General features: G+C 39.6%; 2 protein-coding genes across 4 annotated transcripts; both read right to left on the bottom strand.

Moving 5' to 3' along the window:
- Window positions 1–5489: 5489 nt before the first annotated feature.
- On the bottom strand, window positions 5490–24714 carry elovl6 (ELOVL fatty acid elongase 6). Its single transcript, XM_075481858.1, has 4 exons — window positions 24442–24714; window positions 9449–9580; window positions 8889–9040; window positions 5490–7197 (listed from the first exon to the last, which is right to left on the bottom strand). Exons 1-4 carry the CDS (start codon window positions 24522–24524, stop codon window positions 6761–6763), a joined length of 804 nt encoding a protein of 267 aa, XP_075337973.1. The 5' UTR covers window positions 24525–24714; the 3' UTR covers window positions 5490–6760.
- Window positions 24715–46418: 21704 nt separating this feature from the next.
- On the bottom strand, window positions 46419–56224 carry pitx2 (paired-like homeodomain 2). Of its 3 annotated transcripts, none has more exons than XM_075481857.1 (4): window positions 55714–56224; window positions 53337–53403; window positions 48927–49126; window positions 46419–48106 (listed from the first exon to the last, which is right to left on the bottom strand). In XM_075481857.1, the coding sequence occupies exons 2-4, from the start codon at window positions 53380–53382 to the stop codon at window positions 47549–47551; spliced, it is 804 nt and encodes a 267-aa protein (XP_075337972.1). In that variant the 5' UTR covers window positions 53383–53403; window positions 55714–56224; the 3' UTR covers window positions 46419–47548. The 3 variants fall into 3 exon arrangements, with proteins under 3 accessions (XP_075337972.1, XP_075337971.1, XP_075337970.1); XM_075481856.1 differs by having other exon boundaries at window positions 53337–53406; window positions 55714–56223; XM_075481855.1 differs by lacking the exons at window positions 53337–53403; window positions 55714–56224 and adding an exon at window positions 49583–50099.
- Window positions 56225–60948: the final 4724 nt, after the last annotated feature.

Genomic DNA, 60948 nt, shown 5'->3' with positions numbered 1-60948 from the left:
ACAAGTAGAGCGCAACACGGAGCCATGGTGTGTGGAATAGGCGTCATTCAACTACAGAGGAACAGACAACAGCATTATTCTGCTGCTCAGCAGGAGCTACGATGCGCCTTCTCAAATAAAGATAAAGATCAAATAAAGAGTCTTTTTGAGTGCTTTAAGTCCAGCTTTCCACAAGAAGTTTGAATGCAGTTGGGCAGTCTAGCGTTGGACCATTTTGTCCATGGTGATACAGTCTTAAGATGCCTGGTAATGGCACTTCATCTGTTATAACAGGATACTGCCACCCAATTTATTTCATGAAAAGTAAAACTGAACACATTGAAACAATAAACAGAAAACCTGGGTTTAATGTTTGTTGTTGCTATGCAAAATGGCTTTACATAAACTTTGTAAAATCTTTTTGAATTGACTATGATAACATGGAAACACTCGATTATCTGATCATAGACACAAAATACAAAGTTTGACAACACAACGCTCATTAATCTTGAAAAAGAAGAGTTTTCTTCCATTTCCTTAAAATTTTTTAAGGAAATTTCTTAATAAATAGATCAACCTTGCCATCACAAAGTCGGTCAGTACGCACATTTCAAGTTTTTACTTTATCTGCTGTGGACGTTTAAATTCTTCAGTTGTCTCTAGGTGCGGAATAATATAAGGTATCAGGTTAGAGCTTCAATATGTAATATCTTATTTAATATTAAAGTTAAATAAAGAAAAATACGTAAAAACGATAAAGAAATAAGAGAAGATTGGTCAACAGCAGTACAAGTTTACTGATATTGATTTCAACCCTTCTACTCCTCCTAATTTTGCATATTTGTGCCAGATGGGTCTAGTTTTGTCTTGTCGCTCACGTCTACAGTCCAGCCCAGAGGACAGCTGACGAGAGCTAAAGAGGGAATTAGCAACCCACTCAAAGGCTTTGCTGTGATCCTTCAGGTCAGCTTCGGTCCCTCCAGCTCTTGAGCAGGACAGAATAACACTTGTTTTCTGAGGATTTGGGTAGATTTAAAATCAAAAGAGGAGGTGGATCTAATGCATGCAATGGACACATGAGTCAGAATCTATGGGTGCACACTCAGGGAGGGAGGGTCCCAAAGCTGGAGAGCTCTTTAGGTAGCTTCAGCTCCTGAGGGGCAGTTGATAACGTTTGAGTGCAGTGATTCAGAGGCTGAAATCTGCCTTCCCTGGCAGCCAATCCCAACTTGATTTACAAGTTAGTAATACTGCAACATCAACACACAGCTCTTAAACCATTGGTTTTCAGATGGTCCCTTCAAACAAAAGGTGTATTAAGATAGAATTCTCAAGTATATATTTCAAGATATAGGCTATTAATTGTAGTTGTAGTTATCAATTGCCAAGTACAATAGTACGCATAATGCTTTTTTTGAATAAATTATTTGGATCAAAGAGGTGTCACGTGATACGGGTATGACTCTTTGTTATTTCTTTTATCTTTACGGTAAAAGTTATCATCCTACAAATATGGAAGACCTTACTAAGAGAGCGGACACTCATGAAAGCGTTGAAATTTACAGACTTCTAACAAAGCAAAGTCACACATTAGAATTATATGACACACAATCAGAATTTTTGATGCGTCAATAAAATGGAAACTCAAAGCACTCAAGAGTTGATTTGTGACACCCATTTTGTGACACCGTTTTAAGATTTGAGGTTGGACTGCCAATCTTCCACTAGATGGCGACAGCATATAACTATAACTCCCTTGTACTGGACCAAGTGAGGGAAGATTACGTTGATAAAAAGATCTTTCAATAGAGCCAGTTTAATACAGCTGCTGGGTAAATAGCTATTAGGTGTCTTGCAGGATAAATGCTTGATATAAACTTTCAGTGAGATAATCTCTGACAGGAATGAACTTGCTGGACTGACAAAACAGTGATGGCTGCATTAGATCAATCAGTTCACACTTGGATTTACTCAGATCAGATGAAGAATTTGTAAGGGTTAGTAATGCACCTCTTGGCAGTATCACATACAGTACGTCAGCACAATAAATTAGGCTACAGCTGTTGGGGAGAGTTACCTCAGCTTTTACCTTTTGGGGCATAGACAGGATTATAGTATGGCTCTCAATAACAAAGGTAACAACATAAATCGGACACATATCGAATCCAGACTGCTGTCTTCAGCCTTGTGGAAGTAAGCCTGACAGTCTAAAATTTAGTCTTTTCAGTTTATTCAAATACCTTGTTTCTGCCAACATGTCTCACTCGTTGTCCCTTCTTTGAATATAGGCTACATGAAAAAAAGATTATTTTATTATTGTACGAACAAAATAAAATGGATCTAACCAACATCAAAATAACATAACAAAAAGAGACAGCTGAGAGCTGTATTCTTCCAAATATGTCTATTCTATCTGACAAAATCATTTCACATTCCTCACTGGAGTTAAATTTGCACACCAATGACAGCGGCCTCCAGTTCACAGCACCACTACAACTCACTGCACTCAAACTGAATGAGTCAACTGAGACTGAACAGGCAGTACACCCAGGCAGACTTCTCTGCTAAACAATAATCACCATTTTACAGTAATTCAATCATTAATAGTGGCTACGTATTTCTAAGTTTTGTTAATTCGACAGGTATGTAGAAACTGCCCTGGCTAAGTGTGATCGTATAAATGGCACAAGGCTTTATGAGTGGTATTTCATGTACCTGTTGCACCTATTTATGTACTGCACTAGGCTATGTTCCATTAAATACAGCACTTTGAAAAAGTCTTGAACAATCTCTCAATATTTTGTTTCCTAGGATCTAATTAAGTGCTCTTGAGCAATAGTTCTCCAGGATCATATCATCATCTTTTCCCCTAATTTTCAGTCCAGTCCCAATACCTGACCATTTTCACAGGAATTTGTTTATTTTTCCAATTTATTTTAGTTTTTTTTCAAACAGTTTTAAATTGTATTTTTAGGCACTTTGTTACTGCCATCCTGTCACAAAGACATATCATGCAATCCCTCTTTTCTTTCATTGCATCTGCAAAAAATGCCAAAGATAAGAGACAAAATAGTATTTTTATACCTACAAGTTTATCTCTATAGAGCTATTAGGCAAAAACCTGCCACATCTTAGCAGGGTGTGCAGTGTATTGTTAAAAATAATTGAGGAACTTGGACATGTCGAAGACTACAGAAGAAGTGGCAGGTCTAAAATGTATATAGTGTAATATATGCACGCATATTACATTTTTAGTAGAGAAAAAACGAAATTGAAAGCATCATTACATGTATACAATGCTTAGCAACCAAAACCTGTTTTCACTGGCATCAAATTAATTCTGTAGCATATTTCTATTTCCAAATACAATGCTGCAAAATGGTAGTGATCACATCATTTACGTTAGAAATACTAAAGATCAATATAAATCTATTAAATGTAGGGACATTTATATTTTCTCCCATTTTAATGCTTCGCTCTTTTTTTAATTCATTATTTCAAGTTTATTTTAAACTATTGAACAGGCGTTTGGTGCCATAAACTAGCTAGGTTAGCAAAGCACCTGTTACATCGCACATTTCCTCGTGTTGTAATACTATTTATTTTTTCCACCGTCTTTGCACCTAGTTAATTCTCATAAAATGTATAATATTTATAATCTTAGATGAGCTACAATGACCACGATACACTGTATGACAGTAAAACTATGACAGTAGTAGGTCGCAGCAGGTGAGAGTGCAGTTAGCTATTTAGCCAATAATGCGTTTAGTCAAACTGGCAAATTCAACTTAAAAAAAAGAAAATTAAAGTAGTTTCACACTTACCGGGATTTGTCTGATTCCACACGTATTTCCATATCCAGTCACAGCAAAACATCAAAATTGCCACACATTAGGTGAGAGTGTTTAAATCTCTCAAACTCTTTACTCTTCCGGGACCAAACAAAGATGGCACCCGGATGTAACGGAATTTTGTAGTACAACCACAGCCATTATACTATTATATAATCTGTGGTACAATGGAGGGAAAAATGAAGGGTCACTTCCGGTTAAACGATGTGGCTTTTGTGTTGAGTAAAGGCTTTCACTGTTTGAGTGGTTATATTAGAATCCAGGTATAATTAACCACAACTATATATCATATAGTATATTTTATGGGCTTTGTTTGGGCTTTAATGCTTTCTTTTTTTTTGTAAACCCACACCCCTCATGTCCCAAAGAACTATTCAGCCCAATACAAGCTAATAATTTAGCATTTAAGGTGTGATGATGAAGTATTAACATACTGTACTTCAGTTATTTAAAAAAAAAAGCCAATGTAGTGTAAAATTATCACAACAAAATGGCCTGTATGAAAGCTCCTTCAAAAAAAGCAGCAACATGTTGTTGAAAGTACAAAAGTAAAATAAAACTACTAGTATTAGTTGGAATGATGTGATTATTAGATTAATATTATAAGATAATCATAGAAAGTTTCTTAGATGATTTAATACTAAAGTGTGTAAGCGTCATTTTTACTACTGTAGCTGTTGTAGTTGGACCTGGTTTAAACTATATACATTTTTTTTAAGGGAAACACAAAATAGAACCTGAGATAATTACTGGGGAAGGAAAGTTCACAAATTTGTTTTCAATCTTTGTTTTTCCATAAACTTTGATTTTGAACATTTAAACAGACATCTCACTGAAAATGGATGGGAGGTTTGGAGGGAAATAATCCCTTTTATTGAGCACAGAAAACTGAAATCTGACCCCAACGACAGACAGGGTTGTGTGCTACATGATATCAGAAGCCAACAAGGCCGGAAACCACTGCTTTAGTCCTATTGTGTTGGGTTTTAAAGCCTTATTTTACTGTCAATTGTTTAAAACACCCACTTTAGAAGTACCTAGTCACTGTATAAACGTAATGGTTTAGAACTACAATGTTTATCTAAGAAGTGTAGTGGAATGTGCAGTGGATGTTTACAGGTACATTAGATGAAGACACTTGTAAAAGTTGTTCATTTTTAAACACTAAAGGTAAATTGTTCTGATTTCAAGTGAAATATATTTTCATTGAACAGTTTAACACAAATGTAGTTAGTTTCAATAATAAAGCTTTATTAGACAAAGCACCACTAGGGGGAGGCCAGTACAGTTGAAGTGTACACAGATCGGATTCCAGTTGTAATAGTGTATAGCTTTTTCCTTAATAAGCCCATTAGCCTAATTATTCATTTACCATTAGTCACACATACCACCAGCAAATTGTATCAGGCATTGATACACAATGATTTTAGCTCGGGTGGTACTAAAAGAGGAATACCAGCTGCAGAGATCAGGTGTGTAGCATGACTGTTCCATTACTGCTGCACTGAATCAAGGTTTGCATGCATACAAGCTCGTGGTCAGCTCATTTGGTGAAATACAGTATGTTGACTATCTAGAAGTGATAATCCCCTGTAGCCTTTCTAAATATTGTAACTTGAAAAACAGCCAGCTTCGTCTTAAACTGTTTTTTTTTATATCTTTTTAACTTTCAGCACCAAGAAACTGATTATGTATGTATATGCAATACCAGGAGGACACAGACAAAAAAGTGAACACCACAGGTCAACTTTTTGCACACTTTGTTCATACATCGAGTTTCTGAGCAACAATTGTTTTCTGACACCAACACAGTGCAAATGCACAATAGCACAACAGACACCAATTAAGGATACATACTATTTTTTTTTTCAATACAGCAGATTTTGACAAGTTGCATGTTTACATTTTTTTTGTCTTTTGCTAAACATGAATATGTTTGCCCTCCGTTTGTTCCTTCATTGTCCATCTGACTGGATTTCCTCACTGGTACGGACCCTTTAACACAGAGAAGTGTTTGGAAATAAATGGCAGGCAATTTCCCAGGTGTGGTCGGCAACTTCTGCAAGGTCAAGACAAGTGGTGAAGCAGGGCACTGTCAGCATCTGTTCCCAATCATGGCTAAATGTAGCGTGTTCGTCAGTCGGTCCAATCGGCTTCAGTCTGTCATTCATACTTTTTTTTTCTTGATTATCAGCCATACTGTAAACTGGAGAAGATGTTAAACATGTCTAATTGGTTTTGATATGCATATTATATTTAGAAAGAGATAGCCTAAGACCTGAGAAAAATGATAACATTTCGCAATGTAAGACACAGACAATACAGTGCTGTTCACCTCATCAGTTTACATCAACCACCAACACTTCGGCTTCACTCACTCACCAGCGTCTCCCACTTTTTCTGTCACAGATCAAACCAAAACAACAAACACTAATAACAGTGAGACAAAAACTCCTGACACCATCCATCTTCATGTGTACCTTCTGTTTCATGTCAATGATAAATAGTTTTTTGTAGCAGACGTCATCTTTTTACTTCGATATCATTTCGTCATATTTTATTAATCTTTTTTTAAAAGTATTTAAATGAATTCAAAAGGGGAGGTTTTAAACTAGACAACACGTGATGGCTTTTGATCATGATGGCGCTGCTTCCTCTGCGATCGCTTAAGAGAAAAATCCCCTCAAATGAGTTTTTTTTTTCTTTCTTTTTTTTTTTTTTTAGATCTGCACATTAGTAGTAATGCTTAAGCACAAACACCAACCATTTCATGACCCTCCCATCCCCGCAACACCCCCAATCTCCTGGCCTCCATGCCACATCTCTGTCATCCCATTCATCTTTCAAGTTATTGGTCCCTGCTCTCAATTTCCAACTCCCTTTTTTTCCCTCCAATCATCTCCCTTCTTCCCATACTTTTTGGCATTCTTCTACTCGCTTTTCTTGCTGAGAGCCATAGCCTTGGACTTGCCGATGTAGGCTTCAATGAAGAACTGCACAAAGAGCACAAAGTAGCTGAGGTACATGAGGGAGGACCACACAATGTTCTGCATGTGGGATGGACACTCCTGGCCCTGCTGCATCCACGAGTACACCAGGTAGTTGACCACACAGCCCATCAGCATCTGGGTGATCTGGGTCAGTGTGATGAACATGGCAAAATTGCGTGACAGCTTGAAGCCAGCTGCTCGCAACGCGTAGTAAGAGTACATGACTGCGTGGACCAAGTAGTTCATGGTCATGAACCAGCCGCCTCCAGCTACCATGTCTTTGTATGAGTACCAGGAGTAGAGCAGCACGGTGATGTGGTGGTACCAGTGGAGGAAGATGAGCTTTTGTTTCCTCAGGACGATGAAGAGGGTGTCACCTGCAGGTAGGACAGGTTTGGATGAGACAGGAAGAGTAGAAAAGGGAAAAAGATCAAGATTTGTCCAAGACTTGCTTAATGAACTTTTTTTTTGGCACAAAGAGAAGCATTGTAGTGTTCGACAACTTAAGCAGCATGTCAAGAAAATAACAAATAAGTTGCAGCAAAAGCTTCATTCATTACACTTTTCCACCATCGATACTGATGCAAACACTAAGTGCTGTTCGCACTAATTAAAACCTAAAAGATGCCTTGCTCTTAGTTTTCAGCTGCTACAAATATAATTTCTGACAAACTGTCTCATATCAGTCGCTGTCTGGGATTTTATTTTATATATAATCAGACAAATAATATTTCTATTTCACAAAGAAAACTGCTCATTATTGTGCAGCTGTGCCAGTCATTGGAAATGAATGAATAAGTGTGGAGGAACGTTTGATTGGTACTTCATATGTTTCTGCTTAATGTGAATGCTTTGAGTTTCAAAATGGAGCAGAATTGTGTTTCTGGGCCTTAAGGGAACAAGATGACGATCTAGTCTCTGTTTTTCAGCCTAGACGTGTTTATTTGGACAATTAACGGGTAAAGGGAACGGGAGATATGAGATCTGCCACCATTCATTCCCACAGAAAGGAATAAAATGCTCCAGGTTTAGGTGAGGAGTTCAACCACGAGGGAACACAGAGATGGCAAAAACGCAAAAACCGAGTCTCAGAGTTCATCATTTCGGGGATAAGAGTAAACTTACTCTGATTCATCGAGTTATATGTAACATTTCATGGGCAATGTGAGAACAACGGGTTCTTCAGTGGTACAGGAAAACACTGATGAGTTATTACGACTTCACATGGAAAATTCAGTGAGGCTGCCTTAAAATCAGAGCGTAAGCCGATCACAGGGTTAAGATACAGAAATTGATTCATTCATTCTTTATTCATTGTACCAAAATGGCTTTGCCATTTGGCAGTATCAAGGCTTTGTTGACTCCAAGCATTATCAGTGAGGAGGACGTGAATAAAATTGTGACACTGAAAATAATCCAAAGCGAAACGCTATGTGGCACACAATACTTTTGGCATGCAAAAATTTGGGCACTCGAAGAAATTTGAGCTCTCGGATAACTGTTACAAAAGCCTAAGATCTGAATTAGTTCCATTTTTAGAACTGTGGCTTGTTCACAAGCATCATTTGGATTGGCCAGGCGATACAAATTTAAAATCCTGTCACACCAATGAGAACCCATGGGCCCTTCGAAGCATCTGCCTAGTACTTTGAAAGTTAAAATAATTTAAGCATCTGAACCATGGATCAATTCCCCTTAAAGTCCCCTGATTTAAACATCCAATATCCCTACTTAGATCTCACAGATTTTCGATCATATATTTACCGATATCTGTCAAATTGGTGTTTCTAAATTCTGTCTCTGCGGGGTGCCTAAACGCTGGGCTTTCTATTTTTTGTCTGAACCCAGGATTCATTCACTCATTCAGTCTTAGCAGAGGTATAAAGACTGACTTCTCCTCTAAACACATGTGAATTATTTTAGTTGTATGCCTTTTAGAGAGCATGCTGTCTTTTACTCGTTTTACAATTCACAGTAGCAGAGGGTTTTTTCCAAACCTTTGCATATCACTGTATTACACCCATCACACAGAAAATATTAGACATGTCACTAGCACATCTCGACTTACCCAGCTCAGGTGCTTTACTAAGAACAAAGGCATACGCCCAGAACTTGCTGACTGGCCCGTTGTAGAAGCTCTGGTCACAAACCGACTGTTTCAGCCCTTTCGTCATCAGGATGTACGTCATGTAGCTCCCAGTACGGATGGCACCAAATATGCTACATAAACAGAGATAATAAAGACACAGAAGATCTTTGTCGTGTAAGGAGTCTGCAGGTACTACTGGCATCGTAGCTGAATTGTTTTTGCATGTTTCCACTCGTTAAGATGTCAATGTCAACTGCAGCTTTAAATATGTTATGATATGCAGAACTTTTTTGCATCTATGATAGAAATCACATTTTTATTACAAATCCCCACATGAGATTCCATCTGATAACATGACAGCTGTAAATACCTCCACAGATATGACAAACCAGACTACTGAGTCACCTGTGAATGATGAAAATTCAAACGTGGATCATGTATTAAATCAGACTACCCGATTGTCTAATAGTTCTTTATATTGAATGATATGGGCTACTCTCAATTTTTGAAAATTATAATGAGCTTTTTAACCATCTTACCTGAATACAGCAAGTGTGAGCGACCATAGCACCAGTGGTTTTCTCAACTCAAACTTCTCCCTTTGTTTCATGACATGGCGGCCACCCAGGATTACGGCCACATACAGTGCAGAGAACAGAAAGGACTTCTTCCTGTAAACACAAAGAAATAGAGTTCAGTGGACTTCTTATCGCCTTAATCACACTGATAAAGGTGATGACTGTGTTTGGTCAACTCCCTGCAAAAAAATGCCAATAAATGTTTAGCTTTTAGATTAAAGTTATTGCTGCCATAGACCAATGAAGTGGAGGACCGGTTCTGAACCACCACCTGGATGCAGTAAATCTAAAGAAAAAGCTTTTTCCTGCCTTCAGCACAATTACCAAGCACAGGTGGTGTGACCTGACAGCCTGTGTGCTGAGTAGGGCTAACAAAGACAGGTGCATGCTGCTGAAAAATAGACTATCTGGTCTGTTGGATTGGGAGCACAGCAGCCAAAGAAGTCCAACGAATTAAAATTTGGTAAAAAATAAATGGATAAAAGCACAGGAACCAGGGTTCTTGGAGTAGTAGACCCAATAACTTTGGGAATAGTGAAGAAATGTTTAAACAAAAAAAATTGCGATGTGGGGTTTGTGCTGCTGTTTAAAAGGACTTCATCATCATCATCATCATCATCATCATCAACAACAACAAAATTAAAAGATATCAACCAGCGAGAATTCAATTTGAATTCTTTTCATTTAAATCCCATGTTGTTTAATACTGTTTAATACTAAAAAGGAGAATTAAACCTCTGGGCAGGACCAACTACTTATGGTCACAGTGGGACGTTGGTGCATAATTCAGTCTTCAAACTACTGCCAAACATTTCTCACAGAACCGAAACATGTGGCAGGTTTAAAGAGTTTGATTTTTCAGTCTCAGCAGAGCACAATAACAGCTATGACCTGGTGTCGTTCATCAAGTGTGTAGCTGAACAAGAAAGAATGGGCTTTTACTGCAGCTTGTGGTAATAAGACAGTGAACTGTACACTGTATGATGGAAAAAAGATTGATTTCACTCATCATTTTTTGTAAAAATGACAGATGTGTTTTGTTCTTTTTAAGCCAAGTATAAATGAGCAGTTTTGTTAGTGCCACCTAATACCAGATCATTAAAGAAGGTAATGATCTGAGTTCACACCAGTGCTGCACGTGGGCTTGGCACGTCCTTAATGCTCACCTGGCACTCACCTTTTAAATGTATTTCAGGCTCAGTTCTAAGAAAATGCCATCAAAGTCGCACAGTATTATCAACATTCTTCACTTGAGAAGGCAAATAATGTGATGCCTACTGGGTGATAATAAAGCAGACGAGTCAATGAAGAGAAGAACAAATAATATGCAACAACATTGCTGGTTGTTTATAATAAAAGACATCATTGTTTTCAGTGGTCCGAGGATGAGAAATGCCACCTCACTGATCTCGCACAAAACCCACAAACTGATGTGGGCCACCTCCACAGAACAAAAGCGGACAAAGAGGTCCAGTCAAAGTAAAAAAAAAGAGCTTCTTTCACAGAATGACAACAGGGTTGGACTGCAGAATGACATCACTGTTTCTCAAGCACACCGGGAGGAGGGAAGAACAGAGCAACACACAATGCAGTGGCCTACATACTGAAGTGTGGCTGAAGGGATTGCAGAGGAGGAACAATTTCAGCATTCCTCCAGTGTTCTGCCATCCAAGGCCAAAGGTCAAAGGTTAGGGTGATTATATAGCCTGAGCTGTTGAATCTGCAGTGCACACAGTGCTTCATAGGTATAACGGGATCCTGCAGAGATAAAGCACGAGGCAAAGATATCCTCCCTCTTACAAATAAAAACCTGTTGTCGCCAGCCGTCAAGCACATCCTTTGCTTTGCTTGCTCGGATGTAGCCATTAGTCAGTGTTGGTTAATGTCAGCTCAATTTAAGTTGTCCAAATAGAAAGGTTTCTTGCTTACGAACATAAATGGATGTACGTGCATCCAGGGGGCAAAACCACAGCTGGTGGCTATAAGACAAAAAAAACCTTAACAAATGCATTTCCTCATCATTTGATCATAAAACTTTATTTCACAGTTCAAACTTTTGATATAGACTAGTGACCTAATTCAAGATTGCTTTATAGTCATTGTACAAAATCTTTTAAAATTTCAAGCATTCAATAATGATGAAAACCAAACTGCGCTGTCCAAGCTAACGATGTAATCAGTTCAGCCACCGTACCATACTGAGGTTGCTGTCACATTTCAAAACGAGCAATTCCATGTTCTGATATCATTGAGAATGTCACTGAGTGATTATCTGAACGCAGCCATACCCTAAGATGCATAATAACACTTCTCTGTGTAGTTTTCAGAGATAAGTTTTGACACAGGAGCAGAGTTGTGCATTTTGCAACAGAAAAATGAGCACTGTGGAGACTTTGGGACTCGTGGGACTGCACTTTTATTGGCCTGGAGTCAATCTTCTTCTGCTCTTGGCAAAACGGCCGCGACCCCCCTCAGCATTTTGAACAATTTCCTTCCAGCTTTTCAAGCAATTTGTAAAGTTAACTGTCTTGTTATTTCTGTCTATCAGCTTGGCTCTGCCAAAACAAATCAGGCTGAGCATCTCTTTCTGCCTCCTGGTTATGCACGCACCTCCGTCATCATCACACATCACTGAAATCCATTTCATAGATAACTACAGAAGTAGCTAATTGAATAATACACACAATAAACCTGAATCTACAATGAACTTGGCAAATTACATAAAGTTACATAAAAATGACATACCTGTGCTGCAACTGTGTCCTGCCTACAATCTAAATGCAATGATCCAAAGTTAGGTTTCCATGTGTGGCTAATATTAATAATTTCACATACTGTGTATCTTTATTTCTTATTTCTAACTTTGAAAACAATGACAGCTAGAAGATGAGAACCAACTCATTGGACACATCATTTTGCAAACAGGCAAAAAAAAACAGTCATGATCGAAAATGACCTCAATGACTGTTGCAGTGTCAAAATGAAATGAAATCAAATTTATTTGTATAGCACATTTCACGTACAAACCAATTCAAAGTGCTTTGTGTATCACACTTTTAAATTTAAAGCCATTCACAGGCTTCATATTGGTTCTTGATGCTAGTAAACTAAGCCAAAGATAATGAAATGCACAGCCTATTGTGGTATATTCAGAAGATGGATTACCCTGCTGTCAGGGAAATAATAAGGGGTAAGGAATCCTAAGGGCACAGTCAGAGCTGATATGGTAGCTGAGGTGGTGGGTAAGGGGGGGTGCTGCTGCTTTCTGTGCAAAAGCCCTGAAGGACCAGCTACTGACTGCAGTCCCAAGAATCTACGAGCCATCTCTAGCATGAATAACTTTACATTAATCTGACTGTCTGAATGAGTGCCCCGGTCACTTTCCTTATGCTGTATGCATTGTCCTTAACACGGAACAAGCCTGAAAGCAGAACAAAGGCAGAAAGAAATATCTGCCTCGTTAAAGCTTTTAACATTGGTTTCACAACTCATCCTTCAACTCTCTTTAAAGAGGAGGCTCATATCTTTAGGGGACCTGAATGAACAAAGAAAGATCCAAATAAGCGAGGCTAAGAAAACCCCGGTTTTCCAGCTCTGGATATGTGCGCATCCATGTATCCAAGTAGAGACGGCGGCAGCTGGCCAACTGAAACAAAGCTGCTGCCGGCAAAGCAGGAAGGAAACCTGACAACATAAAAAAAAAAAAAAAAAAGAAAGAAAAAGAACGCCCAGTGTGTGAATGCATGAATTAATGAGCCGATCAATAATCCTGAATAGACATTAAAGCCTGAGTAGATCTAAAATGAATGCGCTGCAGGTGTCTTAATGCAGCATATCAGAAGGTTTCAGACATATTCTGATGCAACACAAACTGTTCTGAATGCTATTTGTACCTAAGAAAAATAACAAACATAAAAATAAGCCAAACCAAACCATTCTTTGTCATCCAGGCTCGAGAATGTGAAAGAAAAAGGTTTTTACTTTTCTACTTGTTTTCATTTGTTTTTGAAACATCGAATGAGATGGATGAGGATAAGAACAAGTATTTACAGGCATCATTGGTGGAACTTTTGCCTTTGGCTGTACACTCATACACTCAACAAGAAAACCTGTAACAGCTCAGTAATTTCAACAAATAAGGATGATTACTGATAGTTCCAAATCTTTAAAATTTAGAAGGAACAAGTTTTTGAGTAATCTGCCTTTGTTTTAGGCTCTTTAAATATTCTTTCATGCTGACACATCTCTTGAAGTTGGTGAGAAACTGAGAAAGACTCTTTGTTAAGGTGATGATGTGTTTTGCTATTTGTTTTGTTTTTTTTCCTTTTCTAAAAGAACTGATTGGTCAGGAAGCTTTTACACGTGTTGATTTCTTATCTCAAAATCTAATCTGCGAGGGGGCGGGTTAGATTTCCCAGCATAAGTTACCATGGTGATACACCTTGGGAAGAGGTGAACCAGCTTTGTGATGCTGAAAATCCAGAGATGAACCTGACGTTACCTCAATAAGCCACTAATCCTGCTTCATAACACAGGCGCCTGGTTGACGCTCCAACATGCTAGCGGATGGTATTGCACATTAACACTGGTGGCCACCCTTCTCAAAACATGGTAAAGGAAGAAGAATCAGTAAATAGCTACATTTCCAAGCCACTTCAACAAGCTGAAGCTGCACACACACAGTCGACAGTCAGCCATGTGGCACATCTGGGATGTCAGTGAACGAGTAGAACACACTGCTTGCATTGCCAGACTCTGTTGAGATTTTTTTAAGCCAACATAAGTTTCCTTTTGTGTGTAACATACATACATACCATCATTCCCTTCTGGGCTGGCAAATGATCAAATATTCTTGCACAGCCGCAGATTGTACAACCTAACCATCAGTTGGAAGTGCTTTTTCGTTTGCCGAGATGCTAGCAATGTGAGACGACACAGCAGGGGGTCACTGCTCATTTTTTTCACGTTTGTTTGGTGTATAAAGGGCTTTAGATGTAGCATCATAGCAAAGCTATTGCAGCATTGGGCTTGACGGTATTTTCTCTCCCCTGGTTATGCATTAGCAAGGTCAAAGAAGTGAGAGTAAGCCAGGGATTAAGGTCCGTTAATACTGTTTGAGACAGTGAATAAGACAAGAGAAGCAAACACGAATGGTGCATTTCAGGATAAAGGCATCACTAAATCACCGGCTTACTTCACTGATAAAGAACTGCACAGTGGCCGGGGTTTAAAGGACTGATGAAAACAGTTGTTAAATTTGTTCATTGCAAGTGTCTTTGTTTAATTTGACGCTGTATTAATGACTGAGCCTTGTGGATCTAGTAGAAAGCAGGATTCTACTTCATGCTCCTTTCTAGTTATAGTCAACAACTCTATACCTTTCCAACCTCATATCTTGAGTGTAATTAATCTCCCAGATAAGAAGTTCAAATGTGCCGTAAACGTTAAGAAAATCAACTGATAAAAAGAATTTTGTATAAAAATGAGAAGAATGTTGTTGTCAATTCTTATGGCCATCGTTTTTTTTTTTTTTTTTTTTTTTAAAGAAAATCAAAATAAAATCTGATATGACAGCTGATATGCCATCTGAGAGGATAAATGAATGAACATCTTCACATAAAGCATGAGAGCAAAAAGGAGCTAAACTTAACATTTGGCCATCCACTGTATGTTTATAGTCGAATATGAAAAACAGGCTTCAGAGTTTTCTATCAAAGGACATTAAGTGATGAAAGTGATGTCAAACATATCAGGTCCGCTGTTAGAAGTGGTGACGTGTGTCCCAACAGAAGTTGGGAGAGAACCGTGTTCCTCCTAATTCCAGCTCTGCCTGCTCTCAGCTCCCTGTCATGTCACCAGGTGGCAAATACTGCACAAGCATGTAGCTTTTTCTGTAAATGATGATGATGGCGGCTTTCACAAAGCAACCAATGTTGCACATCAACTGTCTGAAAATAGTATTCTACAGAGACTGGTGTGGATTTACTCCATCCCCTCAGGCTCCTGTGCCAAATCAGCTCCATCTGGCTTATTCAGAACCACCTAAAACATTAAAAATGGGACTTTCCACTATTTGAAACAGCCTGCCATACTTGCATTAAGGCAACATAAAGGTGATACACTTTTAAATGGCTAAAGAGCCAAGGATGTACTGGCACAACTTTGTAAAACAACAAGGAAATAGATCGGGTTCCAGTATTAGGCTTGACTCAGCTATTTGTCAAAGTGGCCCAAGGCAGCACAAATGAAAAACTACAGCGTCAGAGCTCTTTTGGGAAGGATCAGCATGGAAGAGGAACAGAAACAGCAAAGATTTGTTGTTTGCTGGAAAGGCCGGAAACTCCTGTGGCTGGAAGAGTAAACAGCAGTAGCATCACTGAAACAATATTGAAATAAACTAAAACATATCTGTTTCCAACTGAGAGATCAGTGCCAAAGGGGTCACAGATTCACAAATCAAGCATTCAGAACTATTTCTAAACACATATTATAGTATATTAGTATGTGAAAAAATGAGTAGAGACAGGACAGGATGTAGGAGCTGCTTTGGTCAACACATAAGGCATCTCTGGTATGTCTTCCTCTCATGTGTGACTCTTATCTGAGTGAGATACCGGGTGTTGGCACTGACTGCACAGCTGCTGCATCATTATAAATATCTTATTTCTAATGTCCTTCATATTTGACAGAGTAAACAATATAAAGCAGACAAAACTAAAATCTAAAGCTGTTCTGTGTCATCACAGCCCAAACACAAACCACACAGAGGCCTCAGAAAATACTGTTTAACAGCCTGCAGAAGGTTAACAAGCCTATTTTCATATAAAGCTGCCAGACAGCCGGGAGAAGGCATGAAACCCAACACTTTTTTTTTTTACAGTAATTAATAGGTTTAAACACGAGCGTAAAGTTCGGTGGGAGTAAATGACAACACGAGCGAGCGCTTTATGCTCCTGGTTTTTGATGTTCAGGTTGTTTCTATGTAACCTCTTTAGTAAAGTGCACACCCCAAGAAGAAGAATTGATCCTTTAGACATTCCCCTCCCCCACTCCCACCCGAGAGAGTGGTTATAAAGCTGCTGGCTAACCTGCTGTGGAACCTGGATCTGTATTAGCAGGCCCAGGAGATTTCACCTGTTATGTAATCCTGTGTTTGCAGTGTGAGGATGAGTCTGCATGCCTTTGGCAGTGAGATGGTGTTTAACCGTCGCACCAGTGTGTGTATTACTGCATCATATATGGGCATGAAATTGCACGTACAGCAAATATGTGAATGTGTCTCTGCATAGGGACGCTCGTTCAGTTCACTATCCTGGCAGCGCTGCTTGTATCTTAAGCATTGGAGGTATGAGTTACCGAGCCAAAGAGTGGGACGAGCACAACACCACAGAACAAGACCGAGAGGTGCTGTAAATAAGGCGTGGCTGTTACAGAATAACCTGCCACCCAGGGGCACCCGCATTTTGTCCAGTGAGTAACATGCCCACTAGTCCCAGTCATTATATGCAACTATGTAAAATAACTTCAAAATGTCATGCTATATCACTAACTAATTTTGGTATTGCTGCATCTAGGCCCGATTAAATCTATTTAGGGAAAAGAGGAGTACTTTTGTTGCGTGGCGTAATTTAATTTAACATACCGAGTCAAGGTGAATCTACATGTACACATAAACATGGGTATTTGGTGCCTTTTGTCCACATGGAGTGGCAAAACACGCCGTGTTGGACACTGAAACTGAATATTGTGAACAAGCTCCAGGAGGAAAATTTCCATTGAGTGTTTAGACTAAAAAAAAAAAATAAAATCATACTGTGCCCTGCCATCTCCTTAGTTTAACATCAGAAATACTTTCTATGGCAGCAGTGAACTAAACCAAGAAAGCATTGCTATCAGGACCTTTTTACATAATTACACACAAAAGTAGCAGCAAGATTACTTATTAAGAAGCAGGTGCATCAAAACGCGTTATGGAGTAGATGCAGAGTACGCTGAAGACCAATAACCTCACATGAAATATTTCCTAATCTCTTCTTCCTGGCCAGGTTTCCAATCTTTTGAAAAGCAGTATTAAAGAAATGTTAATTAGACACATATCAATTGGATGGTTTGAGGTGATTAAACAAGGCTTGTCGCCAGGGAGTGGCAGAGGTTGTAGTATAGTAGAAGTAGTTGTCCTAACCAGAAACAAACCCCAAGTAGTACAAACAAAAAAAACAACTGCAGTGGACATCCTCAAGATGAAATTGAAGGAATTCATTTTTGTCTCTGAGAATATCTGGGACATTTCATGATATCCTCAGAAGACAATCTTATCTTATTTTTTTCCAAATGAAAAACAGCTGGTGGATCATATCATATATTTACATTTTTCACCGGGTCACACATGATGTGCAAGGTTGTTTCTATGATACAACTAAAAACACCTCAAGTGAGCGTATTGACCTTACTGCCCATAAGTGGAAGTTCTTTTTGTTTTTTTTACCATTTCCAATCACCTTTTCTTATTGACATTTTCTAAATGCTGATCAAAAACAGCAATGGAAACCAGGCTAGTGAAATGGATTATACGCCAATATCTACAAAATAAAATTACTGTTGAAGTAGCGGCTATTCCATTGCTTGAATCAAAGCATTTCCTTGATATAGCAAGGCTTAAGGCAGACCTTAATTCCTGAGCCCACATCTTCAACTCTGGCCTCATCAGTCATGAGAAGGAGAGCAACCAAGCCAGCATCAAGCCCGAGGAGCTTTCTGTGTTAACATGGTCAGGACTGATCAGCGTCACCGTGCGCTGCTCTTGATAAACGACAGCAGCAAGTAGAAACAAGACATTGTACATTTTTCTGGATCGTCATCAAAGGGAACACCTAAAATATAAGTGATACTTAAAACAAGAGGCATTTATTTCAAACATCCAAGCTGAAAATAATACATAATAGAGTTTGCCTTCATTTAGTTTTGATGTTAAGATGTCACATTTGACCTCTGGTATTTAAAGTGATTATGAAACCACCACATGTTCTGTCTCACTTTAAATTGAGAACCCTTTGTAAGTTATCCGATTTCAATGCTAGCTTCCAATCGAATTATACAGATATGAGTAAAAATAAATGAATGAAAACATTTTGTAAGTGAATCTATCACTCTGCTGTTATAAGTGACACCTAAATAATAAGGATCTAATTGTTTCTTCCACCCAAAAGGAGTGCTGAAGAATTCTGAAACAAAGCGCTGGACTGCTCATGTGCCAAGTAAGTAACATGAGACTTGGAGGAAAGATAATTATCTTCTGAAGTCATCCAGTCCCAGAAACCTGAACCCCCCCCTTTCTAGGACAAGTAAATGAGCAATGATACTTAAAAATTAAAAAAACAAAAGATCAGCTGGAGACATGAATAACACAAGCTAGCGTCAAAATAAAATCAACATTGCCAAACCTCTCGTAGTCCTGCATAAATAGTGGGAATAAAATTTCAGACCACAACAAAGCTCTCGTTGTTCATTCTCACTGAAGTATTCTGGGACGCTGCTCCGCCTGCTATCAGTCCACAGGGCACAGCCAGCAGGGATTCATCAACAGTGCACAGACCAGCGAGGATGCAATCTACACCAGAGGCTTCACAAAATACACAACACCGATTTCAAGCAACCAGCATTGCAATGAGGGATGATGACGTCTGTGGGAGTACAGAGTGAGTCAGCAGGTTTCAGATGTGTGCTTAACATAAAATCTCTCTTTTTCGTATCCTAAAAAAGTCCGTTCAAAACCTGGCCGTCTTAAACAGAGACACCCTCCAAGCAGACGGGGATTCATGTTGGAAACAGTCTTAATACATGTACTACTTTGCAGAAATACAAGTTTTACCTATCAAACCTAGTAAAAGAAAAACACATATACTCACATAGTATAGTGTATATCATAGTGTTCTTATGCGATTGCCTACAGTTCACTGCTATAAACTGATGACACAAGCAAGATATAAGCAACTCTGCAGAGAAGTCGCTTGTAGTAACTGTTCTGTGTTCCTGTTCTGCACAACACTAAATGCAATGAGTAAAGCTTCCTGTTCAGATATGATAAGATATGCTTTAAGCGACCATAGGCTGTTTGTTGTCTTCAAACCGTGATTATTTCGGTATGTACAGATACTCTATGCAAAGCTCTGTTTACGCTGTTTCTTGATGTATGCGTTTCATATCTATGCGATGGGGAATGGGTGTGAATTTGCCCGCAAAGTGAACATTAACATGACTTGAAACTCACTCACCTTGAATTCTGTGAATAAATCTGGATGTCTCTTGGTGCTTCGCTAAATTGGAAGCGTTTCCTCCTTTCGTCTGAAAAGCCCTTTGGCACCGTTTGCATATAGTTTTTTGTGAATCTATTATTAATCCAGACACAACTCTTACTATTTTTCTTTTCGACGAGTCGAGGCGGAGCTGTCGCTGCAGTTGCCATCTTCCGTGTGCCTTTGGTATTTAACGGCACACTCACTTGTAGGTGTATATGGTGCCCACGTTACCTCCGGAGGAATTTCATCCCCGGTACCAACGGTACCTACGGTACTGTAGAAAAAACAAGTTTTATCAAAAAGATGCAAGAAGATGGGACTTTGGATCATGAGTGGAGCCCCTGGGCCCATACATAAAGGAGTAATTCAATCAACAGCATTATCTGGGTGCCTTAGCCCAGCTTTTACAGTTTCATCTTTTGTATGATTGCAATCTGAATAAAACATGCTCAACTGCATTTTTGCCCTCCATTTTTGGTCGTAATAGGACAATATTTTCTTTGTTTCCAGTATCATGAAAACATGCTTGATGTTTAATGCTCAACAAGGTTCCAGGTGCAATCTGATTCTGGCACTGCTGAAATAGGAGGAAAGCAGTGACGACATTTGAAATAAAGAAATGGGTTTTTTTGGCTTCGTATGCAGAAACTTGGGAGTTATTTTGTCAGCTCATTCAGGGCTTCCAGAATGTCTCCTTTTTTCAACCAATGGACCACATTTCATCAGCCATTAGAGAAGCAGGGGGATCAAAATTAAACGCTGCAAGGGATATGTAACTGAAAAACCAATTGCAGGCATTTTCCATCACTCCTGAGTCATGCACCCATGCATTCATGAGAAAATCTGTACTTTCTAGAAGTGCATGCATTAGATTTTTGTATAAATATGTATATATATATATATATATATATATATATATAAAATTTCTGATTATTTCTAAACCTAACAATATCATAAATTTGCCAAATCTCTAGAGTCTGAGATTTCCTGCCAGTCATTCTTAAGGGTTCTCTTTCTCTTGTATTTAGCTCAATACTGACCAGCCACAACATTAAAATGCCTACCTAATACTATACAAGTCCCCAATAACCCACAAAGAGAGGTCTGACCCACATGGGCGTGGCTACAGGGGTTACAATCCTGCTGTATGTAATACCAGGACACATGCATTGGCCTCATACTGATCTATCCTATCAACGCTCCATCAGATTGGGATCTCCGAAGGCCAGATCAACGCCTTGGGCCCTTCATCATCGTCCCCAAGCTTTTTTTTTACTGCTTCATTGTCCACTACAGCTTGACGAATTAATCATCTAGGATGATGCATAATCTATCAATAGCAGATATATATGTCACTTGCTATAGCTGTTATTCTTTATCATGGTTACATGGGCTAATATTAGCTCAGTAGGAGAGGTCAGGTAGGCTAATAGTTTTATTGTCTGTAAATATTGGTGGAATTCATGGTTAGAATCCTCCAGGTCAATACATAATACCTTTTTATTGATTCTGATTTCCAATTTAAATCTGACTTATTAATTACAATATTACTAAATAAGTGTAAATGAGTCTTTATGAGATTTCAACACTTTAACTTTCTATTCTTTTTTAAATTATTTGCAAAACAAAATTGCAATAACTGCAAGATAATAAGCAGGAAGAATAAAAAACAAACTGTTTACAAAGATAATAATAATAATAATAATAATAATAATTACACAATAACAAACTTTCATGCTCAGGGAAAACTTATCTGTCAAAAACTCAAGTTTAAAGGAGACATATTAATAATAATAATAATAATATATTTTATTTATAAAGCACTTTACATCAATTTAATGACCTCAGAGTTATTATGCCTTTTCTCACAAGCTGATGCAATTTCCTGAAGTTTTAATGAAAAGTCTGTGACATGCTTTGGTCAAAAAAACACAGAGAGATCTACAACTGCTCCTTTTTCTTCCATTAATACACATTTCTATGCAGCTGGATCAAATGAGAGGCTTGGAGTGATAATTTGACTCTAATCTGCCCCTTTCCTCCTCAGGGTCAGTCCCTTTTGAGATCTCTGGAGCTTAATAGTCTGAGAGCTCAGACCATACACTGATCTGACAAGAAAAATAGGCTGGAAATTTTTTTTTCAAATACTTTCAGTTTTCTCATCCTAAGTTAGACCATAGACAGCTTGTAGGCTGGTGGTCCCCCTTTTTAGGCCTAATATCCACCTGAGTCAAAGACCTTTACTATGCTGTACTGATGGTGCATTTGTTAACAAATGGGAAATAGGAATCTCCGACCTCTAACTAGCAAAAAAACTAAAGAATGCCAAGCGAACCTCAGATTTCCTTGTTGGGATATAAAACATTAAACAAAGCACTGGGGGAACATTATTAGCCTATTTATGTTTTATTTTAAGCAGACTATGAGACCAACGATGAGATTTGATGTTAACAGCAAAGCAAAGAGCAAAAGAGTTTCAACTTTGCAGCATCATCATAAATTAGGCGGAGTTACAGAGGGAGGAGCCTGAATAACCTTGTGTGGAGTGACATATGTTTTCCCTGCAGATGTGAACAGCTCACTGAATGACAGGATACAAGGATTTTGGGCAGTAGCAGCTTCAGACACTCAAACCCATGCTCTCAAACACAGAAAAAATTAGCTTTTTTTTTATTTATCTCCTCATTAAATGCCATTTGCACTTGAAGATTTGTAAAATGTGCCTTCACCAAAATTAAACACAAACAAGATAATTTAGCCTAACCCAAAGTAATTCAATTTCAGAAGACATTTCAGACATGCCTTTAAACTTGTTCCACAGACCATACCTTTGAGCCATAAAAACATGTCATAATCAGTTTCTCTGTCTACATTAAACATGTAACAAACAACCTATCAAATCCCATTTTCTGTGGCTGTTGCCTAACGGCCATGTGCACCGACACAGCCACACATCCTCCACTACAGGAACAACTGAGAGAGGTTGGCACAGATCAGCTGCACTGTGATTGGCTAATGCAGTGTCAGCAGACATCAGAAGATGAACTTCATTGGTCGGTTGTCAGTACCAGGGCATGGACAGCTCCTACTCACTGCTACCACGTTGTCTCTCCTCTTCCTCAATTACACACACACACACACACACAGACACAACAGACACATGCTTCTTTTTAATGAATAAGAATGAAACTGCTCGAAGAGAGGCTCCAAGAGCTCTTTTCAGGGGAAGTTTGTGTTATGGAAAATATGTTAAATGCGACTCTTTTCCACCGCCAGTTCAGGCTTTTACTCACTGTGTGCTGCTTTATACAAACCCAGTGCAGCTGAATGCTTGATAGAGCTTATGCTAACTTTACGCTTGACTCATTATGTTTTCCTTGGAGCAATTTCTTGATCAACCTGGCACAGAAACGGCCAACGATGACCGTCCAGTGAGTCCATGCAAAGGATGGTTGGATGGACCGGCAATTGACCTACATAGGACATGCATTGCTGCACACAACCATAACGCAATATTTGTTGTACAGCAACAGTGGAACATCATTACAGAATAATGTTGAAGGTTATGCAAAGTCTGGCAGACACCACCCTGGGCAAACACTGACCGATCAAAATTTTTATTTCAACTTCTAAAGTCAAGGTTCAGTGATGTTTCATAAGAGTCACCGCAAGTAACTTTGTTTACTATTCGATAAGTTACATATTAGGATTCCTATGCTCATTATTCTTAAATCTGAAGACAAAATTAGTATTAAGTAACTATTCAAAGAGTTTTCGATCAAAAACAACAAATGATATTCAAAGGTGTCCTCTTTATACTTAATTTAGTATCTTTGGGTTGAAAAAAAAAATCAAATACATTTTAAAAAAGCTGCTAGAAGATGTCACCTTAATAACTTTTTGCCTGGTTATTGCCTTTAAACTAAAAGAAAAAAACATTTAAAAAGCAATCTATATATATATATATATATATATATATAATTGTGACTTAAAAGAAGAACAAAATAAAAATGATTCAGAATTAAGTCTCAAAGAACTTTACAACAGCGTGTCATATGCTCCCTGTTACACTCTTCTGTAAAACATGGGATGAAATACAGATATGAGATATGAGTGGTCTTCAGAAACCTTTCTTTAATTAAATTACGGATCAGGCCATCTCCATCAAGGGGGGGGGGGGGACAAAAAGCACTTGAGTGATGAGCATGTTGTGTGTCAGCATAAAGGCAGGCTTGGCTTAATAAACTACTGGCCCAGTGACCGAGTGGATGAGGCAGCTGGAGGATGGATGACCTTTACAATACGGTACTGATGCCGGGAGAATAAATCACAGGACTTCAAGGACAAATCAGACCCGTGAAGGCAGGTTCGAGCCCATCTATTGTGTCCAGAAACCCAGACTGGAGTGGAGCAGCCTAATGTATTCGCAAGCGGCTAAAGGCCTGTCTGATTTCATTTTTCTCCCGTTTCCGTTTCATGAAGCACGCTCAGTGATTTGCATCCGATGACAGAGACGCTGATCTATCAAACGCAGCTCGATTTAATCCCGGTTTCCTGGTCCGTTTCAGCACGAGGGCACCGCGCTGAATATGCGGTGGATCCCCGGTTACAGTAATGTGGGATTAAAAACGAGGCGCTAACATTACGGTGTACACTCACCAGTTCTCCTGCATCCATCGGATGGCTTCGTCCTCGTTAAACTGTCTCTCGAACTCATATTCTTGAAGAGCTAACACCGACATGCTCGCTGTGCTGCTTTTCCTGTTCACACCGCTGAAACAAGACGATACTCGGACGAGGCGTTTTGTGTTTTCTCTGTTCCCTTTCAGCCCCGGACTCGCATCGCTCGCGCCGCTGTCAGGACCTCGCGGTTGTGCGCGAACACCTCGGCAGTCCCTGCACTTTCCTCCTCCGCCGCCGGCTGACCGAGCCTACGCCCTCTTCCTGAAGAAGATGAACTCCGGGTCCTAACGCCGTCGGGTTACTCTCCACCGTGATTGAGAAAAGTTCTTTTGGATTTTATTTCAAGCTTGTTAAGTTTAAGTCCAGCTCCTGCAGAATTTACACCCCCCCCCCCCAAAAAAAAAAACCAAACGTGTTCCTCAACGTTGCACGTGTCGAAACTGTTACTACAAGATGGGAAAAAAACAAAGGAAAAAAAAACAAAACAACAAAGCTTGGGGAACTATGAATATTCTGTTATGACCTCGCCCAGCACCCACTTCTTAGTGAGAGGAATTTTATAGCTTTTCCTTTTTCTGCATTCTTTATTGTAAACAGACGCAGTAATGTGGAGATTAAACTTTCACCAAATGGAGACATTTTTAAATCCAGGTTAAAGACATTTCTGTTCTCATGTGTCTATGCATGAAATCTGCACGCTATCTTTTAACTTATCTAGACTGTTGCTTGTTTTTAAATTCATTTAAATGATTTTATTTATTTCTCTTTATATTCTTTTATGTATTTTAATGCTTCTTCCACTCCCTGCTGCAATGCTTTTATTTTATGTAAAGCACTTTGAATTTGTTTGTACATGAAATGTGCTATATGAATAAATTTGATTTGATTTTGACTTTGACAATGTCCAGACTGAAAAGCGGTGTGGTGTATTGGGCTGGTCGCCTTCAGACAGACTATGTGTAAAGATACAGGAAGAACTCTGCTGACACAGCGTTGGTCCCATATTTGGTAACCCTGAAGATGCTGCGCGTTCCCATCAACAGGCACATAGCCAGAATATAATGTCTAATTATCTGGTGAGCCTCCCCTGGACACACTAACTGAGGAATTAGTTATTGTCAAAATGTTTTATCTTAGACTACTTGTGTCTCTTATCGGGTCACCCTGCCCCAAAATCCCTACACAGCTGGTAAGTATCAGACACAACATATCTCTTATCGGGTCAAACTGTCCCCGAAACTCCTTCACATAGCTGGTAAGTATCAGACACTACAGTGGCCAAAGGTTTGCTGCTCTTGCTGCAGTGGCATGTGCAGATCCTTCCATCATCGACCACTGCCTTCGACAGGTATCCCACTTGTATTTTGGTGACACACACCATTTTATAGCTGCAGCAGGGATGCTTCATTTTGGATGGTCTCTTCTGTCCAATCACTAACCCTAACCCCCTGTCACATGCGAGCCTTAACACAATAATCAATAACCCACAAAGTTTGATCTTCTAATGCCCGCTCGGAAGACCAAAGTTCGCATCTTAACCTCATTTTCGCAACTATATTGCCCCATTTGTTTCAGATATTTTCAATTGAGACAATTGTTGCTGATCAATTATAAGTGAGGCAAAAGGAGTCGTACTTAACCGTTAACGAAGATTAACGTTTTGGAAGAGTAACCTTCCAAAACCTGACTCAGTCGTATTAATGGCTCTGTTATGGATCTTTCTTTACAAGATTTACAACTTATTTAACCCTAACTGTGAGGAGCTTTTAATTTCAACCACCATAGAAGAAGATGTGTCTCGTGATTGTGAAAAAGATGTTGGTCTGTTTCGGGGGTCAAATAGTTGGTGTTGGATGTTGCTGAAATGACTAAAATAAAGTTTGGATGGATATCGGATCGGGAATGCACCATCTTTAAGGAAGACTTGAGGAAGTCTTGATGATTGTGATCATCAAGATTTTTTTGGGGTGAAATCTAATTGAAGAAAATCAACAGTACAACACATGAACGTGAGACAATTTGTACAGAAACTAATGTTATGACAGTGCGTTAGAGTTACAGGGTCAGGTATATAGTAAAGTTTGGTCCCCTTTCTATAACTAACCCCTGAATACAGTGGCTGAGAAAAGACAGGAAGACAAATACAGGACAAATCAGTCTTAAAGTATCCTTTGTCAGGAGTCAGGAGTTGAAATGAAAGACCAAATAGTTATCTGAGTTTTGATGTCAACACAGTGGGTGCATGCAGAGAATTCTTTATTTGCTCTGTCTCAGCTGAGCATGAAATGTATGAATCAAGTTTAACAAGTTGGGTGAGAACAGACTGAGTCCCCAGGGAGCGCTCTCTGGTTTCTCTGAAAGTGTGCAAATTACTTTGACTGCCTGATTAGATCTCCATTGCAACTTAAAAGCAGGCCAATTTCAGACTTTGTGCATCTCTGTTCTGAAGAACAAAATGAGAAACAGAAGAATTGAGCCATATTCTCATTCTGGTTTCACATAGAGCTCATAGCTCTGTCCAAGATAAATACATGAAGCAATATGTAGATATTTTTTTTCTCATTTGTTTGCCTCTTGGCAGATGTATCACTTCAGCACTCGATAATTTGCTGTGACTCAGCCTTTTGAAAGACAGTTGTATAATAGCTTTATCAGCTTATCAAGGTAACAGCTTTTTCTTCATCTGGCAAATAAAAGCAAATAGGTGGGGTGAGCTACCCTTGCATCGCATGACTGAACATTTACCCAGATATTAACAGTAGGGGTGCAAACAAACACACACCTGACATGTTTTCCACCTGCTTTGAATATTATCAGCCCATAAAATGGCCTTTATCGTGTTGAACCGGGTGTCCTTCCTTCCATATCTGTTTGCAAGTCTCACGTTTCACTATGCAAAAATTGCAAAAATTTTTGCATTGGCAAAAATCTCCGAATTACAACGTAAGAAATTGTGTTACATTTAACTTTTCTTTCTTTGGCTAATCTGAGGTCAATATGTTTACTGTAAATCAATATGATAAAACATGGAAAAACATCTTGAGCTGCGGACCATGACACAACTATGGGAGAACCGTGATAGAATGGTCTTTTATTTTAGGCCCTCTACATCTGAAAATGTGACATTTAGTGAGCTATTTCAGGGAAACTTACATCACCCCACAGGTGCATCCACAAACTTTTTACAAAAGTTGCAAACAATTTCAGAAACAGCTAGTTTTCAATGAATCTGTCCTATAATCTGTTTTATTATTTTTTTTTTTTAATCTTTTCAGTTGTCAACATTAAATCAGCTGTCTTCTTGAATTAGAAAAGAAAATCTTTCAAACTTTACGTGAACTACACAATAATGTCATCATTTTCGTGACGGCTTATGAGAGATTGGGCCCTGAAGCAGACAGACTTTAAGCAAATAGTTTCTAAAGGTTCATTCACAAGGTATGTATTTCTAGGCTTTGAGGGCGAATATCCCCAGGCGACAAGAGGATCAATGAGTCGGCCCGAACAGGCTCTCCAGGATTCTTCTGGTTTGGTGACATGGGGCGAGGGTTGTTTTTCTGAAGTGTTAAGATTCTTCATGTCAAAGCCAGCATTTTGACGCAGACAGGCTGGCTATAAGTTCTTCTGTTGACTAAAAGCTGGGGAGTAAAACAGATTTCTGTGTTCATAAAGAGCAGAGGACAAAGTGACCAAACGCTGCAAAAAGTCTTCACTGAACACAACACTAAAGGTTAGATCTGCTGAGTACCACAAAAGCAAACTGAAAAACTGCTTAAGAGACAAAAGGTGACTGAGATATTTAAGAAGCTGAGAGGGAATGATCCACAATTGAGCTGAATGAGCAGACTGCCACGCTTATGAAAAACAGAGACAGAGACAAAAGGGGAAAAAAACTAAAGGAAATGGTGGTAACTGCCAGATTCTGACAATTTTAAAATGCAGTACTGTATTTTTTTAAAAATAGTCAGTGCCAGACAGGGACGTCTGAGTTTCTCTGCTCAAGCTGCTGTCCCCATGACCCGATCCCCGTAGAAGCGGCAGATGATGGATGGATAGTCAGTGCCCCTTTAAATAAAGCAAACACTTCCAGATAGCTTTGATAGACAAGTAAGTGTGCTGCTGCTCCTTCGTGTGGCTTTCTTTACCTGTTGTAACATCATAAACACATTTTTGCAAGTGTCCCTCTGAACTGATCGTGTCCTGCCAAAGCTGTTGTAACAGCCACAACTCATCTCATGTATTTGCGTCACGCATTTTTTCCCTAAAAATGAATTAATGTCTCTATAAAATCCCCCAAAATTATTCAAACCATCTGCAAGAAAACATCCCATCCACTCAAAATTAAACTGTTTCCAAAGTTTCTGCTTGTTCTTCAGTATTTAACACCAGAGAGATCATAAAAGGACTGAACATACACAGTGATAGGATGTTTCTGCAGGCCTGTATGAGAGTGAAACTGGGTGAACACCCTTTATGCAGACGCTGATGTCTTGCACTCCCTGTCCCTTCACACTCACCTCTGTGATTTTGGCTTTAAGAAAAACCTGTTCTGCCTTTTGTGACGAAAAGTCACGTAGTGCTCATCACCTTTTGTCCTTTTTTCTTGACACAACTTGTAGACATAACTGAGGATTAAAGAAATTGTTCTACAACACTCAAAGGCAATGGGTTTATTTTGTTACTGTTCATCACTGTTATGATAAATATGCTATTACAGTTTAAGCGGCACCTGTACTCAGCCAGATGCAGTGGAAATGTCAAGATTACATCCATTCTCAGCTCATTAAAGCTACATTTTTTGTAGGTTATTTAATACCAACATAAATTTCTGTGACTTATGAAATTTGTTTATTTGAAATTTACTTATGAAATTTATTTGCTGCATTGCCACATTATCATGCCTGCTGGTGCATTTTATGTCGATTGATGGGTTTTAATTTATTATTCTACGTCCGTCATATTTTCTGCAAAGTTTGGAGATACACAGTTGGTGAATGGCGAATAGCTGAAAAACGATGTAATTCCACATAGCAGGTGCCAGACTGTGCATAGTTTCTTCAGTACAAAGTTGAACATACCAACTTGTGGGCCTGCAGGGAGTGATGAGGCTGGCTAACAGGTATCTGGCTGTATCCACATGAGTAACTCTGGTCCCCTGAGCCAGCTGACTGAGCTGCACTTAAATTCTTGCACCTTTTCACTTGAGCTCTCTCTCCCTTACTATTCTATTCTTCTACTAAAACTATTCTTCCTAAAATATCCAGCTTTTGAATTTCACCGTTAGTGTCTCATCAGTCTCTTGAGTGTAATTACGCTGTAAAAGTTGAAGGAGTGACCCCTCACCTGTCTGTCGAAACATATCGTCTTTGAGTCTCCCCGCAGAACATCTGCCGCTGAGAGTGGGTATGCACAGCAGCAGCTGGGAGCAGCTGGGAGCAGCTCGTTCTCTCTGCAGCAAACAAATCTCATGTGTTGATGGGGAACACAGATAGGCCGTGTGCATTTATTTATCTAAGTGCATGCTTACCTGTGTGTCCCCTATGTTTTATGAGTTCAGGAGTGCATCTGAGTAGTCGATCTATAGTTGAAAAAGTGTCTCGCCAACATTTTTGATAATGGGTTACTTGTTTTTAACAGTAAAAATGACCTCTTTCTTTCTTTTTTTTTTTACTGTTTTCTCCAGTGTCAGCATCCACACACCTTTCTTCTGCTCTATTCAGTTGTAAATAACACCTTATTTGTTTTGGAGGTGACTGTCAGACTCATTATGTTGCTATAGCACAATTTAGCTTTTTACATAGCAAACAATAAATTCACTTTTTTAATTATTCAGATCTAGAACTAGATCATGGCCAAGCATTACCTTTGAAGCTCCACTGTTACGACAGTAATAGAACAATGGATTGATTGTCTCCTGAGTACGTCATAATTCAGATTCTGTGATGTATGCACTTTTAGCAGAAAGAGAGAAAGAAAACAAAACACACACACACACAAAAACAGAGACCACAGCCCCTCTTTTGTGGATTGATGACTAATTCTTGAGCACTTGCTTGTAACACACACACACCCTGAGGCCTTAATAAAAAGATAAAAAATAGATATTTGAACAATGCTTGTATGGACAGGCTGCCAGTCAATCACAGACACAAACAACCACGCATGCTCACACTCACTTCTATGGTCAATTTAGAATCATCAGTTAACCTAACATGTATATTTTCATACTGCAGGAGGAAGCCGGAGTACCCAAGGAGATAACCCAGGGAGAACATGCAAAGTCCACTCAGAAAGGCCTCAGCCTAGATTTGAACCAGGAGCCCTCTTGCTGTGAGGTGACAGTGCTAACCACACCACTATGAAGCCATTGTTCGTTGTTATACTTCTCAAAAAAATTGCCCTCAGGCAAAACAAAGGGAACCAGAGTGAAAAGAAATGTTTATTTTAGAAAGAAAAGGTAACCAAAGTGTGAAATTTAGGCAAAGTGCCACACATTCTATCACGGTACACTGCAGCAGAAAGAGATGTGATCTCTGCAAGTCTCCCTGGGCTGGCCTTTTATCCACACCCTCACAAATGCAGCCAGTAAAGACAATGAGGCCAAAGCACCGCCCGGAGCCTCATGCACTGTCACTGCGAGGCCTTTGGTGATGGAGAGGGATGTTACAAGGTGGTATTTGAATAGCTATGGATGTAAAGACAATGTAAGACAATGTGGCCTCATTCAAAATGCCTCCTTGCTGACAACAACTGTGGCAACAATGGAGGCTTTATGATTTCAGGCTTAACATCTGTGTGATCCATTTGTGTGAATGCCGTTCCTCAGAATGTCTCGAGAAATTTCTTCTTCTTGTAAACACTGTCGAAGCCAGGTCTGGATGGACCAGCTTATGAACTGCAGCTTCATCATTTAGGACGTGAAAAACTAGTCATGTGAACGTCTGGCAAAGAGAAAACAACAGTTTCACATAAACTCTGTCAGTTAAAATCAGGTTTACTCTGAAAATGATCTTTCTAGGGATTTGATTTTCTGTACAACAAACAAAATCCTCTATGAGTGGATCAACTTTTGTCAGTGGCACGAACAGAGACATAAGTACACACACACTACAAACTGGTTGCAGAATAAAGTAATTCTTTTACTTTATTATAAACTCGTTTTTATATTTGATAAGCACCTGTTTCCATACGTTTTAAAGACATTAGTTCAAACGTTTACTACCTGCTTTTGTAAAAAAAACAAATATCCGTACGGTTATTTGGACTCCCTGATGTTCAGGTGAGTAGAGTGGACTGAAAGGTTTAGTTCCAGTGTCACAGAATTACAAAACAGGAGCTTCTGTTTTCATTTGCCTCATTACTTCACAAAGGATCAGAGAATACAGTCATAGTAGTCTTTCCAGATAAACCATGACCGTGAAATGTCCTCTTAACTGTGCTATGCCTGCTGTAAACTGCTGATGTTTATCTGTGCTGAGATGTGCTTGAGGGGTGAGATTTTCCATTTTAACTGTTACGTGTTATCTGGTTTTACTTCTTATGGACAACAACAGTTTTCCCAAGGCTCTCACATGTCACATACATCAACGTGATGCACACTCCCTACCTTTGCCTTTGTACATTCAGCATATTCCTTACGTGCTCTGCTACACATCTTGGTATGCTTTAAACAAATATGGTCCTTCGGGGAAAAAATGTTGTGAAACAAGATTTAGTTTGTACATTTCAGAGGCCATCTGGGCGCCCTGCACAACTCACACTCTTGACATGTTAACTTGCACTTTTGCATATGTGTTACTCTTCCTAAAGCTTGTATTGTAAAAAAAAGTGAATATTGGCGTAAATATTTAGTATAAAGTAACACTGATGGTACCAATTCCAGCTTCTGGAACGTGATCATTTGCTGCTTTTATCCAATATATCTATAATTGTAAACTAAACATTTTGGCTTTCTTTAAGAGGTTTCTTAAACAAGAGACATGGCAAGCAAGAGTTCTTCAGTAATGTCATGTTATTGGGGATCTTGTGTAAAAATCTATGCAAAGATATTTCAAATTCAAAAGCTACATGGCACGTTGATTTACGTGAAGCTCTTTTTTGAGAGAATATTAAATGGAATTCAGAAGGAGGTAGATGCAGAGGACAGAAACAATTTTTAAATCAAGGAATTTAAATTGTTTACCTATTTCCTATTGAAATGGGCTGCAAGGTTTTGATTGAACTTAGCTACAGTGAATTTAGAGGCTTTATGTTGTATTCTTGTGAATTATTAGTTGACATTCCCTGCAGACAAAACTAGGAAAAAGATGACCCCTTAATGCACATTTGGGTAGTTGCCTTGTTTTGCGCCTCAACTGGATCCCAATGGGATAATGGTGGTATTATTTGATCCAAAAGATGCGGGCAAATAGTAATGCGGCAAATATTGTCAATTAATGTTTCGCTAAAGACACCAAAAAGGTTATTTTGAGAGCCTTTCTTAGTTTTTTCAAGTCGAAAGAGAGAAAAGTACTGCAGAACTGGGATTTTATGTATTTTATATATATATTTTATATTTTTGATTACTAACATGATGACAAAGACGATATGTTGAAACTTACTTTCATAACTTTTGTAACTTACATGAGCCTCATATGATGCTTTACCATCCTGCAGAAGCCTGTCCCACAGTGAAAACATCTAGTGCATCAGTTTCTTGCCCATATCTTTATAAAGATTAGATCCCTTCTTTCAATATCTTACACAACACCTCTGTGAGGTAAACGTTTAGGAGATTGCATAAAGATGAATAAACATGCATTCGACAAGGCAAAAATGGCATGCTTTTAAAAGGTAACCTGGCATTGTATGCACTGTGTTTTGGGTTGCGTATGATTATACATATGACATATATTTCAAATTAAGGTGAAATATCAGTTCAATAAATATCTGTAATCTGTTATCTCAACATTTAAATTATAACCCAGAGGATTATAATTGCTAGTCCTGTAAATTAACAGGAAATTAGATCAATGATGATGAAGTTAGAGTGATGTTCAACTAATGATCATTTATTTATCATATTCTGCAGTGCTGCTGCAATATGATGTGGGGAACTTTGGGGATGTTTCTTTTCAAATGAGCCATCATTTCTAATCTAAAGCTATTTGTGATGTTTTAAAAAGTGAGTCATGTAATTCTGATATGCAGGTATTTCTGTCAAATACATTAAAACTACACGATGGAGGATAAGGCTCCAATTCAACAAGAATACTGCCATCTAGTGGTATCTGTGCATACCTATTTAACACCCCAAATACCTGATCTCACTCAAACAAATTGGATTCACAATGCATGGCTTACATTACACTTTGTTCATATAATATCCGGGGATGTGGATGATCCCTTGCAGTGAATCTATTCTGTAATATGTCCAAGTCCGCTGTGTGACATTACCAATAAGATGGGAAATTGATGATATGATGTATGACTAGCCAAGGTGAATGTATTGTTTTAACCAAAAGGGCACCAGCTGTCGTCACAGAGTTGTGGCGTGGAAAGTGGAAATGTGGCCTATTGGTTTAGTGCAGATGAAAACACATTTGCCCTGACCTTTCCGCTTCATTACCTGTCATGATACCTCATAAATTGAGGAGAATACAGTGCTGCTGTCACGTTGAGGAGGGTCCTTCAGTATTTCTTCTTCACAGCAGTTTTTCCTCATGATGTGAAATTCAGTCGAGTTGACTTTATTTTTGTTGAATGTGTTTTATGAACTGGTAGGCAAATGGTATATATTGAATTACCACAGAGAGGTAAAACCTATAATGATAAAATGATTTAATTACTGATACATTTGTGGGACACTAAAGTCGGTATGAAATGTTCTGGGATGTGAAAATTTGTGCATAAAATGATAGGAGTGAGCATTTAACAATTCATGAGTTCACATTGAATTCATAAGAAAATTAGGTGTTACAAAGATTTTTTTATTTATTTATCAAAAATTCCACAATCTATTATGAATAAACGCAAATGGAATATGTATAAAACTTAACCGATTTTAATGAAGAACGTATTTTAATACAAAAGTTTGTTGTTTTTTTATTAAACTCAATTATCTTTGGCGACCTCTGCTGGTTCTGTCAGACTTAACTTCAAGACTAAAACACTGAAAACTTGTCTTTTTATGGTGCAGTCACTAAAATACAGCATAGGCCTTTGGAAAACAGCTTTGGGTGTCTTCTCACTGCGCTGTGGAGAAAACACTTCTATTAATATGCACACCAGGCTATATTTAGCATTTCAAATGATTTTTCGGTAAAACATCTGTAATAAAATCATAAATGAAAATTTAGTGTTGCATAAACTTTATTATTTTCACACACAAACGTTTTTTCATGTAATGCAATTTATTTGATGCCATAACTGATGTACAGCCAGTGCGGTTTGTTAAATGCAGAAATACTTGTATCTGTAAAACAAACAAAAAATATTAATCAACAGTTTGGGCTTCAATATGAACATGGCATGGGTGACAGAATTTGAAGGGATATTTATCTTGCAAAAAAAAAGCTTGCTTAAACTAACTTAAACTAGCTTTGTAAGCTTTGTAAGCTAGTTTAACCAACCTGTTTACAGTAAAAACTGTTTACAAAAGAAGAATCATTCACAGACTTAATTTGCTTGATCTTCGATGTGACCTTAACTTCCTTTTCGGGATTCAGCAGACAAGTTTGGTTGCAGAAGTTACTACTGAAATCCCCAAAGGACTTTTAAAGAAACATAATTTTTGAGATGCTGTGCAGATCAAAGCATTCCACTAACTAAGCAAACAGCATTAAACCTCACAGCAGCATGACACATTGTATATCTTCTTGTATATGACATCAGTAACAACAAATAAGACTAGTCCATGCCTATAACTCACTACTGAGGATAAATGTGAGCCAGCATAACACCTCCTGCAGAGGAGTATAAATCTTTAGCTATAGTCTGCAATATGCAGCTACTACAACCCTGTATCTGTGCGAATGTCTGCGTGAGAGTGGCATCCGTTGCAGTAATGACATGGTGACGCCTTCCAGCAGGGATTACCACACCGTGTGCCCTGGCTCACCCACCGTGTGCAGTAATGAAGGAGGGCTGTGGAGACTGGAGGTGCAAGCTGCAGGCTGCTTTTCAGCAGACAACCGACAACTCAGAACGTGACTGTATCACTGGAGATTAAAACTTTCTGAAAGAATGGCGGGGAGGGGGGCTGCTGGGTGTTATGCACTTGTTCCTTTGACTTGCTTCTGTGGGACGGATAAAGGAATTCTTATTATTATTCTTATTATTCTTATTGCTCATGTGGTTAAACAGCAGATCACAACCCAACAGTTCAGGAAATTAAGGGAAAACTATGAGAAAATAGTTTGCTTTCACAAGTCACTTCTGTGCTCTGTTTAAATAGCACTACTGTAGGTAAAGCTGCTAAAATATGCCTTAAGATCTCAAATCATTCAGTGTCAGAAAATCAAACTCTAGATAAAGGCTGAAGGCCTGTTTGTTGACAAAACACTATATTTAGTCATCGTGGGATCGGATTTTCATTTACAGTTATCAACAAGAATGTTGTCTCTCTGCGTTTTCTTCTTGAGCAAATACTTTGTAATCAGTGCACTCTAAGCGCATGAGATGTTGCGTTTCACTGGCAATAAGTAAAACTTGCCTATAGTTATTTATATTTTTACATCAAAGGACAATATTTTACATTATTGCAGAATGCCAAGTCCTAGAGAAAGAAATCCTTATCAAGTAATGTGTTTAAGTTAATCTTTAAGGAGTCATTTGCCAGCCTGTTGTACTTCATGTTGGAGATATCTTTGAGGCAAACTGATCATTACTAGTGAGCTTTGAGCTCAATCTGCTTGGAAATCTGCCGCCAAGCAAACAGTGAGTTTCTCTGGATTTTCTGTTGTTTTACATGTCATGCTCATTTTTATTCTGTCCCCTGTCCTATTCTGCCTACATCTGCATCTGAAATCATTTTGAAAATTTCCCTGCATGACTCTCACATTTCTGGTTACAGCTTGATTCATTAGTATGCGACAATAAAGAGCAGCAGTGCTGCCTGTGTGACCATAACATTATTTTTGGTGTAAAAACGTGCACCGCGACGCCTCAGCTTTAGCTGTGGAAGGTAAAATGAGATTCCAGCAGCTCGTCTCCCTTCCAGGTCTCTGTGGATGTTCAGATCCTGCGGAGATCAGGCAGAGAGAGCAGATCTTGGAGAGATCAATACTCATTAGTGGAGTTCCTATATCAACCACACAGAAATCCCACCATCTGTGACATATAGGTTGAGCGTATAAATCACTGCTGGATAGGATCCAATCCAATAAGTCTCTCTCCACACCGTCTGTTCTTGTTGGATTGGAAAAGCTGAGGACCTGAGGAAGAGGAGGAGCAGCTACCAGGTAGCTACACCAGGTGGAACATTCACTTTTTGTTAGATTTTTTTCAACCAGTTTGTAATTGACTTGACTTCTCGGAGCTGCTTGTCTAAATCTTTTCTGTCACTTGTTCGAAGAGTTTGGTTATAAAGGAACAGGAGGTTGGATTAACATTAGAGCTTAATCTTGCTCTCTTTGTGTGTGTGTGTGTGTGTGTGTGTGTGTGTGTGTGTGTGTGTGTGTTGCGAGTGGTCAACTTTAGCTGCTTGGGCTATTCTCCCTATTGGGGAGATTTTTTGTTCCATGTATTGTTAACACTAAAAATTCTAAAATTAGATTTTTTTTTCATGTAGTAAAAAACAAAACAAAAAGTAGACAGTTTCACTGGTAACTGCGTTTCAGAGTCATAAGTAAAGAATTCAACTAAACAAAATCAATGATATGCTTTTTAAAAATCTTTTTGACTGCGCTTTGAAGTGTGAAAACACCTGTGCTTCTTTGGTCTTTTTGTGAATACATCTATGGATTTAAAGGTTGCTGGTTTTGATCTAGAATGGAAAATAAGGTCTGTGTTTTAATACTCTGAAATTTAAGATGTGTATCAGGGTGTATCAAATTCAATCACTGTTTAAATAATTGAATCATTACTGCATTAGTTTTTGCTTTTATAATCAAAGCAGTGACAATTTTATTAACATAACACGTTTCATTGCATGTAAAGCAAAAGTGCTGAACAAAGACAAACAGACTGTTAAGCTCTAATAAAAGTACATTTCTGCACTCAAGTAAAGAGGTTGATTCAGTTCTTGTACTTTTATAAAAGTATAGATTTTTTTCCAAAAGTATGTGTATTTCTACTTGAGTACAGATTGTCGGCACTTTAGCAACCTCTGCTGCATCCAAGTGTAACTACTTACAACTTAATGTTTCCCAGAGCAAATTCTTTTTTTTTGGGGGGGGGGGGGGGCTTTTTATGCCTTTAATGGATAGACAGTTGGAGAGAGAGACAAGAAGCAGGGGGCAGAGAGATGGGGAAGACATGCAGCAAAGGGCCGTCCGATGCAGGACTCGAACCGGGGTCAGCTGCAGTGAGGACTAAGCCTCTGTACATGGGGTGGCTGCTTAACCCACTACGCCACCGACCGCCCCAAACCCAGAGCAGATTCTTATTCCCATTTTTTTGGAAATCTAGTGCTTTAAAGAAATACATTGATGGAGTTATAAGGGAACTAATTAACTTGATGGAAAAATTCTCAACTTGTGTTTAAAACACCGAAGGAACATGTGAAAAAACAATTTCTTTATAACCATATATATAAATGACAAAATGCACGGGGGCTGCAACAAAGCAGAAAGATGAATTATTTAGAATAACGAAAACAAAACAAACCAAAAAGCAAAACATATACGTGCATCAGATGGAATAAATCAGCAGTCAGTTTACATCATGGCATTTTTGTTTGCATGAAAAGAATTTGATGCTTGTTTCAATAAGCTGCTCGTCAGCAAAGGAGTATACCAGTGCTGGGTTGTAACTATTGTTTTTTCCAGAAGCGAGGAAGTGGATGCCAGAAACAGGGGGAAAAAAAACAGCACCAGTAAATATTAGCATCGGGGAAACTTAAAAGTGCAACATCTGGTTTCAATAAAAGCATAAGCCAAAGAAATATTTTTACGAGGTGTAAATATTTTACACTTGAGTCAGTCAACACCAGAGTGACTTACAGTGACTTGCATGAGTGAGCCTGTGTGTCCCGCTGTCGATCGGTGCACCGGTTCTGGTGAGTTATTGGCTGGTCTGACCGCAAGCTGCTGCTGCCAGGATGGTCGCACAATGCAACAGGTTCTGCAAGTAGTGGACAGAAAAATGTGTTGATCTCCATGTGCAATTCAACAAAAACACAGTGAATCATTTGTAAAAGTGATAAGCTGACGATTTCAGTCCAGTGAAAACACTTGTTTATTCAGAGGCATGGCTGGACTCCTCTCAGATTTAACTCTGTGTGCAGTCGGCTGGATCACTCAGCACACTGAGGTGTCAGTTGAACACGAGGACAGTGGGTTGATGATCACTATTTGATTTATTTGCATGGCACAGAGTGTGATTTTAAATATGCTTTATTTACACTCTCAGAGCTGATCTTCAGTTTGAGCCACAGAGTGCAGCAAGGACCAAATTTCTCACATCGCAGACACAGAGTGACAAAGCAAACGAACAAAAAATACATAAATGTGACTCAGTCATTTTGCATTGCTGCTTAACTGTGACCTTCAGAATTCTGCAGTAATATTGAGTTGTTTTTTTTTTTAATTTGTGTAAACTCATAGGTGTTCTGTAGATTGTTTGATCAGCTTGTAATAAAAGATTTAACACAGTTGGACATTTAGGAAATTTAATCAAATGCCAAAATATCTAGTTCTCTGTTGAAAAAAAAAAAGAAGCTGTAGCTTAGAAATGAGTTTAGGGGAAGAAGCAAATCCTGAAAATCTGTTTGAGTTCTCAGTGAAACCCCTGGGCCAATACTTGCAAAGCTAATGCAGGATCATTAAAAAACTTAGCAGATCTCAAGGCGCGAAGGAAGTTTGAACATACCAGTTTGTGTAAATTCTATAAACTACTCAGGTTTTGTAGTTTTCAAAAGTATTACGATATCCACACGCTCAGCAGCACTCTCATAGCTTTTGTACCTTTGTGGCTGGGCTGCCACAAACGTGAAATGTTTATATCTGCACTATATATAAAAGGTGTTTGCCTTTGTGATGTTCTTGAATTGTCAGCGCTTGAGTTGTAAAACATTAAACATGGCAGCCGTCTTTACTTGTGTTACTGGGAACAGTGTAACAAATTAATATCATTCTAAATTAAAGGTCGGTGGTCTCGACAAAGATCTTGACCTACCAAATAATCCGTGGACCGTGGACATTAACATCTGGCCAGAAATTGGGTTTCCTGATGTTTATATGTAACACATGCAGTGAAAATTAATGAAGCAAAGCCTGAAAGCCCATAAACGTCTGGGTAACTGGTCGTACGTAAAGACAGATTTATCAGCAAAAATGAAGGTGGTGAAGTCCCAAATCAACATCCTGGTTGTATACAGACTGGTCGGTGATACTATTCTGGCTTCTGTGATAAAAAAAAAAAACACAACTTAAGAGTGGATGAAACTATAGTAGAGAATCCACTGTGGAGATGCTGCTGTTATATGTGAGCTGAATCGTGACTTGTGAAACAGTTTACGTGTTTTGGGGTTCCTCCAGTTGGAGTTATATTATAGTCCCTAATAAGCTTTTCCCATTACACATTTGATTTGAAACATTGGTAAAACATCTCATTTGTAAATCAGGGAATCAGGATTACAGGCCCATTTTAAACATCCATCAAAACACAATGTTAAACTTTATTTGAACATATTTGGAGCCAACTTAAAATGTTGAGTAACTTTCTGTACAAATCTGACCCACAGAATAGAACTTTTATTGCTCATCTAAGGTTGAATGACTAAACTGCATCCAAAACCAAAAGTGGTTTTGCACTCAAATGTGTTGATAATAAACTTGACTGCTGTTACGAACCACAATCAGCCTGTCAAATTAAAAAGGTTGAATATAAAAAACATTGAGAAGTTCTTCATTTAAAGTAAATATTGTTTGAAAATGATAAAGCGTGGATTTCTATCATGTACTTAAAAACCTGTTTCCAAACCAAACACAGCTTATCAGCACAAACACAACTGTCAAGCACGGTGGTGGAGGGGTTATTATTTGGGCTTTTTTAGCAGCCACAGGACCTGGACACCTTACAGTCATTGATTTGACCACAAATTCTTCTGCATACCGAAGTATTCTGTAGTCAAATGTGAAGGTAAAGCTTGGCTAAAACTGGGTCATCAACGGGAAAATGATCCCAAACGCAGAAGCAAATCTACATCTGACAAATTAAAGAATCACAGTGTTGCAAATGCTGTGGTGGGACGAATGGCAAGGAGAAGAAGAAGGAGATTGAGTACCCTAATGCTGGAAGCCAGGAAGGAAGGTGAGGACTGGTGGTGTTGAAAAATGCTGCCAAAGCAGGAACAGAAACTACAAACTGAATCCTAACAGAACAAAAGTGGGAATGAGCAGCAGACTTTACACAACAAAACATACCTGCATTGGTTTATCAAGGGAGAAATGAAACCCAGGAGAATATATACTGAGGAGTGATTCTGAAATGAATGGCAGGCAAGGCGATGAGCGAATGAAATCTGGTGTGACGCAGGAACCAGAAAACCTACAGAAATGAACAGAGACCAGGATTACCAAAATAAAACAGGAAATGACTCGGAGCCAAGGTGATAAAACTAAACCGAGAACATAGAAAATCAATACACAAGATCCAACGATCATGACATAGAGAGCTGTGTATAAACAAGTGTCTGCAGATCTCAATGAACTGAAGCAACATTATCAGAGAAGAATGGACCAAACTTCCTCTTCAAAGAAATGAGAGACTAATAACCTCATTTAGAAAGGTGGTTCTGACTGTACTACACTTTCAGTGAAGACAAGATGCAGCCACACTCATATCAACAGTAAGAATATCATTTCTCAGTTTTTCCCCATGATGGAGATTTTATTCACATAACGCTGATGTTTGACCTCTAGCTTTGATGTTTATATAATTTGTTTCTTATTTGAATTCTTGAATATTGGGAATTTTCTGGTCAAATACACCATGTTTGTGGAGCTGGAATCAGCCTAGAGTCTGACATTTACACTGCAGGCATTGTGGTTTTTGTACCCTCTAACTCTTACCTTTACAAAAATCTTGAACATCAAACTGTTTTGCACATACTGTAGGTTTCCACATCATTTGTATATTTTGCATTATTCAATACGATGTTTTGGAGACTGACTGAAGAAATGTCCTAAATGAAATGTAAAATTTCATCAGCCTTTAGGATAATGATCATCACAAAAGTTACTTTTTAGTGAGAGAACTTTCCTTACTTTGCATCTAAAATGTCAAAATGGACGGTTATCTAATCTTTAGCTTTTAAAATGATAAGATCAGCCAAAATTTTAATCAGGCCACAAAACTTATTGAAACCAATGTGAGAGTGAGGCTTGACATTGTTCTTTTCCACAATGTTTTTTAATTTGCCCTGCGTGTGAAGATAAGATGTCATGAAATGAAGAAAAAAAAAACTAAGACAAACAAAAGTGCTCAGGTGTAATTTTCTATCCGAAGCTGGAGCCTGGGAAACTATTCAGCCAAGCTGCTCCTCAGACACAGACTTTGGGTGGCTGACAGCAGCAAACTGAGGTAAACGTCAATTAAGACGTTACAGTAGATGACAGGCCTAAAGAAAACAGCGGTGAGGGATGCCATCTGAGGCAGACTGTGTAAACTGAAGGTGTCTGAACACGATGCTGCAGATAAAGCTAAAAGGTTAGCAGCTTTGGATTTGTCAGGGTAACATGAACAGGCATGACAAAGACTTTTGAACAGTGTTGGGCCTGGAGGCCACCTCCTTGTGAATTAGGGTTTCTACACATCACATTGCTGTTTTGGTTTTTATCAAAAATGCAATGATCTCCGCTAGTTATGTGAGACATAGCTGGGCTGTTATTCATAATGCAATCGTGCAACAGAATAGAGACTGATGGGTGTTTTTGTGCAACTTAGCAGATCACCTATCGTTAGCCCTAATGCTAATGCATTTGTATCTGGGGGAGATTGAGCGGGCATGTCTGCAGAATACAAGCACAAACACATCCGAGCACTCCTGCAGCAGCGTTACACAACCATTAAAGATCAAACGTTATTTTATATGAGAGGGCAAAATGCCTCAGTGATTCTTCTGATAGATGTGTTTCAATCTAATCATGCCAGTCAAGCGCCTGAGCTCTTAAAACACTGCTTCTCGCTCACTCACTCGCTTCTCACTCTCACTGTATGTGGCAAAAAAGGAAAGATTCAGTGCACTCTTAAGGATTTTTAAAAACGGTGTGTATTTCTCGAACCAAATAAATTTATAAGTCTCCTCTGATGTATTATCCCCCCCTCCCCCTCCTTCAAGCTCCATGAGAGCTGCGCAACTGATCTTTCCAGCATGTTGAATGTGTAGGAATTGATTTGGAGAGAAAACATCTCAGAAGTGTGTGTTTTGTTTTCATCCTTCTTTAATAGAACTTCAGAGAGCAGGAAGTGTGTGCGTCATGAAATTCGCCCTGGTTATCTGCTTTCACACGCTCTGGCCTGCCGCCTGCCCTCAGACTGCACCAAGCCCTGAGAGGGGCTGATGATATAGAAATTCATACTCACACAAATGGAACATGTATACTCAACATACATGCAGTGGACACCAGCAGCGAGCAGGTTTTTAACTCCCTCATGCACTTACTCTCAAGAAAATAAATCTAATGTTTTCACGTTTTTGTATAAATTAAATCCTTAGACAAAAAGAAGTAAAAAGTAGTAAAAAGTATGTTGTACAATTTTATTTCCTCAGTTTTTGCACGAGTTCGCTTTATAGAACGGAAACTTTGTTATTTTTCGGAGTTCACCCGAGATGGATGGCAATGAATCTTGTCTCGAGCTTCTCCTCAGGCCTTAGGTGAGGGTGAGAATGTGTGAGGTCGCACCATGTGACCTTTAGCTGAAGCCAGTGGTCCACCATTGGTTCAGAGCCAAACACTCAACCGGCCACCTCCCCCAGACACAGCAGCCCTCTCTGCTGTTGGACTTAGGGGCAAAGTGATGAAACTAGTTCTGCGTTGGCACAATCTTTTTCCTGTGTGCAGCCACATTTATCTTCCTAAAAACTACACACATGCATGAACATATAGTGCAGACATATATATAAATATATTTTTACACGTATATATATATATAAATATACATAAGTATATATATATTTATATATATATATATGTGGGTACAAATGTGTGTGTGTGTGTGTGTTTCTCCTGTGAAACATCTATCTTATCTCACCCACAGACAAATTTGGCTTTAACAAGCAGCATGTTGCTGTCTATTTGGAGAGCTGCTGTGGTTTAATTTGATTCTGTTGCTTCATGCCTTCTTCTTCTTCTTCAAAAAATAAACTATTGATCAGAGTCACCCTGCTTGCTCTGGAACATCCGGAATCTGTGCTCATTATCTTAACCCATATCCCACAACTCCCACATTTCCTGCTTATTAGAGCCTTTGAGGGAGTCAAAAAGGTTGTCAGTAGAGAAAGAAATACTGGTTTAGCATAATTGGATGCGTTGTTTTTTAAAATACCAATGGATGAAGAGTATGAAAAACTAGGATTTAGGTGCATTTAAAGCATATGCTAATATTGAGCAACAACTGGGTGTGAAATTACCCCCCAAACCAGCTTCCTAAAATTAGATTAACCCAGAGATATTCCCAGTTGAAAAACCACGCCAAGTGGCTTTTGTAAGGAGTATAATTAGAAAACATTATTCCTGCTGCATCATTATTAAACCACGTCGTGTCTCTTCACAGCCCACCGCTGCATGAATATTGAGAGGCTGATAATTATTTAGACTGGAGGTGTAACGATACATGTTTGGATATTTGCACTTGCTGGCTTTTTTTTTTTATATTTGAATTCCCGGCGGAGTGGAGGTGCTTTCCACTCACCGTGCATCACTTCTTGTTTTTTTTTTTTCTCTCTCTTTTAATCAGCAGGCGGAACAAATCTCACATCAAAATGTACTAGTGTGTTTTAGGTGCAAAACGAGGCTGGGGAGGTGGGAATTTGCTTTAAACTGAGATTGCACATTGCATCTTTGTTGGAGCGTCACCTACATGCTAATGATTTATATTGTGCTCATCGTTATTGTATTATTTTTCACAGCTTTGGACTTAAAATCATCTTTTTTCTATTATATAAGTTTGGTTTGCGGCATTAATTACTCTACAGTGCCTGAATTTAGAGTATTAATTTTAGATCAAATGTGAGCAGAATTATAGCAGCCAAGATGCAAACAAAAGTATTATTATTTCTAACAAAAATAAATCTAAATATAGGTATAATTTTCTTGTGTACCTATTGTAATTTAATGGCACATTTATAGTTGTATTTACTAAAGAGAAATAGGTTCTTACCTTGCACATTTGCTGGAAAGAAGGGAGGCAAAAAGTCTGCAGTCCTGAGCACCGTCTCAGCCAAATGAACAATTTCCCTCTGAAGCCTCTTCTCTTTGGGTCACATGTTGATTCTGTGAATGTGTATTGAGACCGCAGACTTGTGTATTCGCTCAAGCTTATCCCCTGCCAGCTGATTATTGCTCTGCGTTACCAACTCCATCAAAAGGTGACACTTGTGCAGCTTCTTGGCAGAAACTACGAGCCGGTGGCGAGGTGAGGCCGCTGGATGCGCACTGCAGGCTCAGCACGTGAAAGTGGAAGAATGCTGCTCCTGTGTTTGTTATTTGGCAGTTTCGTAAAAAGGACACTTGGGACCAACTGTGATTTATTTCTCCGCATAATGTTACCCCGAGAGAGAGAGGCCCTAAAGCCCCTTCGAGTGACATCAGATCCTAAATCAAATTTAATCTTCAGGTTGCATATTCTGGAGCTTTTGATTACAGACTCATCATCACACGTCCCACAGTTATTTCAAAGGTCACAACTACATATAATATGTGAAATTATGAAGATACACGTTGCACCAAACTCGGACTACACCCGGACTGATTAGGTGTCGCGCGCGGTGTGTCCTCCCCGGTGTCTCCGCTCCGCCTGCAGCCGTGAAGCTGTTCTCTTTCCCCCGCCTCCTCCACTCAGCCTCGGCCCCTCATTCCTCTGTTATAACTCTCTCTCTGTGCTTGTTTGCTTAAGCTCGCGAATCATAGTTTGTTTTTCTTTGTCGCGTTCGCGCGCTTTAAGGCACAGCTTGAAAAAAGTGCGACGCTACAAAAGAAAACAATAGAAAGACAAACAGATGGTAGGCTATAGGTAGGCCTATGGTTGCGGGATTAAAAAGAAAAGAAAAAAAAGATCATTTAGATTTCATTAGTGGGGGGAAAAAAAGAAAGAAGCAAGACTATCTTTAGGAGGTGTACACGCGACGCCAAACAAAGGAGCGCGGATTTGCTGCATGGTCGCATTTCAAGTTAAAACAAATTTAAAGTGAACGAAAATAAAATGTTTAGGTTGTGTGTTGCAGGGATTCTATTAATCCACTTGAGAGAGCTCCTCTGAGATCAAACCCAGGGAGAGAGAGAGAGAAAAGAAACCCTAACAGGGTGTTGTCTTAGTTGTGTGGTCCAACTCCTTTTTGTTGATTCCCGTGTTATTTCAAGCGCCACTGAGCAGCCGGGGCCGTTGTCTGAGCAGGCAGACATGTATTCAGCAGTTAATCTGACGGAGCATCTCGGTGCTATGTGTATTGGAGCCGCCCATTGTTTTCCTCTATAGATTAGCCTCACAAGCACCTCGCCTAATCGAAAGGGTATAGACACACTGTCATTGCTTTGCACTCCACTAACAGACCTCTTGCACAAAGATTCAATAAAAAAAATCCCCCAGCAGTATGTTTTTGAACAATATATTTACTTCCATTAAATAAAACACAATAGTTTTTTTGGATGTTGGAAAAAAAAAAGAGAGAGAACAGAATTCCGTACCAAATATTATACACAGAGCAAAAACCAAATCATTTTGTCGCAGGAACATTTTTGGATGCTTCTTTTTTTTTCTTTTAAATCCAGAACGGCTATTCTAAATCGATATTCACACAGACATTAATAATAAATTTATAATATGTTAGAAACACACAACTGGTGCGTTTTTAGTATGTACATTCCCTTTTCGTTTGCAAGCAAAACATGATTCCTTCTTAGGGTTTTCTTTTCTTTTTTTCTTTTTTTTTCTCTCCACATGCGTTGATAAATTGAACCCGGAGAGGACTGGAGGGTTATAGCGCATTCGCCTCGACAAACAGGAGATGATAATTCAAATATATGTACAACCTTTTCAGTCAACAGTTAACGTCCAGAGTCCATCAGAAAACCCTCGTGAAGATATGAAAAGTGGAACAGACCGTTTTACCGAGGCGCAGTGTGAAGCAGACCTGGGCCCATCAAAGGGGAATTAACCTAAAAACTCCCGTTTCAGTTTGACTCCGATATGGAGCTGAGCTTGTTTCAGTGGTTCAGTCTTCTAGTGCCCTTTTTCTTTTCTTTCTTTTTTTTAGAAATGACAAAAGTAGTTGTAGTAGTCTCTTGTTCCTGTGGACGGCTGTTTGTGATTACCCACACACTGCAAAAAATGACCACCATAACAAGCCATTTGCTTTCAGAATCACCCTAAAAAAAAAAAATCAGGCTTCCCCTCTAAAAAATATGAATGAATATCAACGTAGTAACAGGATGCGATGGGATAACCTGACATCATCCATTTAAATCATTTTGGAATTTGTTATGGTACAAGTGGCAGTTTTGAGCTTAACGTCAGAATAATGCAATACCAACTGTATTCACGAAAATGCCAGATGACCAAGAAAATTAATTAATCAAGTGAAAACGATCAAATGATCTCAATGCTGGGTCTCCTTATTCCCTTTAAAGCAAGCAAACAAAACAAAACAAAAAACATAATTTAAAGTCATTTCTAGCCTCTAGCATCTTGCTAAGATGGTTATTTTTTGCAGTGCAGGTAGGTATTAGACTGGTCTGTCCACGGCGTATTGGCAAGCGCTCAGATTGGTGGCCGGATTCTGCACACTGGCGTATCCAAAACTCGAGTGCTGCTTGGCTTTCAGTCTCAGGCTGGCCAGGCTGGAGTTACAAGTGTCCCTGTACACATAAGGAGGGGTCGGAGGCGCGTAGGGACACGCCGGCGTGGGCACCCCAGAGTTGAGAGACGGGTTACTGAGGTTGTTCAAGTTATTGAGGCTATTGAGGCTGGATCCCGGCACGCCGGTGACCGCCGATGGCACCATGCTGGAAGTCATGGAGGATATGGAGTTGGGCGGTGAGAACATCGTCTGCGAGGATAAAGGGTTGACATTCATTGAATTGAAGAAGGGGAAGCTTTTGGTGGATAAAGAGGCGGACGTGAGGCCTTTGGCGGCCCAGTTGTTGTACGTGTAGCTGGGGTACATGTCGTCGTAGGGCTGCATGAGTCCATTAAACTGCGGGCCGAACCCGTTCTTGCAAAGCTCGGCTTGCTGGTTTCTTTCCCGTTTCCTCCACTTGGCTCGCCGGTTCTTGAACCAAACCTGCAGCAAAGGAAAACGAGAAATTACAGATGAGACAAAAAAACAAAAAAAAAAAAGGAATTATGTGGTAAATTTGAGTATGAAATTAAATTGCTTCTAAATCAAATCTAAAAAACAGCTAATAATAACCATTTCGCCAGAACCCAAAAGGAAAAAAAAGCATTAGCCTTTGCTGTGCAGACAATCCCTCTTTAATTCCGTCTTTATCTTAGCAGAATACACACTGTGGTCTCAGTGGAGCATCTTAATGTGGAGAGGATGTGTATTCCTCTGCATGCTGCCACAAACACACTGACCTTAATCACACAACGCCAAGGAGACAATCGCAAAACACAAGCTTTGCACCTCTTTTACGCGACCATAAGAACACGACCGTATCTGTCACCGACTAATGTCAATATCCTCAACTATTAACAGTGTTATTAGTCTTTAATTACACTTAATAGACTAGTGTGAAGTAATATTTTTTCCTCTTATTTTTACCATGAAAGATGGGGGAAATATATCCTAAAATGTGCACTTTGATCTAAAATTCTTTCACACCATTAATCCTGATAGATAAACATTAAGACCTTAAATCTAATTAAATTTTGTTTTCACTAGCAGTATATTTGAACAGGGCTCTGATTATTTGTCTGTCTCGCATTCATTTCTTGAATTTCAGACATGCGCAAAGTTTCCCGTCCGTGCGTAATTCTGTTCAAGTAGCACATATTTTACAGGATAATCGGGCCATTGGCACAAATTATCCGAAATTATACACACTTCACACACACACACTCACATACACGTTTTTGTTTACACCCAGGAGAGCACTCACCCTGACTCTGGCCTCTGTGAGATTGGTCCACACGGCTATCTCCTCCCTTGTGCTCATGTCCGGATAGCGATTCCGCTGGAAGGTTGCCTCCAGTTCCTGCAGCTGCTGGCTGGTGAAGTGAGTCCTCTGCCGCCGCTGCCTCTTCTTTTTGGATGGGTCATCTGAGGAGTCGTCGGTTTTATTTTGGATTTTTTCTTTTTCTGCGAGGGAAAAATAAAACGAGATGCTTAAATCAAGATTTGGCAGACAAACAACAATATAAACAGAATAAAATGCGGATCCGTTCCGTGACTCTTGTGGGAAATTATTGATCAAATAAACCAAGTTATTTATATGTTTTGGGTTCTCTGTGTTACTTGATTGTACCACTTTTTAGTTCACTTTTTTAATGTCATCATGATACAATTTAGGAAAAAGTCTGACTTATTACTGTTTAGTTGACATAAGACAAACACTATTTAATTTGAACAACACAGAACCTTTTCACTGCAACACCACACAGGCCAGACAAATCATCTGCTATTAAAATGACAGCTTCAGTCCCCGATTTGCATGCAGGCAAAGCTCCATTTCCGTTAACTGAGAGACATATATTGTTTGATATCACAGTGACATACGCGGTGCCTTGCAGGGAGCATCTGTGCCCCGGTTCTTACCGACAGACTCTGGGCTTGATGTGTCCGACACAGTGTGCACCTCCAACCGGTGCTTTGAGTCCACAGACCGCTGCAGCGGCTGTAAACTGGAAGCCATCGCCAGAGCCGTGTGGTGTGTGGCGGTAAGTTTATTCCCTGTTAGGTGATGATGATCTACGTTTAATGGATCCCTCATAGAGTTCATGGGTAAAAGATCGCACCAGCTTTAGGACAGGAAGGATAAGTGGAAAGTCCGACTGCGGAATGTGTTCAGCTCTCCAAAAAAAAAAAAAAAACGCACAGCAGCGCAGATCCTCTCGTGGTTGAGATGAAGCCCTCTTTCTCTTTAAACTGGAAAATGCTTTAAAATAGGCCATTGAGTTTTGCCATTGTACCGGTGGAAAACGGCGGCCACCTTGGCTGACTATCGGAGTGACAAGGACAGGTAGGTGATATTAGATCCAGAGGCTTACACACACTACACCGCTCACTGCTCATTTCAGCTGTTGCCTGCTCACTGTCTATCCAACTGCACCTCTCTCCAGACCTCCACGTCACCATTTTGCGCCCGCCCATATTCTCTCTGACAGGCACATCCATGTGGATGTGACGGTGTGTCCGACCAACCGGAGCTTGCAGAAACGAGATATGCCTGCCAGTGTATTTATGCCGGGGCTGGCGCTTATTTTTCCCCTCCAAATAAAAAGCATGTAAAGAGAGATGGGACGCGCGGTGTACCCGTGGCGTTGCGCAGCAGCCCAAGACCAAATAAAAATGAAAATAACACAGTTTGGCCTCATTTTATGAGACGGGTCCAGTGGCCCAGTAAAGCGATGTAGTGCTATTGATACCCGAGCTGAGCCGCGCGCTCGCAGGCTGTGTCACTGCAGTTTACTCTGAGGCTCAGTGGGCAAAGCCAGCCACGGAGCGGATTGTAATGAAAGAGCAAAGAAAGTAGATGGACAGTGAATATCAAAGACAAACACCTTACACACCACAAAGATCCCGAAAGGACAAACGAATGTTAACTTTAAAAAAAGGGGCTGTGGCAGCGCCAGATTGTTCCAAAAACCGCATGTGCGCCACTTGTCAACCCACGTTAAGTGTCTGATATGAAAACTATGTAAAAATGTATTCATTTATAAATAAAATAAAAAGACAAACGCTGTTTGTGAAGTTCAGATAGGCGTGATATATGTAACCAGAGTCTAATTAGTTTAAGATGTAAAAACAGATTCAATATCACAGTCCAGAAACGTGAGCAAACCGTCTTAAAATGCAAACTGTATTCAGGCTGAGCGTCAGTCATGCTAGTTGTCAAATAAAGCGATCCTCTTGACCTCCGCAGTGTTAAAGCTCACATATTCATCAATTCAACCTCACCAGTGCCACACAGGCCTACAGTTCACCACACAGACTCAGTTTTGTGGCGACGGATTAGTTTATCTGTGCGCTTAACCGGATCTCTCCTCACTTTGCTGCTGGATCCCCGAATCGTTTTCAAAGCACACTTATAGTGATTCTTTTTTTCTTAATAAATCTGACAAAAATGAAATGTGCCCATGAATGTCTAAATCAAAGGTTCGGTGATGTTCAACTAATCTGCCATCCTTAAAAAGAATTACACAGTTCCCCAACTCCCCAAATGCATTGGAGCATTAAAATGAATAGATCTAATAAAAGAATTGCGACCAAGTGGGAGCTTCATGTTTGAGAGCATTGCGATTTGTGGGGAAATTTCTTCTTGTTAACAGGTGACAGAAGTGACGAATCGCACCTAAAGACACCCAAGCCAGGCAGTGCTGATATAACAATGTGGGTGGGGAAGGTGTATTTGAATTAATATTCATCTCCATCAAAAGCGAGCCTCCAAGCCTCCACGTGGCCAGTTCGACGTCCATTCAGCCTGCGTATTTGGACTTGGCGCAGTTAAGAAGTTACTGGGCTAATCCCGTGAAAGCCCCTCATGTATAAATACCAGCAGACCATGGAGTTTACGCAACACACACAAATACATACACGTACACACACACGCACGCACACACCAGCCGCCTCTCATGCAGGGCAATTACATGATGAATCAATAGTAGTGGATTTATTTAGCTTAATTTGTTATTATGGTTGTAAGTAGGAATAAATGATCAGACGTCAACTGGGTGACAGTGAAGAACAGGTGAACTGTGATTACGGTCCTTTTGAATGTACACTACCACTGATAATTATTTTTATCTTTATAATCAAACATGGAGCAGTGTGTTGTCCTTTTCCCCCCCTTCCAGGAGTATTGTGATACTAAACTTGAAGTGGATTATCAGTTTCCTCTTCATTTCTACCTTCTGCATGCTTTATCTCTCTTCTGCGGATTACTGCGTGCAATTGGCCTCCACCACAGAGAGCCATTAATTAGCAATTCAGTCAATATAGGGGGAGACGACAAGGCTTTTTACATAGGATTAAGAAGACATCAGATTCCTCCATTAGTATATTCCTCCTCACGAATGGGCTTTCATTATACATTTAGTTTTCCCAGGAGTCAATTCCAACAAGCGCTGCATATATTACAGCAGTGCAGTTGAGGCTGGTGGGTTTGCAGCTCCTGCTCAGTTTTGATGTGCGTTATCTTATTATTCCTAATCAATGGGCCGTTCACATTGTGTAGCGAGGACTGAAGCTGTTCCTCTGTCGCACCACCACACCAGCGTCGACTTAATGAAACAGAATGAGAGTTATCGGTTCTTCATTTATTACCTTAACAAGATCTGATGTCATTTCCCCACCACATTAGAGGGTAATGAATTTATTCCAGGCCTTGTTTTTCAGGATTTCGGGTTTGAGATACCTCACTGTTGTTTTTTTAAAGGATGCTCTAACATCATCTGAGCTGATTTGATGAGCGCTGGTGAAACGACGGCTTTGCTGGGACAAATCCCGGTAAATGCAAAACTTAAATGTTAGAATAATGTGGAAGCGCTCCTAAATGGCGGCGTTTCGGTTACATTAATCATCTTCGCCGTGCAGAGCGGCTTGGATGGTGACCAGTGTCCAGTGTCCGTCCGCCTGCTCTTCTTTCACCATCGAAGCTGAGCCGATCCACATTTGTAACCACCAGGTGTCGCTCTAAGACAGCGAACAACTTGTTTTCTATACGGCACTTTCTCCACTGACCATCAGAGAGGTCAAAATATATAGGCCTAGCTATTTTTTTTTTTTGTTTTTACATAAATACGAAAACACAGCAAAATACGCAAAACAGTAGCATGGAGACAGAACTGCTGAATTATTTTTGAACGACACTAGATTTTATTGCTGTCACATAAGAGCACCTCCAGTCTGTGTAATGGCGCTTTAATGATTTCATAAGCCCATTAAGGGTTTAATGCGGTCTTGGCAGAGGTCGCGAGCTATCTGTCTCCCCCCATCCCTTTTTTTGCTGGACATTAGAGGTTTAAAGATGTTAAAAAAAGAAAAAAAAAGAAGAATCTAAGAATTGAACATTCATTATAGCCACTTAATTAATTTAATAGAATATTTGGAGAGCAACAGGCAGGAAAATCAGTAGGCCTATTTACTGTCTGCATTATTAAGAGGACCATCGTGTTTAGGGCTAAGTATTTATATGTGTCTAATTATTTCTTCAAAGAAATGCAATGGCAAAACATCGCTTTTTAGATATTGTTTCCCAAAAAATATCAGTTCAGTTCCTTTTTTTTCTTTTTTTTTTTTTGTGGTGGAATAAGTGCATCATGTTGTTCTGTATGCAGACGCTGATACCCACCTATTTGTGCGCAGGTGGTGGCCAGTTTGCGACAGTGGGACTCCATTATGGCAATCTGAGGAGACTTCTTCTGCAAGAGAAACAGACAAAAGAGTCATAATTAGATTTTAATACGGGTAAATAACCTCCTGCGTGGTTGTCATACCTTTACATCGATCATTTTGGAGTCAACAGAAAACCAAGAAATGCGCTTAAAGAAAAGCCAAAGAACTGTTTGAAATTACAGTGAAATTAATATTGAGGTATTGGACGCATTTATGAGCGGTCTTGATGTTGGCGTTATTTTATCTTTAGAAACACTGGAATAAAGTGTAGCGGTGACACTAGTTGCAAAATGTGCATCTTGATGAGTCGCTTCCGGGTTTCAAGGCGTAATTTCTGAAATACATCCTTCACTGTCTGAGTGAAATACTTTTTCAAATGAAACCCGCACGCGTGTCAGGAAACATGCCTGTATCAATCCACTTTAAAGTGATACGGATCATTTAATTTGAACGATATCCTCACTTGTTAGGAGCCGCGTGATGGTTTAAAAGCGTCTCATTGCGCTTTGTATTGTTCTATTTTTACTGGCTTATTTTTGTGCAGTCTGTAAAACCCGTCATGTTTTGCACGAGTCGGATTTCATGTTGTGAGGCAGTCTGCAGCAGTTGGAAGTGGAGTGATTCCGTGGTAAAATCACGGGATTAGAGTCTGATTGAGATGTCTGTCGGTGGGATATTACAAAATTCATTATCGCAGCCCTCATACTACCTCGATATGAAGTTACACAGATGGGTTTTTATTAGTCCAGGCTCACACTGTTTGCTTATGATAATTCAAGTCGGGGGGAAATTTGCATGCAGTCATGCTGTTAACCATTTTCCCCAGTTCCTCTCCTCACCTGCTCTACATGATCTGCGTGGGTTTTTTCCCCTTTCATTCCAAAGATGGAGTATTGGAGGTTAAGTTTGACACGGTGTGTACCTGCGCAGCCTCCCCTCTCCTCCCTTCTCTCTATCTCCGCTGCAAAATGAAATTGTGGGGGCCAGGCTGTAAGGTGGAAGGTTATTGCATGCGGCTCCGTGTTATCTAATCAGAGAAATTTAATGAGAGGTGCCTCCAATATTTCAGATGTGGCTGCTCCGCGGCCTCTGAAGACAAACGCCTTTTATTTCTTCATTCTTTAAAATGTTTGCTTTATAAAAACGCAGTAAAAAAAAAATCTATTGGCTGTGGGCAATAAATTATGTTTAAAAAAATGTTTTTCTTTCTTTTTACTTCTTGGAAAACCACGAATTTCCCATTGGTTAAAGGGAAAGCAAAAAAAAATAAAAAATCCAAATCAGAACTTTTACCCATTCAATATGAGCAAATAATGTAGGATGCACCTATTTGGTACAATAAGTATAAGAAAATTGATACAACACCAATAATTTGACGACGAATATGGAAGGAAATGTCAAATCCTCTGCCAAAATGATTCGACAATCTCAGGAAGAATAAGAACAATAAATACCTAGACAACACACGGCTTTTATTTTTCTATTTTTAGATAAATTGCCCCAGGAGCGTTTTAACATTATAGCTGCAAAAGCATCTCGATTACTTCCATCAGTCTCGTTCATCCATTCATTCTCACTTGATGGACTCTTCGCTCTCAGCACCAACAGTTGATATGAGTCGGTGACTCCCGTGGCATCAGGCCCAGTGCAGACAGAAAGTTGGCAATGCCTCACACTGGCTTTACTTCTGAAATTAACACAGCAGAGCATGAGACTGCAGCCTTTACCGGGAGATGATTCGACTAACCTCCACCATATGCTCCTGTAATAATTAAAGGCGCGAGACCGTGAATGTCGCTCTCTTTTCTTTTAACATTTAAAAAAAAGATGAGTATAGGCTACGCAAGGGAGAGTCTAACGCACCTGGACTCATTTTACGCACTCCCTGTTAACATTTGCATCTTGATTAGTTAAAGACAATTCCCTCGTCATGTTGTTCTGGTTAAGTTTATTAGAATTTAACGGCTTTTCACACGTTTTAAGCTCAGAACAGAATTGAAATGCGCACGTTCTCACGTTTCAAAGGCTATTTGATATTTTCCAAACAGTTATCACCGACAGCAGAGCAACGCTGCCGGGTTTTTATCCCTTTCCTCTTAATTTCCCCACACTCCATCACTGCTAACAACACATCATTGTCGACCCGTGAGGTGAACCTTGTCCTCACATCACTTCATGCTCCTTTAAGTTGCAGCCACAGCTTTGAAATTCACATCAGAAACGCACCGAGCGCAAGCAAAAGCACGAAGTGGAACAAATTCCTTCACTTGCATTGACTCACATCCCAGTTTTTTTTTTTTTCTTAAGTGTCTGTACTCTACCACTGTACTTACCGCTCGTGGAGACCGGTGGGGATCAATTTTCCCAGCCGTCGGGAATTGCAAAATGTGCGTTTATTGCAAAACTGAAGAGATAAATCCCACCGTCCAAACTCACGGAGAAGCCAGTGGTGGTGTTTATAGCGAAAGGAAACCTCGAGGTCCGGCAGGAGTCAAGTCTAAATTTCTGTCCGTAAATGTGAGCGTTGCATGGACGTGCTCCGACGCAATGTATCCAAAAGAGAGACGCAGCCCTACCTTAAGGTTTGTTTCATTTATGTGCATAAATAACCATCTATTTACAGTGTGAGGAGATACAGCGAAGGAGGCGCTTTCATCCGAGTCTCCCGTTAGTTCGTCCTCTTCTGTCTTCCCTCAACTTTTTCCTCCCTTGAAAGACGCTTCAAGAGTGGCGCAATTTTTCCAGCTTTTGAGCTCAGAGGGACCCCGCGCGTCTGCGTGTGTGCGCGCTTATAAAGGGGTGTGTATGTTTGTGTATACGCGTCTGTGTTGTCTAGCGGAGGGCAACTCGGAGCCTCTCAACTTTCAGCAACAATCAAACAAAAATTCAGAGGCACCTTTGGAAAGCGAGTGTCTGGTGCGAAAAAAAAAGGACTGATTGCTCCTCCCGGCCCTCCCCTGCGAGTTTTATTGTAACAGTGTGCACGCATGCAAAACACTCACCGGGTCCATTTGCCTGTAACAAACCTGCTATTTGCAGCAATTTAACGCTCAACATCCACTCGGCGATTGTTGAATAACCAAAGTTTCATCCACCAACAGTTAACTGAGATGAATCATATTTCAACACAGAAACTGACTTTAATAAAATTGATTAAATTAACACTCGAATAAGAAAGATATTACTATTTTTGACGCAGATAAAAAATATACATAATTTTGAAAAGAAGCAGTTAAAAAAAAGTATTAAGACTGATGCATTGGGCTCCTCCAGGGCCAGACAGAGCGCTATCGTGTTGCGGATTTATGTGCAGATGAAGTGAACAGCTGGCTCGGATGCAAATGTTCTTTATAGATCCGTTTCGTTAGATACAGACTGATTTTCCATTCGCATTTTAAGTGAGGCGAGCAGACCGGACGTAGGCCTGCCATTCCCCGCGCCTAATCCGTATTTTACATTTTTAGTCATACTCCCATTAAACCGGTAATTAATGCACACATCCACACGGGAATTTCCTGGCAAAGGGGGAAACTGGAGCAAAGCGGGTGCGCATCATTTGCCCCTCCACCCCCGACCAAAAATTTTCTAAAATCAAGAACGCACATGAACGCTCATAAATAAACACAACATTATAGAGGCGTACAAAGGAAGGAGATAATGTGGCAATTCATTGTTTGCTGTTAAGGTTGGGCCTAAAACGAGTGGAGGGATTCTGACAGATTTCAGTACGGAAAAAAACCCTCAAGTTTTTCTCAAAGACCCATGAAAATCATTGTTATTCCATTTCGTCTCATCTTAACACACATGCGGATCGAGTGTGATGGGTCAAATGCAACCAATGAGAGAAATATATTAAATAAGCACCTTTGCCTATCTCCCTGCTTCAAAATTTAACCTTTAATATTAGTTGTTATGAAATGACAACATGATAAAAAAAGAACACAAAAAAAACCACAAAACGCGTGCACACCACACAAAATGAAAGTAAACAACCCCCGAACGCCTGCAGAAAACATCAGCCCTGCATCATTTAGATCTGCACATCACGCCCCGCCTGCACGAGGAGGGAAAAAAAAAAGGGTGTGCAGCGTCTGAAGAGGCATGATGGTACGGCTGCATACTCCTCTTACCTTCTTATACAAAAAAAAAAATCAGTCAAGAGCCTCCTCTTTCTCACGCAGAAAGGTGCAGAGGAATGCCTGAAGTTCAGAGAAGGCTGGCGGGTATGAAATCTTTCGCCTCGAGGGCAAACCGGCGGCTTCTTTTCATTTCAAGCGCTTATCGATTTGCCGTTGTCATCTTTGGCGACGCAGAAGGACACTTGAAAGAATTTCTGATGGGGCTGTGATGTGAGAAACAGGGTGACCTGCTCCGCTGATGTGCTCTCCTGATTTTTAACGAGCACATCAGCCCGCTGGTGTCAGTATAGTTGGACACTTCAACTTTTCCTCCCCCAGCATACTGGAGAGGATTTTAGAACACTCTTTCCGGCTTTTTATGTATATCAGCACAGCATCCAAGCTCCACTTTAAGGAGGAGAGATGATAGACTGCCCAGCTTGTCAGCCACAATAACCACACACAATCTAAAACAGGTGTTATAGGACTGTAACTACTTATAAAACGTGCAAGAACTTTATTCTTTTGATATGAAACTTAAACTTTGAAATAATTATCTGCTCATTTTTCATTTGGACTGGTTGCAAAATGTACGTCTGTTAAGCTCGACAGCCATTTGACTGTTTACATTGACTTTATATGCATATCCATACAAACATTTTCCATTAAAAACTGCTATTTTGACATATTCAGTTGTATGGGCCCCTTCCTTATGCCTTTTCCCATCTCTGTAGCACTTTTGAGTTAATTCCCTTCATTTTCACAAAGCATTCACTGATGTACATATATATATATGTGTGTGTGTGTGTGTGTGTGTGTAGGCCTATATTTATATATATATGAATATATATATATATAGACCTACACATATGAGTAGTTAGTCCAGCATTGCTTCTTTAAGCTTGACTAATGTAGATATGAAGCGATTTCATTATTCATGATGTCTTTGCCTGAGAAACAGGTTTGATGTTCTTTTTTCCCCTCTATTCCTCCTCTGATGTAGCCTCAAACCACATGTGATTGTTGCCTATAGGGCTCTGTCTGGCCAACGCTCTGTGGCCATGTCATAAAACTTTGAGTCAAATTGGTGTTTCCAAAGCCACAAATCTTTAAACAAATTAGTTTATACTGCTAATATGTTAGAAATAAAGTAATGACTAGAAATGTAGTTTTATTGAAGGTTGTGTCTAATTGAAAGGGGGGGGGGGGTAATTGTGAAGAAAGATGGAGGTCAGAGAGAACAAAATAGAGGAAGAAAAAGAGACGGAACATTAGCTGGGACTTTTTCCTCTAAGACAGAAACATCCTGTGTGTGTTTCCATTTGTCAAGTATCACTCCAAGAACGTTATTAGCGAAAAAGCTGCCTGTAAATTAACCAAATTAAAAGGGTGGATCTTTGATAGCTCTTGAGCTTGTTGAGCGGCTTTATGCCTGATCCTTACTATTCCAGCTCTGTCACAGTACCAAAGGGAGATGAGCTACACCAACACTAAGCACTCCAACTCAGCAACATGGCTTGTGGTTTAGAGCGTAATAGGCAAGGCCTGTAAATGACTTACATGCTACCCTTACTCCTCATGACATGCCCAGCTAACATGGTGTATATTTAAAAAGTACTCAGCTCTTTGTCTTTGTCTTCTTCTGTAATTATCCTATCCTCAGCTCCCAAAGCTGATGTCATTGTGGTTTTGGCCCCCCGACTGCTCTGATATTAATCCCATGCATGAAGCAGCTTCAAATGAGTAAGGATTACTTTGAATTAAACTCTGCCCCATGTTTTTATGTGAACACATTAACTCCTGTCATTGCTGGTCAGTCAGACAAGGCTGTCTCCCATTTTTCTTGACTTTGGACACGACATGGTTTTGGTCAAGCATAATTAAAAATGTCCCTGAGACGAGGACGGCATTCATTACGCTGACAGTCTTGGACAGACAGCACAGCCGTGTTGTATATGGCACAGGGTTGAGCTCTGCAAAAGTAGTAGTGGATGCATGCATAAACACATGTGGCCTCAGCCTTAATCACAGGTGCGAGTGGGCCAATAAATTGCTTGAGCAGGTCTCTGATCAATTACAGGAAAAATCAATGGAAAGCTGCCACTAACCTGCCTAAGGGGAAATCGGCCAAGAATGAAATTGGTGTGATAAAATGACTATGATGCCCCCCACCCTGTCGATAACATGTAAAACAGCTTGGGTACATGTTAACACTGCTGTCAGCAGACCTGAGGAGGACCCAAAGGTCAGAACTGGATTCAGCCTGTTTCTAATTGGTCTGATCTGGCAGAGAAGGAGGGCATGAGCAGAAGGAAGTGAAAGAGTAGGAGATAGAGGCAGGCAGTGGTGAGTATAGACTAGAGGATGGATAAAATGTGGAAAACAAACACTTAAAATGCACATGTGGCAAACAAACAAACATATGAGGTATAGCAATTGGAGATGATTAATATGCGATATGGTTAAAAAGGGAAAAGCATACGAAGCACATGTTCATGCAGAATTAAATGTATTTGGTTTAAAATGAACAATTTTACAAATGTTACATTTTTTTGATCTTGTCATTGGAAACCATTGTTTTCGAAAACCCTCTTCCAGCATGAAGACTTGGGTTTACAAGTCTGGACATATTTCTCAAAAAGGTGTAAATCCTCAAGATCATTTTAAAATTCATTTGCTGTAATGTTACGACTTGTAGATGGTGGAGAGACGAGGACCCAAATGCAGAACAGCAGACTGGAAGCTGATGGAAACTTATACTTGAAGTTTAAAAAACTTGCATTCAAAAACGTGTCCGAGCTGGAAAACCACAAAACAAACTGGGACAAACAAAAACTAAAGTGCTGACAAATCTGATAGTGAAAACAGAAAAGCAATTAACTGAGCTCCAGGGAAAAACCATGAAGATGTAACAGCGATGATCTAACAATGAGTGAGCTTAACAATGGAGTTGGAGGCAAGTGTGGAAGTGGAGCTGATGATCCAACAGGGAAACTGAGGATATATAGGAGTAATGACAATAATGACAAGATCTAAACACACCACTAAATACAGATATAAAATAAGCTGAACCAAGAACACGCCTATAAGAACCAAAAGACGAAGAAATGTTTACAGAGAAAATACGAGAAATGAGAAAGGACAAGAAAGTCAAAACCCGAGAGACCACGAGAGCAACTAAAATGAAAAGGACAAATCAAGACCAGACAAATTCAAACAAAAAAACAAATCTAATTGAAACCATGGACTCTAGAACACAAACAAGAAAACAGAATAGAAACAAAACACAGAGAAAAAATTAATAAAGTCCAAAAATCCACAAACCCTAACATGTAAAGTGTGTAAAACCTTCATATTTTCTTCTTAGTGTTTTACAGTAGATTGGTGATTATCTACAGCGGATGCCATCAACTGCCATTCCTGAATCGGGTCAGTACTGCCATGTCTTCA

The sequence above is a fragment of the Odontesthes bonariensis genome, chromosome 13, assembly GCF_027942865.1.
Source record: "Odontesthes bonariensis isolate fOdoBon6 chromosome 13, fOdoBon6.hap1, whole genome shotgun sequence".
Taxonomy (NCBI): Eukaryota; Metazoa; Chordata; class Actinopteri; order Atheriniformes; family Atherinopsidae; genus Odontesthes; species Odontesthes bonariensis.
This window is presented reverse-complemented; position numbering and strand designations above follow the sequence as displayed.

Excerpts from the sequence above, each read along its gene's own strand:
- elovl6 (XM_075481858.1), bottom strand. The coding sequence starts at position 24,524 with ATGTCGGTGTTAGCTCTTCAAGAATATGAGTTCGAGAGACAGTTTAAC. Across the intron at positions 9,581-24,441 it reads CGATGGATGCAGGAGAACTG|GAAGAAGTCCTTTCTGTTCT; the intron begins GTGAGTGTACAC and ends TTGTGTTTACAG. Across the intron at positions 9,041-9,448 it reads CTCACACTTGCTGTATTCAG|CATATTTGGTGCCATCCGTA; the intron begins GTAAGATGGTTA and ends CTGTTTATGTAG.
- pitx2 (XM_075481855.1), bottom strand. The coding sequence starts at position 49,766 with ATGAACTCTATGAGGGATCCATTAAACGTAGATCATCATCACCTAACA. Across the intron at positions 49,127-49,582 it reads ATCAAGCCCAGAGTCTGTCG|AAAAAGAAAAAATCCAAAAT; the intron begins GTAAGAACCGGG and ends TTTCCCTCGCAG. Across the intron at positions 48,107-48,926 it reads TCACAGAGGCCAGAGTCAGG|GTTTGGTTCAAGAACCGGCG; the intron begins GTGAGTGCTCTC and ends CCTTTGCTGCAG.